Source organism: Oryza brachyantha, chromosome 10 (assembly GCF_000231095.2).
Source record: "Oryza brachyantha chromosome 10, ObraRS2, whole genome shotgun sequence".
NCBI lineage: Eukaryota > Viridiplantae > Streptophyta > Magnoliopsida > Poales > Poaceae > Oryza > Oryza brachyantha.
The window spans coordinates 4,525,772-4,597,860 of record NC_023172.2 but is presented as its reverse complement, the minus strand read 5'-3'; the positions used below and the strand labels follow the sequence as shown (position 1 = coordinate 4,597,860).

The 72,089-nt window shown below is 48.0% G+C and overlaps 1 protein-coding gene, 1 long non-coding RNA gene and 1 pseudogene across 6 annotated transcripts; 2 read left to right on the top strand and 1 right to left on the bottom strand.

Annotated features, from left to right (window-relative positions):
* The first annotated feature begins 27,345 nt into the window (after window positions 1-27,345).
* LOC102712473 (probable LRR receptor-like serine/threonine-protein kinase At3g47570) lies at window positions 27,346-31,070 on the top strand. The gene is made up of 2 exons (XM_006662188.2): window positions 27,346-30,160; window positions 30,249-31,070. The coding sequence occupies exons 1-2, from the start codon at window positions 27,346-27,348 to the stop codon at window positions 30,629-30,631; spliced, it is 3,198 nt and encodes a 1,065-aa protein (XP_006662251.1). The 3' UTR covers window positions 30,632-31,070.
* A 28,759-nt stretch (window positions 31,071-59,829) lies between these two features.
* LOC102711918 lies at window positions 59,830-63,878 on the bottom strand (annotated as a pseudogene).
* A 2,426-nt stretch (window positions 63,879-66,304) lies between these two features.
* On the top strand, window positions 66,305-70,852 carry LOC107305179. 5 transcript variants are annotated; one of them, XR_001551290.2, is made up of 5 exons: window positions 66,309-67,532; window positions 67,619-67,642; window positions 67,724-68,087; window positions 68,155-68,231; window positions 70,493-70,852. It is a non-coding gene; the product is annotated as an uncharacterized LOC107305179 (long non-coding RNA). The 5 variants fall into 5 exon arrangements; XR_001551289.2 differs by having other exon boundaries at window positions 66,307-67,532; window positions 67,619-68,087; XR_005812582.1 differs by having other exon boundaries at window positions 66,307-67,642.
* The last annotated feature ends 1,237 nt before the right edge of the window (window positions 70,853-72,089 follow it).

Below are 72,089 nucleotides of genomic sequence, written 5' to 3'. Positions count from 1 at the left end.
TCGTGTCGCCGCCGCGCTGCCGCCTCTCACCGCTGCCGCGCAATCTTGCCGTCGGACGCCGGTCGTCGCCGTCCAGCCGCGTCATCGCCTCCGCGCCGCCATCGCCCACCGGTTGCCACCCTCGTCGTCGCCGGTGAGCGTCCCCCGCGCCGCGCATTCCTCCGTCGCGCCGTCGCCGTCGCGCCCGGTCGCCTCACCGCCGCCAATCGATCTCCGCCGCCACCGCCGATCTTCCGCTCCCACCCGCGTCGCCACCACCGCCTCGACCTCGCCGACCCGCCCGCACCCTCGCCGCCGCCGGTGAGCACCCGCACCCTCCTCCCCTCTCTCTCCCCCTGTCCGGCCGACCGCCGCCGAGTCGCGCGCCGTCGCCGGACGGGTGCGAAGCTCGTCGCTCCCGCCGGCCGCCGTGGTCGTCGTCGCCTCCGCGTCGCCGACGTTTGGCCACCGTCGCTTGCGTCGCGCGTGTCGCGCCGTCGCCGCTCGCCAGTCGCCGTCGCCGCTGTTCTTCCGTCGTCGCCGTCGCGCCGTCGCTTCGGCCGTCGTCGCCGTCGCGCCGTCGCTTCGGCCGTCGTCGCCGTCGTGCTGTCGCCGTCGCGTCGCCATCGCAGTGCGCCGCCGCCGCCGCGTCGCCCGCCGCTCCCGCCGGTCGCCGCCGTCCGCCCGAGCCCGCGCGCTCCCCTCCTCTCTGTTCCCCTCTCGCTGACGAGTGGGTCCCACCCGTCAGTCGTCCCCGCGCCCGCCTCCTCTCTCTCTCCTCCCCGGGCCCGCGTGTCAGTCTCTCCCTCTTCCCCTCTCTCACCAACAGGTGGTCCCCACCTGTCAGCCGTCAGCTTCCTCTCTCCTCGCTGACGTCAGCAGCCCCATTAATTGCGCAATAATTGATTTAGGACTTTTCTGTTTAGCTAAAAAACCCAGAAAACTTCTTAAATTCATAAGTAATTCGTCTAGTCTCCGTTTAGGTCCATTCAAATTGCATTAAATTCATAAAATTGTCAAGAATCCATTAAAAATAGTTTCTTTTGCTGCTTCAGTAGAGTTTGTGCCTGTTTTATTTACTTTTGTGCTTTGTCGCTTAGATTCGGACCCCGCCGAAGAGCCGGTTTACTTCGAGATCGTCGCCGAAGTTCCCCAAGGGCCAGAGCAAGGCAAGTGACACTCATCCTTGAACATATTGAACCCATTATTGCAAATTCCCCGCTTTATTATTCCAAATATGCATTGTTTTAATCAAAGTACTTACTTTATGTTATTTTTTTGGGTAAACCTTATTATTATGCCGTTGTTTATCCAACTTTATTCATTGCTGGACCAGGGGTAACTTGATTAGAGTTAGGCCTAGGTTAATGCTTAGCCATGCTTAGAACAAATAGCTCATGGGATCACATTTAATCATGCTTAGTTCTGAATAGCTGAGATAATGACTCACTACCCGGTTCGGGTTAATGTCAACTAAAATATTGATAATGGTGGGCTGTGGGTGCATGGTTTTGAGAGTCGCACCCATGGCGATTAAGGACCGGTTCACGGGAAACCCTGGAAGTAAATAAGTGCTAACCACATGCCGAAATGGGTAGGGTGGGATTTGGAGCATGACTTCGAACTATTTGACGTACCCAGGCAAGGGTAGGCGTGATGGAGTATGGACGGGCAATCGTGGCGTAACGAAAGCTTCTCCTGCTTCCGGATCTACCAAGGCACAAGAGGGGACTGCCCGACTTGGTGTAAAGGAGGGGGTGAAACCTGAAGTGTGGTGCGATTAAATAGGGAGGTTGTGTAACGGGTCCTATCACGGTCTCCTTTCCGGTGTACCATGGTGGTATGTCGGCGCACGTTCAAGTGTAGTGGAGTCGTGTCTTGTGGGTACAGTAGTACACCTCTGATCAGAGTATAAACTATTCGAATAGCCGTGCCCACGGTTACGGGCGAACTCCCAGCTTCACTGTGATTAGTGAACCCTTAATAACTTGAGTAATTGGTTATCACTCGGGACTACTGCAACGTGGTGTAACGTTGAGTAGTGGTTGGGCCTGTTGCAACGTGGTGTAACGTTGGACAGTGTTGTGGTACTTTACAACTGCTTATTTATTTATGCTTTACTGTACTTAATTACCTTTATTCTTTAAGCTCTGTTACTTATTTAAACTGCTGCTTTATCGCAACTAAGCCTAGCCTGTCCTTGTTAATCCCATTGCATCATTTATTCTTCCCCTTGTCCGTGTTACTTGTTGAGTACGGTGGTTTGTACTCAGCCTTGCTTAACTTTCCCACCCCAGAGCTAGAAGACGAGTCCGATGGAGGTGCCTCTCAGGAGTGAGCTGTTCCGCCGTCGAAGCGTTGCCTGTGGACTGGAGCCGTACCCGCTGGAGCTAGTCTACCCCTTTGTTTTTCTTTCCGCTGCATTTCCGTTAGAATAAGTGTAATTTTCAGTTGTTTCTAAGAACGATGGTTATGTAATCAACATTGTCTTTTTGTGTACCTTGGCTGGTCCTGGACAGGGATTTAATACACAATTAAGTTCAGAAATTCGTGTGAGGAATTTCTGGGCGTGACAAGTTGGTATCAGAGCCACCTTTGACCGTAGGATCAGCCCAATGGAAGCCCTAAGAGCCCTCTGCTTTTCATGTTTGTGCAGAGTTTGCGAAAGTTAGAGTGTTTTGAAAATGGGTTAGTGTTTTTCAAAAGCGTGAGTGATTTAAAAAGACAAAACCCCCTTTTGTTGAAAAGCGTGAGTAAATCGATTTACGGGTAAAACTTTATTTACTTTGTTTCTTTTATGATTTATTTATCTTGAAATAAAATTTTGCATCTATTGATCCCAAATCCTTGTGTTCTTTAGATGGCCAACCACCCTTTGTACCATCGTGGAAACAGAATGGCTGGATTCGTGGCAGAGTTGGCAAGAGTCTCATTCACGGCAGGATACCCCTATGAGCCGGAGTACACCACGATCCATCCTCTGGAAGGCGAGTTTCCACACCAGGTCAGATTGGAGCTACATGGAATCCCCGGTTTCCTCCCTAACTTGGAAGCAGAAGGAGCTGGAGGTTCGCATGAGCATGCTTGCCAGGAAGCTGCCTACAGTCTGATGACAACGCTCAGGGCCAGGCATGACCTGACGTTTCGGCATTCGGCTTACCGGTATCACCCTGGTCGTGGACCCAATTCCATGGTCAGTAGGTTTCGGTCTGCCCGAAGTGAGCAAGACCCTACCTTTGGTAGGATGTGCACGGTGCTGCAGGGTCTCGATCAGATGCATCACGATCTCCACGAAGCGTCCAAGGCCTTGAACGACGCCAAGCTCACTCAGATCGTTCGTCTGCAAGATGAGGTCGACCGGTTGGAGAGGGAGAACGCCAGGCTTAAAGGACTCCCGGAGCCCGGAGGTGCAAGGTGTCGCACTACGGCAAGGAAGCGAACCCGTAGGCCGCCAAGAGTTCAGTCTTACCCTGGTGCCCCGGATGAACCAAGGCCCTTGATGCAGATGGTGCCAACCTCACCGACCCCAGTGCCCGAGGAAGGTGTCTCCCTGTTCAACGCTGCAAGGAACCGCAACAGGGTCGTCTCAGTCTCGAGCAGCAGTGAGTCCGCTTCTGGTGAAGATGAAGATGGCCTCCCCAGCAACTCAAGAAGCCGCTCTGAAGACGAGGATTTATTTTATTTATCTATTGGGCATTTACCTTTATACCCGTTGATCCACATTTATTATTATTGTCATCCCAGGGTTAATTTGACTAGACTTAGGGTTAGGCAATGCTTAGCCATGCTTAGTTCAACTAGCTCACCAATTATTATTTAATTACTGTTACACTTTGATAGACCTTTAATGGTTGTAATCATCATTAATATCCCGTTGAGGATTAATATAACTAAAATATTGCTTATGGTGGGCTGTGGGTGCATGGTTTTGAGAGGCGTGCCCATGGCAATTAAGGACCGGTTCTCAGAAAACCCTGAAGGTCTTACACGTACTAACCACAAGCCAGAATGGGCAACGGTGAGACTCGTAATCTAGCTTGTCCCTATTCGACATACCGAGGCAAGGGTAGGTGTGATGGAGTATGGACGGGCAATCGTGGTGTAACGAAAGCCTCTGCTGCTTCCGGATCTACCAAGGCACAAGAGAGGACTGCCCGACTTGGTGTAAAGGAGGGGGTGAAACCTGAAGTGTGGTGCGATTGCCTAGGGAGGGTAGGTGAAAGGTCTTATCATGGTTTCCGTACTGAGGTATCGTCGTGATACGTTGGGGCATGGTAACATGCTTGGCAGCCATGTCTTGTGGGTAAAGTTGTACACCTCTGCAGAGTAAAACTATTCGAATAGCCGTGCCCGCGGTTATTGGGCGAACTCACAGACTCACTGGGATTAGTTGAACCTCTTTAATAATTTTATTAATCTTGGAACTGGTTTGACCCTGCGCAATGTGGTGTAACGTTGGCAGTGGTTTGGGTCTGTCGCAACGTGGTTTAACGTTGGACAGAGGGTTGACCCTATCGCTACGTGGTGTAACGTTCGACAGCAGTCTGGGCCTGTTGCAACGTGGTGTAACGTTGGACAGTGGATGATTATTTTAAATGTTTACTTTACTTTTATTTCAGTATATTTTTTATCTACTGTTTTGCTAAATTACTGCAGCTTTGTGCAAATTAACCCTAGCCTATCCTTATTACCCTATTGCATTCATTATTCTTCCTCTCTTGGGTGTTACTTGTTGAGTACGGTGGTTTGTACTCAGCCTTGCTTAATTTTTCCCCCACCAGAGCAAGTGCCAGAGCCTATGTCAGAAGAAGGTTGTTCCGAAGGTTGAAGTGAGGTTCAGTCCGCCGTCAAGAATGCCTGTGGTGTGGAGCCGTCATCGCCAGCTGAAGCTGAAGATTAGATGGTTTAGTTTGTTTTCCTTTTCCGCTGCATTTCGATAGATAATTGTTTTTATTTGTTTTTAAGTCGTGGAACTGTGTATTAATTTGTCATAGTGTGTACTCGGGCTGATGCCTGGACCGAGATTTAATACATGCTATTGTTCAGAAATTTGGTGTAAATTTCTGGGCGTGACAATGTTCTATTCGTGATTTCCCGAGCTGCGGCCCAACCCGCGCTCTAAGTATCCATCGCCTCCTTCGGCCCACATCCCTTCGGCCCAACAAGTCGGCCCACTCCCTCTGCTCGGCCTGTCTCCTCCCGCGCCCTCCTTTCCTTCCTCTCTAGGCCGGCCCAAGTCTTCTCCCGGCCCAACTCACTCCTGCCTTCCCCTCCTTCACTCTCCCCACACCGGGCCGGCCCAAAGGCCACGGCCCAGCCGCCCAGCCACTCCTACCTCCCTCCTCTCTCTTCTTTTCCTCTCTGGGCCGAGCCAGGCTATGGCCCATCGCGCTTGCGCCCAAGTCCTCTTCGCCTCCTCCCCACCCGGGACACCGACAGGTGAGGCCCACCAGTCGGGTCCGTCGTCCACCCCGCGTCCGTGCCCCAGTCGCGCCGTGCCCTCTCACCCGCGTCGCCGTCCCGCTCGGCCGGTGCCTCGGTCTCCCTTCCATTCCTCTCCTCGGCCGCCGCCATTGCTGGCCGTTGTTTGCCGCGTCCGCTCGCACCGCCGCCTCTCTCGCGTCGCCATCGTCGCCCGTGAGCTGCCTCTCCTCCGCCACGCCTCGCTGTCGCAACCGCGCCTTCACATTGTGCCGCTGGTGCGCCCTCGCCGCTGCACTCCCACGCCTACGCCGCGTGCCTTGCCCAGCGTCGCGTTGCCGTCGCATGCATGCCCCGCCGTGTCCGCTCGCTGCCGCTGCCGGCTGTATCTCGCCATCGTCGTCGTGCTGAGCCGCGCAGCTCACCGCCGTGCTGCGCCCTCGCCGCCTCGCCCCACCGGCCCAACGGCCGTGCCATTTTTCTCGGCTGCCGTCCATCGCGCGCCCGCTAAACTGCCGCCCCGCAACCGCCGGCCGTATCCCACCCGCCACGCCAACCACCTCCCCGCCCTTTCTGCGAGCGCCGCCACCTCCCTTCCGTATTTAACCTCCCCGTCGGCCGCGCTGCCGCCCCCTTCGCTCCCTCTCGCGCTCGCCTCCCACCGCCGCACTTCACCGCCGTCGGGACCACGCTGTCGATCGACGTGGCCAAACGCCGCCTTCGCTGCCGCTCCTCCGCTTCGCCGTCGTCGACGCCGGTAAACAGCCATACCCAATTCCCGCCGCCATCAACTGATCTCGCCTTCCGCCGCCGTGCGCGCTCTTCACCGGCCATCACCCCGTGTTTCGTGACCTCACCGAGTCCTCGCCGCCGACGTCGTCGCCGGTGAGCGACCCCTCTTCCCTATCTCCCTCACCCACACCTTCGCCGCCATCACTGGGTTACCCCGCCGTCGCCGGACATCGTTGTCACGCCCAGAAATTTACACCAAATTTCTAAACAATAGCATGCATTAAATCTCGGTCCAGGCATCAGCCCGAGTACACACTATGACAAATCAATAAACAGTTCCACGACTTAAAAACAAATAAAAACAATTATCTATCGAAATGCAGCGGAAAAAGAAAACAAACTAAACCATCTAATCTTCAGCTTCAGCTAGCGAAGACGGCTCCACACCACAGGCATTCTTGACGGCGGACTGAACCTCACTTCAACCTTCGGAACAACCTTCTGACTCAGGCTCTGGCACTTGCTCTGGTGGGGGAAAATTAAGCAAGGCTGAGTACAAACCACCGTACTCAACAAGTAACACCCAAGAGAGGAAGAATAATGAATGCAATAGGGTATCAAAGATAGGCTAAGGTTAAATTGCACAAAGCTGCAGTAATTTAGCAGAGCAATAGATAAAATAGACTGAAATAAAAGTAAAGTAACATTTAAAATAATCATCCACTGTCCAACGTTACACCACATTGCAACAGGCCCAAACCACTGTCCAGCGTTACACCACACTACGACAGGGTCAACCCTCTGTCCAACATTAAACCATGTTGCGACAGACCCAAACCACTGCCAACGTTACACCACATCGCGCAGGATCAAACCAGTTCCAAGATTAATAAAATTATTAAAGGGGTTCAACTAATCCCAGTGAGTCTGTCAGTTCGCCCAATAACCGCGGGCACGGCTATTCGAATAGTTTTACTCTGCAGAGGTGTACAACTTTACCCACAAGACACGGCTCCCAAGCATGTTCCCATGCCCCAACGTATCACCACGATACCTCAGTACGGAAACCATGATAAGACCTTTCACCTAACCCTCCCCAGACAATCGCACCACACTTCAAGTTTCACCCCCTCCTTTACACCAAGTCAGGCAGTCCCCTCTTGTGCCTTGGTAGATCCGGAAGCAGCAGAGGCTTTCGTTACACCACGATTGCCCGTCCATACTCCATCACGCCTACCCTTGCCTCGGTACGTCGAATAGGGACAAGCTAGATTACGAGTCTCACCGTTGCCCATTCTGGCTTGTGGTTAGTACGTGTAAGACCTTCAGGGTTTCCTGAGAACCGGTCCTTAATTGCCATGGGCACGACTCTCAAAACCATGCACCCATAGCCCACCATAAGCAATATTTTAGTTTATTATTAATCCACATCGGGAGATTAACCATGATCAAAACCATTAAAGGTCTATTAAAGTGTACAGTAATTAAATAATAATTGGTGAGCTAGTTGAACTAAGCATGGCTAAGCATTGCCTAACCCTAAGTCTAGTCAAATTAACCCTGGGATGACAATAATAATGAGTGGGAATCAACGGATATAAAGGTAAATGCCCAATAGATAAATACAATAAACACATTTGAATACAATGCATGTTTGAATGTAAAGCGAGGAATTTTATAATCATATGTTCAATATGATCAAAGAAGGGTCCCACTTGCCTTGCTTAGACCCACGAGGAACTTCGGCGACGACTTCGAGAACGAACGGCGCTGCGACGGGGTCAAAACCTACGACAAACAAGGCAAAACAAACAAAACATGCTATAAAATTACTGAAACAGAGAAAGAAACTATTTTTAATGGATTCTTGGCATTTTTCTGGATTTAATGAAACTTGAATGGACCTAAACGGAGACTAGATGAATTACTTATGAATTTTAGAAGTTTTCTGGGTTTTTTAACTAAATGGAAAAGTCCTAAATCAATTATTGCGCAATTAATGGGGCTGCTGACGTCAGCGAAGGAGAGAGGAGGCGCTGACAGGTGGGGTCCGAGGAGGAGAGAGAGGAAGGGGGTTGGCGGACGGCTGACGAGTGGGACCCACTCGTCAGTGGCCCAGAGCAGAGGAGGGGGAGGCGGTCCTAACCGGAAGGGGAAGACGGCGCCGGCGGCGGAGGGTGGCGACGGCGATGACTGGCGGCGCGAGGGCGTCGACGTCGGCGGCATCAACCGGCGACCGGAGGGCGACGACGGCGTCGGCGACCACTGGCGCGAGGCGACGGGCGGCGGCGCACGCTGTCGAGGGCGACGGTGACGGCGCGCGGGAGGGAGAGACGACGACCAAGGTGCGCAGGCGCGCAGCGGCGGCGGCGTCACTGGCGACGGTTCACGGAGAGGAAAAAGAGGGAGAGAGGGATGGGATGCGGCGTTCGGCCGGGGAGGCGGCGATGGCGCATCGCGGCGACGGCGGCGACGGCCGGGCGGCGCGCGCACGGAGGAAGAGGAGGGGGATGCAGCGGGGCAGCAGGATTGGCGGCGACCGGTGCGAGCGATGGCGCGACCGGCGAAAGCGGAGCGGTGGTTGCGCGCGGGAGGAGGTGGCGTGGTGGTGGTGCGGCTAGGCGGCAGGCGGTGGGGCGGCGGCGCGAACGGGTGCGGCCAGAGGAGCTAGACGGGAGCACGAGGGAGGAGTGAGGTGGCGTCGGCCAAGCAGTGACGCAGCTTGGCGGCCGAGCGGCGGACGCGACCGGAGCGGCGGCGCACGACGACGGCACAACCGGGGCAGTGGCGCACGGCGGTGACGGCGAACGGCACGGCAACGATGGCGAAGAGGGAAGAAGGAGGGAGAGAGGAGTGGAGAGCTCACCAGCGGCGATGGAGACGGCGGCGCGTCGGCTAGGGCGAGGCGGAGGTGGGGACGCGGACGAGCGGCGGCTTGCGACGTTCGGTGGCGAGATCGGCCGACGGCGTTGAGATGACGGGGCACGGCGGCGGGAGGGACGAAGGGGGCGGCGACGATGCTCGGGTGCACACCGGCAGCGACGGAGGCCGACGGGAGGTCAGCGAGGTAGAGGCGGCGGTTGTGACGCGGGTAGGCGGCGACGTCCGACGGCCGACGAGGAGATCGGCGGCTGACGGCGACGGAGGGAAGCTTTGGACGGAGAGGGGAAACTAGCGGCGGGGCAGAGGCACGGGGATTTATAGGGTGGCGACGCCGGCTAGGGCGGAGCTGCCGGTGGAGACCGAGTCGACGACGCGGCGAACTCGGTGGCGGCGGTTGCGGTGGCGGCGCGGCAGCGCGGCGTCCGGAGGAGTCGGGGCGGAGGCGGACTCGGCCGGTGCCCAGGTTCGGTCGCTGACAGGCGGGGCCCGCCTGTCAGTGGCGCAAGGAAGCAGGGAGGCGAGGCGGACTTCGCCGCGGCACGGGCGCGGGCGCTGGGCCGAGCAGCCGGTGGCCCAGGCGGAGGAGAGGGCGCGCGGGAGGAGCGGCCAGCCGGCTAGGCTGGCCGAGCGGGGAGTTGGGCCGGCTCGGCTGGGCCGGCCCGGGAAGGAGGAGAGGAAAAAGGAAAAGGAAAAAGAAAGGAAGGGGAGGAAAATTGGACTTCGGCCCAATTTGAGAAGGAAGGGAAAAAAGAAAGTAAAAAGGAGGTAAAAAGGAAAGCCCCACTTTTGCCGAGTTTTAAATTAATTTGTTTGGCCAAATTTTATACTTTTGCAATTTGAGTTTAAATCCAGTTAATCGATTTGCGAGCCTCGATTTAATTGAATTAATTTCTTTTAGAGGGATTTTTCCTGAGTTAATTAAGCTAATTGTTATTTACAAATTTCTTTTACATATTTAGGCTTGGGATAAAACTCCGGGCGTGACAATCGTGGGCCTCCCGGCCGTCGCAGCCGAGTCTCCGCCGGTCTCCGCCATCGTCACGCCGTCGTCGCGCCACCCCCTGCCTTCCTGCGCGACTGCTTCCCATCGTCGGGCGCCATCGTTGCCGTGCTGTTCGCTGTCACTGTCGTGCGCCACGCTCGGTCGCCGCCCATCTCACCGCTGATCACCACTGCCAAGCACCACCCTCATCGCTCCTCCTCGCTGTTCTCCTCTGCCGGTGAGTGCCGTCCTCTCCCCTCCCCTTCTTCCTCCCCTGCCGCCACACCCGTATCGGTTGCTCGTCGTCACGCCGCTCGGCCGATGCCGCCGCCACCCGATTCCGCCGCATGCCGCCGCTCCGAGCCGCGCAACCTCGACGCCACCTCCGCCTCCTCCACGCCGACCCACTGCCACCGTTCTCGTCACCGGTGAGCCTCTCCCTTTCTCTCTTCCTCCCTCTTTTTCACTTCGATCGCCACCGCCGACCAATACGTCGCCGTCGCGCGCGCATGCCATTTGCCACCGCCGACACGCCCTCCCGGTGCCATCTCCATCGCCTCGCCGTCACCGCCGCGGAAGCGCCGTTCACCGCCAGAGCGCGTCCGTCCGCCGCCGCGTCGCCGCACCGTCGCACCCAAGCGCCGTCGTGCCATCGCCGAGCCCTGCCGCCGGCCGTACACCGCCGCCCCTCCCCACCATTCGCACCGCCACCGCCGTGCGCCACCGCCCGGTCGGCCGCCGTCCTCCGCCACTCGCCGGACTGACCGCCGCCACCCTCCTCCATCCGGCCGAAGCCGCCTCCCCCTCTCTGTTTTGGGGCCGCTAACAAGTGGGGCCCACTTGTCAGCCGGCACCACCCCTTCATCCTCTCTCTCCTTGTGGGCCCCTCATGTCATCCCCTCCACTCCTCTCTCTCACCGAACCATGGGGCCCACCTGTCAGCTTTAGCTCTCCCTTTCCCTTTTTGACTCCTTCCCCGTGGGCCCCACTGTCAGTGCCTTCTCCTTGCCTTGTGTCACTGCCTAGTGGGCCCAGCCGTCAGCCTCCTCTCTCTCCTATTGCTGACGTCATTACCTCCAATATTTGCGCAATAAATCAATTAAGGTTTTCTGTTTAGTTTAAAAACACAGTTAATCTTCTAAAATCCATAGCTAATTCATCTAGTCTCCATTTAGGTCCACTCAAATTTCATTAAATCTAGAAAAGTGCCAAGAATCCATTAAAAATAGTTTCTTTCTCTGTTCAGAACTTTTATAGCCTATTTTGCTTGTTTTGCCTTATTTGTCGTAGGTTTTGACCCTGTTGAAGTGTCGTTCGTTCTCGAAGTCGTCGCAGAAGTTCCTCGTGGGTCTAAGCAAGGCAAGTGGCACCCTTCTTTGATCATATTGAACCTACGATTATAAAATCCACCGTTGTTACATTCAAACATGCATTGTATTCAAATGTATTTACTTTATTTATCTATTGGGCATTTACCTTTATATACCCGTTGATTCCCATATATTATTATTGTCATCCCAGGGTTAATTTGACTAGACTTAGGGTTAGGCAATGCTTAGCCATGCTTAGTTCAACTAGCTCACCAATTATCATTTAATTACTGTTACACTTTGATAGACCTTTAATGGTTGTAATCATTATTAATCTCCTGATGTGGATTAATAATAACTAAAATATTGCTTATGGTGGGCTATGAGTGCATGGTTTTGAGAGTCGTGCCCATGGCAGTTAAGGACCGGTTCTCAAGAAACCCTGGAAGTCTTACACGTACTAACCACAAGCCAGAGTGGGCAACGGTGAGACTCGTAATCTAGCTTGTCCCTATTCGACGTACCAAGGCAAGGGTGAGCGTGATGGAGTATGGACGGGCAATGGTGGTGTAACGAAAGCCTCTGCTGCTTCCGGATTCACCAAACAAGAGAGCACTGCCCAACTTGGTGTAAAGGAGGGGGTGAAACCTGAAGTGCGGTGCGATTGTCTAGGGAGGGTTAGGTGAAAGGTCTTATCATCGTTTCCGTACTGAGGTATCGTGGTGATACGTTGGGGCATGGTAACATGCTTGGGAGCCATCTCTTGTGGGTAATTTGTACACCTCTGCAGAGTAAAACTATTCGAATAGCCGTGCCCGTGGTTATTGGGAAAACTGACAGATTCACTAGGATTAGTTGAACCCCTTTAATAATTTTATTAATCTTGGAATTGGTTTGACCCTACGCAACGTGGTGTAATGTCGCAACGTGGTTTAACATTGGACAGAGGGTAGATGTCAAGCCCGGAGTTTCATCCCAAGCCTAAAATCGTAAAAGAAAACCGTAAATAACAATTGGCTTAATTAACTCAGGAAAAATCCCTCTAAAAGAACCTAATTTACTTAAAATCGAGGCTCGCAAATCGACTAACAGGACTTAAATTTTAAATTGCAGAAGTATAAAATTTGGCCAAACAAATTAATTTAAAACTCGGCAAAAGTGGGGTTTTCCTTTTTCCCTCCTTTTTCCTTTCTTTTTCCCTTCCTTCTCAAATTGGGCCGAAGTCCAATTTTCCTCCCTCTTTCTTTTTCCTTTTCTTTTTCTTTTTCTTTTCCTTCCCGGGCCGGCCCGGCCGAGCTGGCCCACCGCTCCCTCCTCGGCCGGCCCAGCCGAGCCGGCCTCCCTCCGCCCGCCAACGCGCGCCCCCGCCTGGGCCGCGGCCTCGGCCCGTCGCCAGCTCGCCCGCTCGCCCGCACCGCGAAGTCCGCGTCGCCTCCTCCTCCCTCTCGCGCCACTGACAGGTGGGGCCCACCTGTCAAAGACCGAGCTCCGCCAGCCCGCGCCGCGCCCGCGCCGGCCAAGTCCGAGTCCGCCGCCGCGCCGCAACCGCCGCCGCCGCAACGGCCGCCGCCGAGACCGCGTCGTCGCCGACTCGGTCTCCAACCTCCGCCCGCCCTAGCCGGTGCCGCCACCCTTTAAATCCCCACCGCCGCCGCGCCGTCGCCCACTTTCCGCCGCCGCTCGTGTCGCCGCCGCGCTGTTGCCTCTCGCCGCCGCCACGCACTTTCGCCGTCGGACGCCTTCGCCGCTGTCCAGCCGCGTCATCGCCTCCGCGCCGCTGTCGCCGACCAGTCACCATCCTCGTTGTCGCCGGTGAGGATCCCCCCGCGCCGCGCATTCCTCCGTCGCGTCGTCGCCGTCGCGCCCGGTCGCCTCACCGCCGCCCGTCGATCTCCGCCGCCACCGCCGATCTCCCGCTCCCGCCCGGTCGTCGTCACCTCTGCGTCGCCGACGTTTGGCCGCCGTCGCTTGCGCCGCACGTGCTGCGTCGTCGGCCGTCGCCGTGCCAGCCGTCACCGCTGTTTTGCCGGTTGCGCCCGCGCTCTCGCCGCCTCTGCCGTCGTCGCCGTCACGTCGTCGCCGCTCGCCGGTCGTCGCCGTCGTCCCGCCGTCGCTGTGCGCCGCCGCCGCCGCGTCGCCCGCCGCTTCCGCCGGTCGCCGCCGTCCGCCCGAGCCTGCGCGCTCTATCACCTCCTCTCTGTTCCCCTCACGCTGACGAGTGGGTCCCACTCGTCAGTCCTTCTCCCGCGCCCGCCTCCTCTCTCTCCTCCCGGGCCCGCGTGTCAGTCTCTCATCCTCCCCTTCTCTCACCGACAGGTGGTCCCCACCTGTCAGCCGTCAGCTTCCTCTCTCCTCGCTGACGTCAGCAGCCCCATTAATTGCGCAATAAATCAATAAGGTTTTTCTGTTTAGTTAAAAAACCCAGAAAATTTCTAAAATTCATAAGTAATTCATCTAGTCTCCGTTTAGGTCCATTCAAATTTCATTAAATCCAGAAAAATACCAAGAATCCATTAAAAATAGTTTCTTTCTCTGTTTCAGTAGTTTTATAGCCTGTTTTGTTTGTTTTGCCTTGTTTGTCGTAGGTTTTGACCCCGTCACAGCGCCGTTCGTTCCCGAAGTCGTCACCGAAGTTCCTCGTGGGTCTAAGCAAGGCAAGTGGCACCCTTCTTTGATCATATTGAACCTATGATTATAAAATCCCCCGCTTTTACATTCAAACATGCATTGTATTCAAATGTATTTACTTTATTTATCTATTGGGCAATTACCAATATATCCGTTGATCCTCATTCATTATTATTGTCATCCCAGGGTTAATTTGACTAGAATTAGGGTTAGTCAATGCTTAGCCATGCTTAGTTCAACTAGCTCACCAATTATTACTTAATTATTCCTACACTTTAATAGACCTTTAATGGTTGTAATCATTATTAATATCCTGTTGAGGATCAATTCAACTAAAATATTGCTTATGGTGGGCTGTGGGTGCATGGTTTTGAGAGTCGTGCCCATGGCAATTAAGGACCGGTTCTCAGGAAACCCTGAAAGTCTTACACGTGCTAACCACAAGCCAGAATGGGCAACGGTGAGACTCGTAATCTAGCTTGTCCCTATTCGACGTACCCAGGCAAGGGTGGGCGTGATGGAGTATGGACGGGCAATCGTGGTGTAACGAAAGCTTCTCCTGCTTCCGGATCTACCAAGGCACAAGAGGGGACTGCCCGACTTGGTGTAAAGGAGGGGGTGAAACCTGAAGTGTGGTACGATTGTCTAGGGAGGGTTAGGTGAAAGGTCTTATCATGGTTTCCGTACTGAGGTATCGTGGTGATACGTTGGGGCATGGTAACATGCTTGGCAGCCATGTCTTGTGGGTAAAGTTGTACACCTCTGCAGAGTAAAACTATTCGAATAGCCGTGCCCGCGGTTATTGGGCGAACTCACAGACTCACTGGGATTAGTTGAACCCCTTTAATAATTTTATTAATCTTGGAACTGGTTTGACCCTGCGCAATGTGGTGTAACGTTGGCAGTGGTTTGGGTCTGTCGCAACGTGGTTTAACGTTGGACAGAGGGTTGACCCAGTCGCTACGTGGTGTAACGTTCGACAGCGGTCTGGGCCTGTTGCAACGTGGTGTAACGTTCGACAGTGGATGCTTATTTTAAATGTTTACTTTGCTTTTATTTCAGTCTATTTTATCTACTGTTTTGCTAAATTACTGCTGCTTTTGTGCAAGTTAACCTTAGCCTATCCTTGATACCCTGTTGCATTCATTATTTTTTCCCTCTCTTGGGTGTTACTTGTTGAGTACGGTGGTTTGTACTCAGCCTTGCTTAATTTTTCCCCCACCAGAGCAAGTGCCAGAGCCTGTGTCAGAAGAAGGTTGTTCCGAAGGTTGAAGTAAGGTTCAGTCCGCCGTCAAGAGTGCCTGTGGTGTGGAGCCGTCTTCGCAAGCTGAAGCTGAAGACTAGATGGTCTAGTCTTGTTTTCCTTTTCCGCTGCATTTCGATAGATAATTGTTTTTATTTGTTTTTAAGTCGTGGAACTGTGTATTAATTTGTCATAGTGTGTACTCGGGTTGATGCCTGGACCGAGATTTAATACATGCTATTGTTCAGAAATTTGGTGTAAATTTCTGGGCGTGACAAGTTGGTATCAGAGCCAATCTTGACCGTAGGATGAGCCAAATGGAAACCCTAGGAGCCTTCTTTCATATGCATTAGGTTTTGCAAAATTTGAGTCGTTTGCAAAGAAAAAGAGTCGAGTCTTTTGGTTTTGAAAATTTAGTGAGCATACTTGCTTCTCAAACCTTGATCTCTCTATATGTGTGTCATCCCATCGACGAGCCCGTGCCTTCGTCGCAGCGGTCGTCAGCAACTTCAGCCGATCAAGTGTCAAGGCCGAAGAGTCAAGTTCTTCCAGAGGTGAAGAGTCGGGTCAACGCTACTGCAAGCGTCGCTCTCAAGTTGAAGATGGAGTCGTTGAAGAGTCAAGCGTTGCTTCTTCAGTCGTCGCAGCCGTTTCGAGCCGTAGACGTTACCCTAGCATCGTCTTTTAGTCGTTGCTTGGTAGTTTTTGTGTGTGTAGGTGTTTTGGGGTTAGCGGTTCACCATAACAAGTGGAGGCGTTATGGTTGTACCACCAGGAGTTGAGTGCTCTTTTTAGTGTTTTAATCAAGATCAGAAAATTACAGTCGAGTAATTCAGAAAAACCCCTTTGATTTTCTCCTCCCCTTTGTTCTCCCCTTCTGCTCAGATGGTGAACACAAGGAACAGTAACCGCAACAACATTGGAGCATCTGGAAGTCAAGAAAACCGTGAAGGTTCGCGCAATGGATCACCACCGCCGCAACAAGAGGACCCGACGATTGCCCAAGTTCTAGCCAATCAGGCTCAGATGATGACCATGATGATGCAACAAATGCAACAACAACACCAACAGATGATGCAGTTTTCGGTGAATCAGCAGCAGAATCAACACCAAGGACCACCGCCAGCACAGTCAAGGTTATCAGAGTTTCTTCGAGTTCGACCGCCGACGTTTGCAAGCACAACCAACCCGATGGAAGCAAATGACTGGCTTCATGCAATTGAAAAGAAGCTGAATCTTTTGGAATGCAGTGATCAAGAGAAGGTCGCTTTCGCGACTCACCAACTGATGGGACCCGCCTCCGTTTGGTGGGATAACCTTTTGGCTACTCGGACTGCCACTACAGATATCACATGGGACGAGTTCTGCAACAGTTTTCGGAAAGCCCATGTGCCGGATGGAATAGTGGCACAGAAGAAGCGTGAGTTTCGTGATCTACAACAAGGGGACATGACAGTTACAGAGTATCTCCATGAGTTCAACCGCCTTGCCCGTTATGCCCCGGAAGATGTGCGCACCGATGCTGAAAGGCAAGAGAAGTTTCTTGAAGGCTTGGATGATGACCTGACCAAACAGCTGATCTCAAGAGATTTTACGGACTTTGAGAAGTTAGTAGACAAAGCAATCTGCCAGGAGGACCAGTGCAACCAGATGGATCGCAAGAGAAAAGCGGAACAAGTCAACACAGGAAAGAACCAGAAGCCACGTTTGCACTTTGGACAACACCAGGGGTCTTCGACACTGATTGTTCGTCAACACCGACCTTTCAACCCAAGCAACTACAACCCCCATGACGACGACAACAATGGAGGACAACTGCAGCCCTTATCAGCACTGCCACTGTCAAACCAGACAACACCAGCTCAGCAGCCAGGGGTTTGTTTCAACTGCAACAGACCGGGTCACTTCGCCAAGGAGTGTCCACAGCCAAGACGCAACAAACCAGGATTCGTGCAAGCCCAAGTCAATCAAGTCTCAGCCAAGGAAGCTCAAGCCGCACCCGAGTTTGTTCCAGGTAAGTTCTGCCAACTCTAGGCTGCTTATCTGCACCTCTTTAACAGCTCCTCCGAATCTCGGGACGAGATTCTGTTAAGGGGGGTGGATTTGTCACGCCCGGAGTTTCATCCCAAGCCTAAAATCGTAAAAGAAAACCGTAAATAACAATTGGCTTAATTAACTCAGGAAAAATCCCTCTAAAAGAACCTAATTTACTTAAAATCGAGGCTCGCAAATCGACTAATAGGACTTAAATTTTAAATTGCAGAAGTATAAAATTTGGCCAAACAAATTAATTTAAAACTCGGCAAAAGTGGGGTTTTCCTTTTTCCCTCCTTTTTCCTTTCTTTTTCCCTTCCTTCTCAAATTGGGCCGAAGTCCAATTTTCCTCCCTCTTTCTTTTTCCTTTTCTTTTTCTTTTTCTTTTCCTTCCCGGGCCGGCCCGGCCGAGCCGGCCCACCGCTCCCTCCTCGGCCAGCCCAGCCGAGCCGGCCTCCCTCCGCCCGCCAGCGCGCGCCCCCGCCTGGGCCGCGGCCTCGGCCCGTCGCCAGCTCGCCCGCTCGCCCGCACCGCGAAGTCCGCGTCGCCTCCTCCTCCCTCTCGCGCCACTGACAGGTGGGGCCCACCTGTCAGAGACCGAGCTCCGCCAGCCCGCGCCGCGCCCGCGCCGGCCTAGTCCGAGTCCGCCGCCGCGCCGCAACCGCCGCCGCCGCAACGGCCACCGCCGAGACCGCGTCGTCGCCGACTCGGTCTCCAACCTCCGCCCGCCCTAGCCGGTGCCGCCACCCTTTAAATCCCCACCGCCGCCGCGCCGTCGCCCACTTTCCGCCGCCGCTCGTGTCGTCACCGCGCTGTTGCCTCTCGCCGCCGCCGCGCACTTTCGCCGTCGGACGCCTTCGCCGCTGTCCAGCCGCGTCATCGCCTCCGCGCCGCTGTCGCCGACCAGTCACCATCCTCGTCGTCGCCGGTGAGCGTCCCCCCGCGCCGCGCATTCCTCCGTCGCGTCGTCGCCGTCGCGCCCGGTCGCCTCACCGCCGCCCGTCGATCTCCGCCGCCACCGCCGATCTCCCGCTCCCGCCCGGTCGTCGTCACCTCTGCGTCGCCGACGTTTGGCCGCCGTCGCTTGCGCCGCACGTGCTGCGTCGTCGGCCGTCGCCGTGCCAGCCGTCACCGCTGTTTTGCCGGTTGCGCCCGCGCTCTCGCCGCCTCTGCCGTCGTCGCCGTCACGTCGTCGCCGCTCGCCGGTCGTCGCCGTCGTCCCGCCGTCGCTGTGCGCCGCCGCCGCCGCGTCGCCCGCCGCTTCCGCCGGTCGCCGCCGTCCGCCCGAGCCTGCGCGCTCTGTCACCTCCTCTCTGTTCCCCTCACGCTGACGAGTGGGTCCCACTCGTCAGTCCTTCTCCCGCGCCCGCCTCCTCTCTCTCCTCCCGGGCCCGCGTGTCAGTCTCTCATCCTCCCCTTCTCTCACCGACAGGTGGTCCCCACCTGTCAGCCGTCAGCTTCCTCTCTCCTCGCTGACGTCAGCAGCCCCATTAATTGCGCAATAAATCAATAAGGTTTTTCTGTTTAGTTAAAAAGCCCAGAAAATTTCTAAAATTCATAAGTAATTCATCTAGTCTCCGTTTAGGTCCATTCAAATTTCATTAAATCCAGAAAAATACCAAGAATCCATTAAAAATAGTTTCTTTCTCTGTTTCAGTAGTTTTATAGCCTGTTTTGTTTGTTTTGCCTTGTTTGTCGTAGGTTTTGACCCCGTCGCAGCGCCGTTCGTTCCCGAAGTCGTCACCGAAGTTCCTCGTGGGTCTAAGCAAGGCAAGTGGCACCCTTCTTTGATCATATTGAACCTATGATTATAAAATCCCCCGCTTTTACATTCAAACATGCATTGTATTCAAATGTATTTACTTTATTTATCTATTGGGCAATTACCAATATATCCGTTGATCCTCATTCATTATTATTGTCATCCCAGGGTTAATTTGACTAGAATTAGGGTTAGTCAATGCTTAGCCATGCTTAGTTCAACTAGCTCACCAATTATTACTTAATTATTCCTACACTTTAATAGACCTTTAATGGTTGTAATCATTATTAATATCCCGTTGAGGATCAATTCAACTAAAATATTGCTTATGGTGGGCTGTGGGTGCATGGTTTTGAGAGTCGTGCCCATGGCAATTAAGGACCGGTTCTCAGGAAACCCTGAAAGTCTTACACGTACTAACTACAAGCCAGAATGGGCAACGGTGAGACTCGTAATCTAGCTTGTCCCTATTCGACGTACCCAGGCAAGGGTGGGCGTGATGGAGTATGGACGGGCAATCGTGGTGTAACGAAAGCTTCCCCTGCTTCCGGATCTACCAAGGCACAAGAGGGGACTGCCCGACTTGGTGTAAAGGAGGGGGTGAAACCTGAAGTGTGGTACGATTGTCTAGGGAGGGTTAGGTGAAAGGTCTTATCATGGTTTCCGTACTGAGGTATCGTGGTGATACGTTGGGGCATGGTAACATGCTTGGCAGCCATGTCTTGTGGGTAAAGTTGTATACCTCTGCAGAGTAAAACTATTCGAATAGCCGTGCCCGCGGTTATTGGGCGAACTGACAGACTCACTGGGATTAGTTGAACCCCTTTAATAATTTTATTAATCTTGGAACTGGTTTGACCCTGCGCAATGTGGTGTAACGTTGGCAGTGGTTTGGGTCTGTCGCAACGTGGTTTAACGTTGGACAGAGGGTTGACCCTGTCACAACTTCACCACCTTCACTAGTTAGGGTGACGCTACGCTTGGCACAATCAATCACTCCTTGATACTTGGTAAGCCAGTCCATTCCCAAAATGACATCTAGGTCTGTGGATTCGAGAAGGATGAGATTGGCTAGAAAGGATGTCCCTCGGATCTCTATGGGCACATTAGAGCTATAAAGGTCCGAAATCATACTATGCCCTGAAGTACTAACCCGCATCGAGTTTCTTAACTCCTCCCTTCTTAACCCAAGCAATTCCACAAACTTTCTTGAAATAAAAGAGTGTGTACCACCAGAATCAAAAAGTACTGTAGCAGGTACTGAGTTGACAGGAAACGTACCCAGTATTACTTCTGGCGCAGCCTGTGCTTCTTCTGCAGTGGCATGGTTGACACGGGCTTGCACGAACCTCTGCCCGCTACGCTTCGGCTTCGAGCACTTGTCGGCAAAGTGATCTGGGTCACCACAGTTGTAGCACACCCCAGGCTTAGAACCTATATCCTTCCTAGCGGGAGGAGGCTGAGCTATTGGTGAAGGTGCATTCTGTTGCCGAGAAGCTGGTGCAAGGAGAGCACGCTGAGGTGGAGCATGATGGGACGAGCCACCACTGTAGAAGTTGTGGGGGTTGTAGGGACGGTGTTGGCAGACAATAAAGGTCGATTGCCCGTGCTGCTGATTCTGAGGATGGGGGCCGGTGTGGAACCGGGGCTTCTGCGGGTGTGGCTGGTTGGACCTGAACTGGGAGGCCTTCCTTTTCCTATCCATCTGGAGGTGCTGGTCCTTCTGACAGATAGCCTTGTCGACCAGCCTCTCAAAGTCAGCATAATCACCCGAAAGCAACTACTTCTTCAACTCATCATCCAAACCTCTGAGGAACTTCTCCTGTCTTTCGGCGTCAGTGCGGACATCCTCGGGGGCATATCGCGCTAGGCGATTGAACTCATGAAGGTACTCTGTCACTGTCTTGGTACCTTGTTGCAAAGCGCAGAACTCACGCTTCTTCTGTGTGACTATCCCGTCAGGGACATGAGCTTTGCGGAAGTTGAGACAGAACTCCGCCCATGTCACTTCTGTGGTAGCGGTGCGGGTAACTAGGAAGTTATCCCACCAAGCAGAGGCGGGACCCATCAATTGATGCCTAGCAAATGAGACTTTTTCCTGGTCAGTGCACTGCAGTAAGTTGAGCTTCTTCTGAATGGCATGAAGCCTATCATTTGCCTCCATGGGGTTGGTGGTGCTTGAGAAGGTTGGGGGACGGACGCGGAGGAACTCTGGTAACTTTGACTGCACAGGGGGTGGTCCAAGCTGCTGTTGGTTGTTCTGGTGCTGGTTCAAGAGCTGTTGTAGCACTTGCTGCTGCTGCTGTTGTTGAATCTGCTGCATCATGAGGGTGAGCATCTGTGTCTGGCTAGCGAGGATCTGAGCGAGTGACGGGTTCTCTGGTGGAGGAGGTGGAGGTGGTGCTTCGGTACTGGACTGGTCGGTATCGCGGTTACCGTTGCGGGTGTTCACCATCCGCAGGGGCGGGAGGGAACAGAAAGAGAAAGAAGAAAAAGAAACGACTAAGCAAACAACGGCTTTATTTAATTAATGAACTGTAATTGTCTTGCTTAAGAAACACGCTTAAAAACCACACAACCATTTGCCGCCACCGACGCCCCCTCTCGGGACCGCCTCCATTGCCTCGCCGTCGCCGCCGCGGAACCGCCGTCCTCCGCCGTCCTCTGCCGCCCTCCGCGCTGGACGCCGCCGCCCTCCTCCGCCCGGCCGAAGCCGTCCTCCCCCTCCTCTCTGTTCTGTGTGGCCGGCTAGTAGGGCCCACATGCCAGCCGGACACCCTGCCCTCTCTCTCTCCCTTCCCAACGGGGTCCACCCGTCAGCCACCCCCTCCCTTCTCTCTCTCCTCTCCTCCCCGGGCCCACGTGTCATCCCCTCAATGTCTCCTCTCTCCCACTGACAAATGGGCCCCAGCCGTAAGCCTCCTCTCACTCCTGCGCTGACGTCATGCCTCCGATTAATTGCGCAATAAATCAATAAGGTTTTTCTGTTTAGTTTAAGAACACATTTAATCTTCTAAAATTCATAACTAATTCATCTAGTCTCCGTTTAGGTCCATTTAAATTTCATTAAATCCAGAAAAATACCAAGAATCCATTAAAAATAGTTTATTTCTCTGTTTCAGTAGTTTTTAGCCTGTTTTTCTTGTTTTGCCTTGTTTGTCACAGGTTTTGACCCCGTTGGGAAGGGAGCAAGGAATATGCCAAGTTCAGAAAAAAAAGGAATTCAAGGATAACACGATGGAGGAAAAAAAGGAATATGTCAACAAGTTGCATAAGAAAAAAAGGATCTAGGTGGCAACTTACTTAGGGCAAGCTATGCTCTTGCACGCGGACAAATGAGTCTTGATGGTCCCATACCACCTAACGTAAGCAACACCCCTTCTTTTTTCATATATTATACCTGCACATTGAGATATCGTAATTCATAGACCATGTTCGCAGCGATCACTATATACTATTCCTGGTATATCTGTCCAACCACATCGTCGTAGTTCTCGATCCGGCCAACTACGACGAGAAGACGTTCATGGAGTTTCTTATCTTGCTTAATTTGTAAGTTGAAACAATCCCCCACGCATACCACACTCATCAGATGTTACTTTCAAGTTAGCTCAATCAAATATGTCAGGTATTGTAAAGGACATGACTATTACAGAAGGCATGGAGGGTTTGTAAAGGACCAAAAGAGGAAAAAACTTCTCGGAAAGGAACGTTTTCCGGTATGTAATCAACTATATGTTTGTTCAGTATGTGATGTGATTGTCAATTCCTAATAAGAACGTGTCTACTAATATTATGCAGTGTCACAAGCAACCTAGTGGCACCAACCTATGCGGATATTATGTCTGCGAGATGCTCAGGGTGTGGGAGATACAGAACCGAGTTTACGGATGTAAGTCATCTAGCTCCTTACATATATCAAATAGTTCATTTAGTGGATTTTAAACATTATTTCTTTTCTAATTTTTATAGCTCCCAAGTATCCCATATACTGCAAACCGGTTCGACCAGAAAACACTTCTAAACTTCTACAGGGACTTATGCCGTTTGATTCGTCGGGGCATCTGCAACCATCTAGGGGAGTTCTATGACCCTAATAGCGAACTTGCTACAGACCCCAAGTTCAAAAACCTAAGAAAGTGGGAGAGAGAACATGAATTGTAATACAAATTGTGTAGTAATGCAGAACTTCTAACATTATGAACACTTATGTACAAAGAAAGTGTAATAATATTTATCGATGTTTCTAATATTCCTCATATAATTTATATGTAACTGTTATAGCACGTAATATTATGCTTATGATGATTCACAAGCACGGGCGCGTATCTTCCCAAACGACTAGCACAAACAACATGCATAATGAGCACATATCATCCCGAACGGCTAGCATGTGCTAGGCCGAACGCATCGGATCTACTATTACGTTAGGTTGGCCTAGCAGGCTTTCCTGTGCGGGCATCTTAATGACACCGCACGGGATATTCGATTATCCCGTGCGGTTCTCTTAACACAACTGCACGGGATAATCGATTATCCCGAACGGTCCACGTAATACGACTGCATTATCTCATGCGATCGGCTGGCCTGCATGAGAAAATCCTTATTTTCCATACCCCTCGGTGCAGACGGGCCAGATCTCCACATGGGAAAATAGATTTTGACCGCACGAAAAAAACGAATATGCAGTAGTGAGAAGATCTAAAGATGAGAAAACTTATCTTTAATTTTCATTAAACCCAACTAGAAATAAAAGTCACCCAGTTTTCTAACAGCTTGAGTTATTGTCATGTTAATATTGTACTTCATCCTTAGCAAATCCTACCAAACACCATCCTTATTAATCAACATAAACAACCATTTAATTAGAAGACACTTGTTTTGAATATCCACATTTTGAATGCAAATAGTCACTTTGCCAAATGATAACCCATCATGTTAGTTTATATTTTATTCTTATATTCATCACTTTGCCAAGAGAATCTAGATATGCAATAAACAAATTTTTCATAATCAATGGACTAACCGTTTAAATTGAGTTTGATTAACAAAACTTAGATTACCAATAACCCCTGAAGTCGATGACGTTCCAGAAAGACTCAAAAAGATTTGAAGCAACCCGGGTATGAAAATGCATTGGTTAAAAGACTGTACTATCAAGAGGGCGGTATGATTTAGTAGCTTGAAGTTTCTCACATACCGTATTGTAGGTTGGTGCATACTGGATCTCTACTCCCTTATGCAAGTACTAAAACCTTCCTCGAAGTTCAACCAAAGCCTTATAAGCCTAAGGTAATACTTTTAACAATCCTATCCTTCTTTGCTCTAAATCTAAGTGAGCCAGACAGTCTGGGTGAAGCCGCGTAGTCGAGCTCAATACTGATCATAACTACATACGACAGTATGGACAGTGTTGGACTACCTGGCCCAACACCCAGCAGTGATCATGTGTTGATCAAATATGGGAGCTGGACAATTCACGCATGGTCGGACTATATATCCATTTAGTTCGATGTACATTGTGATTATGTGTTGCTCAACCAAAAGAAACAAACCTAGCTAGACAGTCCCACCACTATCAGACAGTCCATCTAGGACCTTGGTTGCTTTAGTATATATGACAGTCCGGTCCAAGGCTAGAGTGTCCAACTTAGGCTTTGTCCATGGAGAAAATAGGATATTTGGATCTCCTCTTTCTTACATCGACTTTATTAAAATGAGCCTCAAACATTGGACACTTAACATCCTGCCGCGAAATATATTTTCTCTTTTTTTTAATGTGTATACGGTACCTAAATACACTAATTAATTAAGGAGCTGGGTGCTAGTCATTGCGTGGGTGTCATCGCTGCATGGACAGTTAGGCTGGCATGTTGCCGCCGCCTAGGCATTTTTTGGAAAATAATATGCTACTATGCTAGCCATAAAAATGAGCACAAATTAAAATAATATGAGCACACAATAATATTCTGAGCACAATATCGTGCATGCACGATATATATTCAAGAGTGCATGAGTTTACATGTCATCACGATAAACAAGTTCAATCTCGTATGAAACAAATGTATGGCTTTACATCTCATCACCAATAAAGCCTTCACACATCACACATCACAAACATGAAAAATTACAATGCCTTGCATTATGTTCTTACTAGCTAGTAGCTACGAAGGCAGCTTGAGTTGAACTTGTCATTCCTGAACAACTACCACTGACCTATTTAGTGTACTGTAACAGTGTATTTCCTGTCTAAATTCAAGACATGGACAAACATGCTTGTGCAGTGTGATTGTCTTAACATTCATTCTTTTACGGAACTGGGTGCTCGATGCAATTTCCCGGAAAAATAAAAATCTATGCCTGTTTAATTCGAAAATAGGTACCATGTGATTTATCCTTTCATAAAAAGAAAATAATTGTTTCTAGTGACATGCTTTTGAATATTTTGTAAGCACATTAATAATGTTCTCTTATGAACTTTCTTGGATTAACAGAAACAAGAAAAGAAAAGCAACATTACTGTTTTTCTGCTGGCCCAACCTCCAGTGCAGATAAAACCTGGAATACTTGATATGAACTTCCTGCTTGTGCATACCATGGACCCACATTCATTTTATTCAGTAAAACAGGGCCGGTCAAAGACAACACTTGAAATCAATAGTTGTCAAATTTCATATACGTTTGATGGAGATGTGCATTGACTATTATAACGGTTTGATTGTGGAAAAAATTAAACGTACAAGGAATAGTCATGATTTCATATACATACAACTGTTGTTTCATTTATTACGGAGCTTGGACTGTTATATACCATGACCAATCAAATAGTCATAATTCCCCCACGTCCGATGTATTTTTATTGGCTGTTCGGATCCAGAGACTTTTTTTTTTGTCCCTTGTCACATCGAATGTTTGTACGTTAATTAGGAGTATTAAATATAGATTGATAACAAAACTAATTTCATAAATAAAGGCTATTTCATTAGACAAATTTTTTAAGCCTAATTAATCCATAATTAGCAAATGTTTAATGTAGTATCACATTCGCTAATCAAAGAGTAATTAGGCTCAATAGATTTGTCTCGCGAAATAGTCCATAATATGAGGTGGGTTTTATTAATAGTCTATACTTAATACTTCTAATTAGTGTCCAAACATTCGATGTGACAGGGACTTAAAAAAGTTTGGAGGATCCAAACATGCCCTTAGTGGCATAATCCGAACCAAGAATATGAACTGTACAAATGAAGGTTAGTGACATGCCAAAAGACAGTTGGAGATAACTGTGTCACATATTATATTTATGAAATAAAGAATAAAATAATTTTCTGGTTCTTCAATTAGTTATCATTTGTGTCGGTCATTTAAATTTTTTTTCATCTGCACAAATATTACAAGAGCCTAGAGAACACAGCTTACTTTATGACTGTCAGATAAATTTAGAATCTCGGTGGCTTCAGATTAACCCTCATTGCTGGTCCCTCAAAATAGCTCCATTCGATTAACTGCAAAAGAAGTGCTAATGTCTCAGAACGTATATTGTGCATCTGAGCAATTTTACTATACTTCATAAGAAAGTACCGGGAGATAATGTTTTCTAGTGTAAACTTTGGTATTTCCAAATACTTTCTAACTCAGGTGCCAAAATTTTAAATGTAAACTTTGTACCTAGATGTACTTTCTTAAGTATACGAAAATTGTCCATATGTGATACTGCAAAAGAAGAGCAACTAATAACCCATTATATACAGAAAAAATTTTACATAATTAACTGTACAAGAAACAAGTGGCTGACTCATCTACTAGCACTGACAATTTCTGCGCAACTTCATGATTTTCTTCCCAGGTTCACATAGACTATAGCTACCAGGAACCAAAAAATTTATAGCAATGTACAGGAAGGTCATTAACTTTGCTGAACCATTGGACCAAACAAGATAACGTCATTTCCTTTGCTGAAAGGTAAGGTGTTGAAGTTTGCATTATTGAAACGACTTAGTCAAGCTATTCCACCTGATTCAACATGCTATCTGTAGATGACACAAATTAAGTCAATACACGCATTATAGTGTGTATTATTTTGGGGTTAGGGAAACATCAAAGAGCTTCCCCTAAAACATTAATTAAAAATATAAGCATCGTTGTCATGGTGTGTAGAAACAAGCAATGGTCCAAAATACACCTACACCAGTTTTGCGTCCCTCAGCAAGAACATGCACCATGCCTGAAACCCACGCTCCAACACCGGCAAAATATTCCTAAACGCAAATTTATGTATACCCTCTATAAAAAGCTCATCCTAACACTCTAGCCAGAATCAAAAACTTGTCAAATTTTAACACACATAGTGTCCAGTAAACCAACCTGCACGATGGCATGTGCACCTATGCACAATCTTGCTCCTCTAGTTGCAGTGGCAGCAGTCTTCTTCTCGCTGACAGCATTAGCCGATGAATCCGACACCAGCCGGGAGGCTCTCCTTTGCCTCAAATCTCACCTGTCAAGCCCAAACGGAGCTGCCGCCTTCGCCACATGGAACAGCACCTCGCCGGACTTCTGCTCCTGGAACGGCGTCACCTGCTCCAACCAGTCCCAGTCCCAGCCTCGCGTGGTGGTGGCGCTGGACATCGAGGCGCAGGGCCTCGCCGGAGAGATCCCGGCGTGCATAGCCAACCTCTCCTCCCTTGCGAGAATCCACCTGCCAAGCAATGGCCTTTCCGGCGGCATCACGCCGGAGCTTGGCCGGCTGGCCGAGCTCCGGTACCTCAACCTCAGCTTCAACGGGATCGGCGGCGAGATCCCACCCGGCCTCGGTACGCTTCGCAGACTTCTGTCCCTAGACTTGAGCAGCAACAACCTTCATGGTGAGATTCCATTGCTGCTGGCAAATGCGTCCTCACTTCGCTATCTTTCCCTGAAGAACAATAGCCTCTCTGGGAGCATTCCTGCTGCACTTCTGAACAGCTTCACTGTCAGAGAAATATACCTTCGGAAGAACAATCTTTCTGGTTCAATTCCACCCGTCACACGGTTCAATTCACAGATCACCTATCTTGATCTCACAGGAAATAGCCTGTCAGGAAGCATACCACCATCCTTAGGAAATCTCTCGTCGCTTACAGCACTTTTAGCTGCACAAAACCAGTTGAAGGGTAGCATACCTGATTTCAGTAAACTGTCTGTCCTGCAATTTCTTGACCTCTCCTACAATGGTCTCTCTGGAACTGTGCATCCCTCGGTTTACAACTTGTCGTCGATCAGTTTTCTCGGTTTGGCCAACAACAATCTTAAGGGGTCATTACCTCCTGATCTAGGAAACACACTTCGCAACATCCAAGTGCTCATGATGTCTACCAATCATTTTGTGGGAGAAATCCCTGGATCTCTGGCAAATGCGTCCAGCATGCAATTCCTGTATCTGGCCGACAACTCTTTGACAGGGCTCATACCTTCTTTCAGCTTGATGTCAGATTTGCAGGTTCTCATGTTGTACTCAAACCAGTTGGAAGCTGGAGACTGGACGTTTCTGTCCTCGTTGAAAAATTGTTCCAAACTTCTGAAACTGAACTTTGGTGAAAATAACTTACGTGGGGACTTGCCTAGATCTGTCGCTGACCTGCCGAAAACATTAAATTCACTCGTTCTCCAGTCAAATTACATATCTGGCACCATCCCCTTGGAGATTCGAAACCTATCTAGAATATCCCTACTTTATCTCGATAAAAATCTGCTGACAGGGAGCATACCTCATACTCTTGGCCAACTAAACAATCTTGTTGTCCTTAGCCTTTCACAGAACAAATTTTCTGGAGAAATACCACAATCCATCGGTAACTTGAGTCAGTTGGCTGAACTTTATTTATCAGATAATCAGCTGAGTGGAAGCATACCTACAAGTTTAGCAAGGTGCCAACAATTGTTGGCATTGAACCTTTCATGTAATGCCCTTACTGGAAGCATAAACGGAGACATGTTTCGCAAGCTGAGTCAATTGAGTTGGCTACTTGACTTATCACACAACCAATTCACAAACTCCATACCACTAGAACTTGGTAGCCTGATAAATCTTGCTTCTTTGAACATCTCCCACAACAAACTCACAGGCAAGATCCCATCTTCACTTGGTGCTTGTGTCCGGTTGGAATCACTTCGTGTTGGAGGCAACCTCCTAGAAGGAAGTATTCCTCAATCATTAGCAAACATCAGAGGCACAAAAGTTCTAGATTTCTCCCAGAACAATTTGTCTGGTGCAATACCGGATTTCTTTGGGACTTTCACCTCATTACAGTATCTAAATATGTCATACAACAACTTTGAGGGACCAGTTCCCGTAGGAGGAATTTTTGCTGACAGAGATAAGTTTTTTGTCCAAGGAAATCCACACCTATGCACCAATGTTCCAATGGAAGAGTTGAATATGTGCTATGATTCATCATCTAAAAGAAAGCACAAGATCATTATTCCAATGTTGGCAGTTTTGTCATCTTTTGTCGCACTTTCATCAATCCTTGGATTGTATTTCTTGATCATTAATGTTTTGCGAAGGAGGTGGAAATCCAATAAGTACACAGATCCCTCCTACATGGAGCTGAAAAAGATTACATATAGTGATGTGAGCAGAGCAACAAATAACTTTTCTGCAGCCAACATAGTCGGCTCTGGGCATTTCGGGACAGTCTATAGTGGTAGATTAGATGCAAAAGACACTAGGGTTGCATTTAAGGTGTTCAAGCTTGATCAATGTGGTGCATTGGATAGCTTTATGGCAGAGTGCAAAGCCTTGAAAAATATCCGTCACCGCAATCTTGTCAAGGTGATAACTGCATGCTCAACTTATGATCCTATGGGCAATGAGTTCAAGGCTCTAGTATTTGAATATATGGCCAATGGTAGCCTTCAAAGCCGACTTCATAGAAAGTTTGACCGATGCAGTGACTTGACTTTGGGAGCAAGGATTAACATAGCAGCCGATATTGCTTCTGCTCTAGAGTATCTTCATAACCAATGCATCCCACCAGTTGTTCACTGCGATTTGAAGCCAAGCAATGTACTTTTCAACAGTGATGATGTTGCATGTGTCTGTGACTTTGGGCTAGCAAAGTCACTTCGTGCTTATTCATCTGGAGCTCAAAGTGATTCAAAAAGCATGGTTGGACCAAGGGGGTCAATTGGGTACATAGCTCCTGGTGAGTTGGTCTTCTGAGCACAATACAGAGTATCATTTCATAAAAAAATATTATGATTCAGCTTGATCTATTTATCTTGACATTGCAGAGTATGGCATGGGCAGTAAAATATCAGCTGAGGGTGATGTCTATAGTTATGGCATTATTCTTCTGGAAATGCTAACAGGAAGAAACCCTACCGATGAAATGTTTACTGATGGCTTCACACTCCGCATGTATGTTAATGCATCAGTTTCAAATATTAAAGACGTACTTGACCCCAGACTTACTCCAGAAATCATGGAGCAATCTTCTAATCATACCCTGGGAACGCATGAACACAAGACAAGTATAATGGATGTCTGTGCTCTACAACTCCTTAAACTTGGCCTTCTATGCTCTGAAGAATCCCCAAAAGATCGTCCAGTAATACATGATATATATAGCGAAGTAATGTCAATAAAAGAAGCATTTTTTGCCATGAGTTTTTGACGAACACAAGTGTAACGCTGAAGTATGAAGCATAGTAACGAATTGGTGTCTACAGTATGCCCAATTTGCCTGCAGAAGTTTATTCACTGGAGGAGTAATGTACTCATGTTTTTAGTGCTACAACACAATATATGAACAACATGTTATTTCAACCGTTTCCGGAAATATATATGTCATGTAATAAAATTCCCCGTATAATTCTTTGTACTACAGTTCAATTGTGTGTTGCCGAACTGCTAAGAATTTCTAGTAAAAGGTACACCTGGACTCCACACGAATTAAGAAAATATCACAAATTATTGTGTTATTTTTGTGATTCAGGGGCAAACTTAGGGTTTTAGTAAGGATTCATCCCATTCGGGCAAAATCTGAAGAATGGCTGAAAGACATGTATATGGAAGGAGATAGAGAGGAAATGAAGTTTCAATATACACTGGAATTTGTTTTGCACTACAGTTTTTTGCTCCACTTTCATGCAAATCGGAATGGTCCTCTGCAATAAGACAAATTGTGTCAAAATTAGAAGGATTTGGTAGTGTTCATACTAGGAGTCGCTCCGGCAGAGGAAAAAGCTGTGCGCGGATGGGCGTTCTTGGCAGTGGCGTAGCCAGAAAACTTTCGGTGAGTAGTCCTGTCCAAACTCCAACATGAAAAGTAAACGTGACATAAAAAATTAAACATCACGATAACATATATGAGTACATATTTGGTTAAAATATGTTAAAATATGATATAATATAGAAATAACATCTTACAACAACATCGATAATCGAGTAACTTAACAAGTTCAAAATATATTCAAATATTATAACAAAGATAGTTCAAATATAATAGATGCTATATATAAATAGGATATTACGGTACAACTATTTAGACTTTAGTCTACACTTGCCCTTAGCCATGAAATAATTTATTCTATTTCTCACTAATTCTGGAGAAGATATCCTGCTCAATATATGTAAATGTAATATTTAACTAAGCAATGATTCAACAGGTTATCACAAGCATATTAATTTCAGAAACTAGCAAGTGTGAAAATTTGCAAATATATATAATCTGGTTCTCTATAGGATTTCTTCTAAAAACAAAGAGAGACTAAAATGCTGTTAGACAGTGAAACAAAGAGAGGCTTACTTAGTTACTGAGAGAGAGAGAGACAGTAGAGGCTGGAGAGCAGCTGAGGGGCTGAGCGGCCAGAGCACAGGGGGCGGCGTGGACGGCGGGCGGTTGGTCGTAGCCACGGCTGCCGGGCAGCCGGACGAGGCAGGCTGGTCCAAGGCTGTCACGCCCACAAATTTTTCACACGAATTTTTGAACTTAATTGTGTATTAAATCCCTGTCCACCCAGCCAAGGTACACAAAAAGATAATGTTGATTACATAACCATCGTTCTTAGAAACAACTGAAAATAACACTTATTCTAACGAAAAATGCAGCGGAAAGAAAAGTAGACTAGCTCCAGCGGGTACGGCTCCAGTCCACAGGCAAAGCTTCGACGGCAGACCAGCTCACTCCGGAGAGACACCTCCAACGGACTCAACTTGTAGCTCTGGAGGGGGAAAAAGTTGGGCAAGGCTGAGTACAAACCACCGTACTCAACAAGTAACACGGAAAAGAGGGGAATAAATGATGTATAGGGATCATCAAGGACAGGCTAGGGTTAGTTGCAGTTAAACAAATAACAGAGATTGAAAAGAATAAAGATAATTGAATACATTAAAGGATAAGTAAATAACAGTTGTAAAATACCACAACACTGTACAACGTTACACCACGTTGCAACAGGCCCAACCATTACTCAACATTACACCACGTTGCAGTAGTCCCGAGTGAAAACCAGTTTATTCAAGTTATTAAAGGTTCACTAATCCCAGTGAAGCTGGGAGTTCGCCCGTAACCGTGGGTATGGCTATTCGAATAGATTATACTCTGATCAGAGGTGTACTACTGTACCCACAAGACACGACTCCACTACACTTGAACGTGCGCCGACATACCACCATGGTATACCGGAAAGGAGACCGTGATAGGACCCGTCACATAACCCTCCCTATTTAATCGCACCGCACTTCAGGTTTCACCCCCTCCTTTACACTAAGTCGGGCAGTCCCCTCTTATGCCTTGGTAGATCCGGAAACAGCAGAGCCTTTCGTTAGACCACGATTGCCCGTTCATACTCCATCACGCCTACCCTTGCCTTGGTACGTCAAATAGTTCGAAGCCATGCTTCAAATCCCACCTTACCCATTTCGGCATGTGGTTAGCACTTAATTACTTCCAAGGTTTCCCGTGAATCGGTCCTTAATTGCCATAGATGCGACTCTCAAAACCATGCACCCACAACCCACCGTTATCAATATTTTAGTTGACATTAACCCGAATCGGATGATGAATCATTATTACAGCTATTCAGAACTAAGCATGATTAAATGTGATCCCATGAGCTACTTGTTCTAAGCACGGCTAAGCATTAACCTAGGCCTAACTCTAATCAAGTTACCCCTGGTCTAGCATGGATAAAGTTGGATAATCAACGGCATAATAATAGGGTTTACCCAAAGAAAATAAATACAGTAAATACTTTAATTAAAACAATGCAGGTTTGAACAAACAAAGCAGAGAATTTGCAATAATGGGTTCAATATGATCAAAGATGAGTGCCACTTGCCTTGCTCTGGCCCCTGGGGTACTTCGGCGACGATCTCGAAGTAAACCGGCTCTTCGGCGGGGTCTGAATCTAAGCAACAAAGCACAAAAATAAATAAAACAGGCACAAGCTCTACTGAAATAGCAAAAGAAAGTATTTTTAATGGATTCTCGACAATTTTATGAATTTAATGAAATTTGAATGGACCTAAACGGAGACTAGATGAATTACTTATGAATTTTAGAAGTTTTCTGAGTTTTTTAACTAAACAGAAAAGTCCTAAATCAATTATTGCGCAATTAATGGGGCTGCTGACATTAGCGAGGAGAGAGGAGGCGGCGCTGACGGGTGGGGGCCACCTGTCGGTGGGGGAGAGGGGAGAGGAGAGGCTGACGGCTGGGCCCCACGGGAGGAGAGTGGGAAACAGAGAGGGGAAAGGAGAGCGCGGCCGACGGCGGGAGCTTCGGGCGGCGCGGTGGCGGCCAAGGGACGGTGGCGCGACGACGGCGCTAGCGGACGGCGGCGGTGCCACGACGACGGCGACGCGGCGACGACAGCGCACGAATCGGCGGTGCAAGGGCGCGGCCGAGAGGGGGAGCGGTGACCGGCCAACACGACGGCGACGAGCGCGTGACGTGCGCATGGCGGCGAGAGGTGGCAATGGGTGCCAGCAGCGGCGGCACGGCGACCGCGTGGTGATGGCGGCGACGAGGGAAACGCAGCGACGGCGGGGAGGTGGCGCACGACGCTCGGCGACGGCGTGGGTGGTCCGGCGGTGACGGCGAGGACAAAGGAGAGGAGGAGAGGGAGGTGGGGAGGCTCACCGGCGGAGGCGAACGCGGTAGAGGGTCAGCGAGGAGGCGGGACAGGCGGCGACGTCCGAAGGCGCGGACGGCGACGACCGGGCGATGGGATCGGGGGTGGCGGTGGTGAGGTCAGGCGCGGCGGCGACCAGGTGGCGAGAGGATGCGCGGGCGCTAGAGATGCCTGCCGGCGACGATAGGGGCGGCAGCAAGTCGGTGACGGCAAGGGGGAGGTGGTTACGCGGCTGGACGGCGACGAAGGGCGTCCGGCAGCGAGATCGAACGACGGCGACGACGGGTGGAGGAAAAGGGTGAGCGGCGGCACGAGGCGGCGGGGATTTTATAGGGGAGGATGGCCGGCTAGGGCGGGCGGCGGTAGTTGGAGACCGAGTCGGCGACGCGGCGGACTAGGCAGCGGCCATTGCGACGGCGGCGGTTGCAGGCACGGGGCGGCAACGCGGCGGACTCGGACTCAGCCGGCACGGTTGCAGGCGCAGTCGCTGATAGGTGGGCCCCGCCTATCAGCGGCGCAAAGGCGGAGGGAGGCGGCGACGGACTTTGTGGGCGAAGGGTGCGGCGCGCTGGGCCGAGGCAGCCCGGCCGGGAGGGAGGAGGCGCGTGCGCGCGGGAGAGGAGGCGGCCGGTCGGCTGGGCCGGCCTGGAGGGAGAGGTGGGCCGGTCCGGGAAGGAGGAGAGGAAAAAGAAAAAGGAAAAAGAAAAGGAAGGGGAGGAAAATTGGACTTCGGCCCAATTTGAGAAGGAATGGAAAAAGAAAGGAAAAAGGAGGGAAAAAGGAAAGCTCCACTTTTGCCGAGTTTTAAATTAATTTGCTTGGCCAAATTTTATACTTCTGCAATTTGAGTTTAAATCCAGTTAGTCGATTTGCGAACCTCGATCTAATTAAATTAAGTTCTTTTAGAGGGATTCTTCCTGAGTTAATTAAGCCAATTGTTATTTACGGATTTCTTTTACGAGCTTAGGCTAGGGACAAAACTCCGGGTATGACAAACCTACCTCCTTAAACGGAATCTCGACCCCGAGATTCGGAGGTACTGGCGAAGAGGTGCGGATGGGCGGCCTTGAGCTCATCTTCTCTTCCCCATGTCGCTTCTTCTTCTGAGTGGTGACTCCACTGAACTCTGCAGAATCTGATCACACGGTTCCGGGTCTTCCTTTCACTGGTTTCCAGAACCCGTGTTGGTTTCTCCACATACGTCAGATCTTCCTGTAGATCGATGTGCTCGGAGTTGGTCTGTTCTTCAGGCACACGAAGACACTTTTTGAGCTGCGACACATGGAACACGTCATGGATTCCGGCCGTGTTAGCAGGGAGTTCTAACTGATACGCAACTTCTCCCCTACGTTCCACTATCCGGTATGGTCCCACGAAACGTGGTGCCAACTTTCCTTTGGTTTGAAACCGGTGTACTCCTTGCAAAGGTGTGACGCGGAGGTACACATAGTCTCCTGCTTCGAAGGCTAAGTCCCTTCGACGATTATCTGCATAACTTTTCTGTCTAGTTTGGGCTGTTTTCAACCTTTCACGGATTATTCTGACTTTTTCTTCCGCCTGACTTAAAACTTCGGTCCCAAAAACTTGACGTTCTCCTGTCTGATCCCAGAAGAGGGGTGTACGATACTTCTGACCATACAGAGCTTTAAAAGGTGCCATCTGCAAACTGGCTTGATAACTGTTGTTGTATGAGAACTCTGCATACGGCAAATTCTTATCCCAAGTTCCACCAAAGTCGAGAGCGCAAGCTCTGAGCATGTCTTCAAGGATCTGGTTTACCCTTTCCGTCTGACCATCTGTCTACGGATGATAAGCTGTACTGAAATTCAGTCGGGTTCCCAATTCTTCCTGTAGCTTCTGCCAAAACATTGAAGTAAACTAACTTCCTCGGTCAGAAACGATCTTTTTAGGTACTCCATGTCGACACATGATCCTAGCCAAGTAGATCTCAGCTAGCCTTGTCCCTGAGTAGGTAGTGTGAACTGGTATGAAGTGGGCAACCTTTGTCAATCGATCAACAATTACCCAAATCGAGTCATGACCGGCAGCGGTCCTTGGTAAACCAGTGATGAAATCCATCCCGATTTCTTCCCATTTCCATTCTGGAATCTGAAGAGGCTGCAACAGTCCTGCTGGCCTTTGGTGTTCTGCTTTGACTAGTTGGCAAACCTGCACAAGGCGACATACTCTGCAATTTCTCTCTTCATACTGACCCACCAAAACTTTTCTTTGAGGTTTTGATACATCTTGGTACTCCCGGGGTGAATAGAGTACTGGGTTTGATGAGCTTCTTGAAGTATCAACTCGTTTAACTCCTTGTTATCTGGTACACACAACCTGTTTCCCATCTAGATTGTCCCATGTTCATCTTCTGAAAAATCTCGAGCTTTACCAACTCGCATATTTTTCTTTAGCTCGGCTATCTCCGGATCATTTGCTTGGGATTGGCGAACTTGATCCACCAATGTGGGTTGCGCTTCTAGGGCTGCCACAAAACCTTCTTCGACTAAACCCAAATTTAGTCGTTCAAACTCCTGCCGTAACTGCTCACAAACTTCCGTTGATACAACAGCATGGCAGTAATTCTTTCGGCTTAAAGCATCTGCAACTACATTTGCTTTGCCTGGATGGTAATGGATACTTAAATCATAGTCCTTGATCAATTCCAACCGTCTTCGCTGGCGGAGGTTCAAATCCGATTGTGTAAAGATATACTTTAAACTCTTATGATCCGTATACACTTCACACTTGTTACCAATTAAGTAGTGTCACCAGATTTTTAGGGCATGCACTACAGCTGCTAGTTCCAAATCATGAGTCGGGTAGTTACCCTCATGTGGTCTCAACTGACGAGAGGCATAAGCAACCACCTTTCCTTCTTGCATTAGCACACATCCAAATCCTGATCTGGATGCATCACAGTAAACCTGGAAGTCTTTCGTTTGATCTGGCAAAATCAACACGAGTGCTGACACCAACCTTTGCTTGAGCTCTTCAAAACTCTTATCGCACTCAATTGACCATCTGAACTTCTCTTCCTTTTTCAACAACTGTGTCATTGGCCTGGCTATCTTCGAGAAATTCTTAATGAACCGACGGTAATAGCCCGCAAGTCCTAAGAAACTTCTGACCTGGGAAACCGTCTTAGGTGGGGTCCACTTGATCACTAACTCCACATTACTGGGGTCCACAGCAACTCCTTGAGCATTGATCACATGGCCAAGGAACTTCACTTCACGCAGCTAGAAATCACACTTGCTGAACTTGGCATACAACTGGTGTTCTCTTAGCTTCTCTAGCACGATCCGTAAATGCCGCCCGTGCTCTTGTTCTGACTTGGAATAGATAAGAATGTCATCAATGAAGACAACCACAAACTTATCCAGGTATTCCATGAACACCTTATTCATGAGATTCATGAAGAATGCCGGGGCATTAGTAAGTCCAAACGACATTACTGTACATTCATACAAGCCATAGCGAGTAGTGAATGCCGTCTTGGGAATATCTTCTTCCCGAATCCTCAACTGATGATACCCTGATCTCAAATCGATCTTGGAGAAAACTTTCGCTCCCTTCAACTAATCAAACAGATCATCAATCCTTGGCAGAGGATACTTATTCTTGATGGTGACCTCGTTCAAAGCACGATAGTCTACACACATTCTCTTAGTTTTGTCCTTCTTCTCAACAAAGATAACCGGGGCACCCCAAGGCGAGGTACTCGGTCGGATGTAACCTTTCTGAAGCTGTTCATCCACTTGCTTCTTCACTTCTGCCATCTCATTAGCTGCCATCCTGTAGGGTCTCTTATAGATCGGTGCAGTTCTTGGCACCAAGTCGATACGAAACTCGATCTCTCTTTCTGGCGGCATCGTTGTGAGATCATCTGGAAACACCTCCGAATACTCACAAACCACTGGTATGTCCTCCAACTTCTTCGGATCTTTGACTGTTTCCGAGGGTTGCTCTTCAGCTTCCATCTTATTCAAACAAGTCCTAATTGTTACTGACTCCGGTGACTGATAAGTCACCACTTCACCACCTTCACTGGTCAAAGTGACTGTACGCTTGGCACAATCAATCACTCCTTGATGCTTGGTAAGCCAGTTCATTCCTAAAATGACATCTAGGTCTTTGGATTCGAGCAGGATGAGATTGGCTAGAAAGGATGTCCCTTGGATTTCTATGGGCACATTAGGGCTATAAAGGTCCAAAAACATGCTATGCCCTGGAGTACTAACCCGTATCGGGTTTCTTAACTTTTCCCTTCTTAACCCAAGCATTCCCACAAACTTCCTTGAAATAAAAGGGTGTGTAGCACCAGAATCAAAAAGTACTGTAGCAGGTACGGAGTTGACAGGAAACGTACCCAGTATTACTTCTGGCGTAGCCTGTGCTTCTTCTGGGGTGACATGGTTCACGCGAGCTTGCACGAATCTCTGCCCGCTACGCTTCGGCTTCGGGCACTTGTCGGCAAAGTGACCTGGGTTGCCACAGTTGTAGCACACTCCAGGCTTTGCACCTGCATCCTTCCTGGTTGGAGGAAGTTGAGCTGTTCGTGGAGGAGCGTTCCGTTGTCGGGGAGCTGGTGCTGGAAGAGCGCGCTGAGGTGGGGCACGCTGCGACGAGCCACCACTGTAGAAGTTGTTGGGGTTGTAGGGGCGGTGTTGGCGGACAATAAAGGTCGATTGCCCGTGCTGCTGATTCTGAGGATGGGGGCTGGTGTGGAACCGGAGCTTCTGCGGGTGCGGCTGGTTGGACCTGAACTGTGAGGCCTTCTTTTCTTATCCATCTGAAGGTGCTGGTCCTCCTGACGGATGGCCTTGTCGACCAGCCTTCCAAAATCAGCATAGTCGCCCGAAAGCAACTGCTTCTTCAACTCATCATCCAAACCTCCGAGGAATTTCTCTTGCCTTTCGGCGTCAGTGCGAACATCCTCGGGGGCATATCGCGCTAGGCGATTAAACTCATGGAGGTATTCCGTCACGGTCTTGGTACCTTGCTGCAAGGCACGGAACTCACGCTTCTTCTGTGTGACTATCCCATCAGGGATATGGGCCTTACGGAAGTTAAGGCAGAACTCCGCCCAAGTCACTTCCGTGGTAGCGGTGCGGGTAACCAGGAAGTTATCCCACCAAGCCGAGGCGGGACCCATCAGTTGATGTGCGGCGAAGGAGACTTTCTCCTGGTCAGTGCACTGTAGTAGGCTGAGCTTCTTTTCAATCGCATGGAGCCAATCACTTGCCTCCATGGGGTTAGTGGTGCTTGAGAAGGTCGAGGGACGAACACGGAGAAACTCCGGCAACTTGGACTGCACTGGGGGTGGTCCATGTTGTTGGTTGTTCTGGTTCTAGTTTAAGAGCTGTTGTAGCACTTGCTGGTGTTGCCGCTGCTGTTGTTGCATTTGCTGCATCATCCAAGCGAGTATTTGGGTCTGGCTAGCAAGAATCTGAGCGAGTGACGGGTTCTCTGGTGGAGGCGGTGGGGGCGGTCCTCCGGTGCTGGACTGGTCGGTGTCACGATTGTCGTTGCGAGTGTTCACCATCTGCAGGAGCGGGAGGGAACAGAAAGAGAAAGAAGAAAAAGAAACGGCTAAGCAAACAGGGGCTTTATTTAATTAATGAACTGTAATCGTCTTGCTTAAGAAACACACCTAAAAACCACACAACTCCTGGCGGTACAACCATAACCCCACTACTGCTATGGTTCACCACTAGCCCCAAGCGAAGCAAACCTAACACACCAAAACTAGCACACAACGACTAAGAACGAAGCTAAAGGTGACGTCTAGGGCACGAAAGGAGAGCGACGATCAACGACAGGGGACGGATCTTCTTCCTCGTCTTCGGATCGGCTCCTAGAGTTGTTGGAGAGACCATCTTCATCTTCACCAGAAGCAGACTCGCTGCTGCTGGAGACTGTGACGGTGCCATTGCGGTTTCTCGCAGCGTCGAAAGGGGAGACACCTTCCTCGGGCAGTGCGGTCGGAGAGGTTGGTATCATCTACATCAGTGGTCTTGGTTCATCCGGGGCACCGGTGTAAAACTGAACTCTTGGAGGCCCGTGGGTTCGCTTCCTTGCCGTGGTGCGAAGCCTTGCACCGCCGGGCTCCGGGAGTCCTTTGAGCCTGGCGTTCTCCTTCTTCAAATGGTCGATCTCATCCTGTAGACGGATGATCTGAGTGAGCTTGGCATCGTTCAAGGCCTTGGACGCTTCATGGAGGTCGTGATGCATCTGGTCGAGGCCTTGCAGCACCGTGCACATCCTACCGAAGGTAGGGTCTTGCTCACTCCGGGTAGACCGAAACCTACTGACCAAGGAATCGGGTCCACGACCAGGGTGATACCGGTATGCCGAATACCGAAACGTCAGGTCGTGCCTGGCCCCGAGCGTTGTCATCAGACTGTAAGCGGCCTCCTGGCAGGCATGCTCATGCGAGCCTCCGGCTCCTTCTACTTCCAAGTTAGGGAGGTAACCGGGGATTCCATGTAGCTCCAACCTGACACGGTGGGGAAACTCGCCTCCAAGAGGTTGGATCGTGGTGTACTCTAGCTCATAGGGGTATCCTGCCGTGAATGAGACTCTTGCCAACTCTGCCACGAATCCAGCCATTCCAAGTCCACGATGATACAAGGGGTGGTTGGCCATCTAAAGAACACAAGGATTTGGAATCAATGGATGCAAAATTTTGTTTCAAGATAAATAAATCATAAAAGAAACAAAGTAAATAAAGTTTTAACCATAAATCAATTTACTCACGCTTTTCAACCAAATGGGTTTTGGTCTTTTTAAATGACTCACGCTTTTGAAAACCACTAACCCATTTTTAAAACACTCTAACTTTCACAAACTACACACAAACATGAAAAGCCGAGGGCTCTTAGGGTTTCCATTGGGCTGATCCTACGGTCAAAGGAGGCTCTGATACCAACTTGTCACGCCCAGAAATTCCTCACACGAATTTCTAAACTTAATTGTGTATTAAATTCCTATCCAGGACCAGACAGGGTACACAAAAAGACAATGTTGATTACATAACCATCGTTCTTAGAAACAACTGAAAATAACACTTATTCTAACGAAAAATGCAGCGGAAAGAAAAGTAGACTAGCTCCAGCGGGTACGGCTCCAGTCCACAGGCAAAGCTTCAACGACAGACCAGCTCACTTTTGAAAAGCACTAACCCATTTTTAAAACACTCTAACTTTCACAAACTATGCACAAACATGAAAAGCAAAGGGCTCTTAGGGTTTCCATTGGGCTGATCCTACGGTCAAAGAAGGCTCTGATACCAACTTGTCACGCCCAGAAATTCCTCACACGAATTTCTAAACTTAATTGTGTATTAAATCCCTGTCCAGGACCTGCCAGGGTACACAAAAAGACAATGTTGATTACATAACCATCGTTCTTAGAAACAACTGAAAATAACACTTATACTAACGAAAAATGCAGCGGAAAGAAAAGTAGACTAGCTCTAGCGGGTACGGCTCCCGTCCACAGGCAAAGCTTCGACGGCAGACCAGCTCACTCCGGAGAGACACCTCCAACGGACTCAACTTCTAGCTCTGGAGGGGGAAAAAGTTGGGCAAGGCTGAGTACAAACCACCGTACTCAACAAGTAACACGAAAAAAAGGGAAATAAATGATGCATAGGGATCATCAAGGACAGGCTAGGGTTAGTTGCAGTAAAGCACCAGTTAAACAAATAACAGAGATTGAAAAGAATAAAGATAATTGAATACATTAAAGGATAAGTAAATAACAGTTGTAAAATACCACAACACTGTCCAACGTTACACCACGTTGCAACAGGCCCAACCATTACTCAACGTTACACCACGTTGCAGTAGTCCCGAGTGAAAACCAGTTTACTCAAGTTATTAAAGGTTCACTAATCACAGTGAAGCTGGGAGTTCACCCGTAACCGTGGGCATGGCTATTCGAATAGATTATACTCTGATCAGAGGTGTACTACTGTACCTACAAGACACGACTCCACTAACGTGCCCGACATACCACCATCGTATACCGGAAAGGAGACCGTGATAGGACCCGTCACATAACCCTCCCTATTTAATCGCACCGCACTTCAGGTTTCACCCCCTCCTTTACACCAAGTCGGGCAGTCCCCTCTCGTGCCTGGGTCCCACGGGAGGAGAGAGGGAGGAGGGGCGCGGGGTGACTGACGGGTGGGTCCCGTCGGTCGGCGAGAGGGGAACAGAGAGGGGAACAGCGGCTCGGGCGGACGGCGACAGCCGGCGGCGGCGACAGCGGCGGCGCACGGCGACGGCGACGATGGCGCGACGGCGGCGGCGCGACGGCGACGACCGGCGTGCAGCGACGGCGCGTGGCACGCGACCGAGGCGGCGGCGCACATGGCGCAACCGGACAAAGCAGCGGCGATGGACTGGCGCAGTGGCGACGACCGGGCGACGAGCGCGGACGCGGACGGGCGCGGGTGGTGGCGGCTTGGCGACGGCGTCGCGAAGGCAACGACAACAGCAGCGGGCGGTGGCGATGACGAGCTCCGCACACGTCCGGCGATGGCGTGTGGCTCGGCGGCGGTCGGCTGGGAAGGAAGAGAGAGAGGGGAGAGGAGAAGGAGACTCTCACCGTCGGCGGCGACCGTGCGGACGAGTCGGCGAGATCGAGGCAGAGGTGGCGGCGCGGGCGAGCGGCGGCTGGCGACGCGCGGTGGCGAATTCCACGGACGGCGGCAAGGTGACGTGGGGCGGCGGTGGAGAGGATGAAGGAGCGGCGAAGGGCGCGGGGTGTCCACCGGCGGCGACGGGAGCCGGAGGAGGGTTGGCGACGCCGAGGCGGAAGTGATGGCGCGGCAGGACGGTGACAACGGGCGGCCGGCAGCGAGATCGAACGGCGGCGGCGAGCGGCGACGGCGCGACGGCGACTTGGGCTGAGAGGAAAAGTGGGCGACGGCGCGAGGCGGCTCGGGATTTATAGGGTGGCGGCACCGGCTAGGGCGGGGCGGAGGTTGGAGACCGAGTCGGGTGCGGCGAGGACTCGGCGGCGGCGGTTGCGGCGGCGGTGCGGACTCGGACTCGGCGCAGCCGGCGCGGGCGCAGGCTACGCGCGAGCTGGCGCGGTCGCTGACAGGTGGGCCCCACCTATCAGTGGCGCGAGGGAGGAGGGAGCGGCAACGGACTTCGCGGCGTCGGCGCAGGTGAGCGAGCTGGGCCGAGGCAGCGGCCCAGGCGGAGGTGCGCGCGGGGAGGAGGCCGGAGGCCAGTCGGCTGGGCCGGCCGAGCGGGGAGAGGTGGGCCGGCTCGGCTGGGCGGGCCCGGGAAGGAGGAGAGGAAAAAGAAAAAGAAAAAGAAAAAGAAAAGGAAGGGAGAAAAATTGGAGTTCGGCCCAATTTGAGAAGGAAGGGAAAAAGAAAGGAAAAAGGAGGGAAAAAGGAAAGCCCCACTTTTGCCGAGTTTTAAATTAATTTGTTTGGCCAAATTTTATACTTCTGCAATTTGAATTTACATCCAGTTAATCGATTTGCGAGCTTCGATTTAACTAAATTAGGTTCCTTTAGAGGGATTTTTCCTGAGTTAATTAAGCCGATTGTTATTTACGAATTTCTTTTTACGAATTTAGGCTTAGGACAAAACTCCGGGTGTGACATAATCGCCTCAATCTGAACAGTACTCAACTTCTGAAGGGAAAAACACAAGGCTGAGTACATCCACGTACTCAACAAGTAGCATGGAAAGGGAGTAATGAATGCATATAGATAATTTCAAGGATAGGCTAGGGTTAGTTGCACAAAAGCAGCAGTTTAGGTAAAATAGAGCTTTAAGTAGAATGACAAGATTTAAATAAACAAAACGGTTGAATACAGCAATTGAATAAAGTATCAACACGCTGCTCAACGTTACCCCACGTTGCAACAGGCCCAACCTCTACTCATCGTTACACCACGTTGCAGTAGGCCCAAGTAAAAACATGTTTACCCAAGTTATTAATAGTTCAACTAATCACAGGGAATCTAGGAGTCTGGCCATAACCGTGGGCATGGCTATTTGAATAGATTACACTCCCATCAGAGGTGTACTACTGTATCCAAAAGACACAACTCCACTGCACTTGAACGTGCACCGACATGTCACCATGACACACCAGAAAGGAGACCATGAGAGGACCCGTCACACAACCCTCCCTATTTAACCGTACCGCACTTCAGGTTTCACCGCCTCCTTTACACCAAGTCGAGCTGTCCCTTCTTGTGCCTTGGTGAATCCGTAAGCAGCGTAGGCCATCTTTACACCATGACTCCCATCCATACTCCATTATGCCCACCCTTGCCTTGCTACGTCAAATAGTTCGAAGCCATGCTTCAAATCCCACCTTACCCATTTTGGCAAGTGGTTAGCACTAGGTTACTTCCAGGGTTTCCCATGAACCGGTCCGTAATTGTCCTGGGTACGATTCTCAAAACCAAGCACCCATGACCCACCAATAACAGTGTTTTAATTGGAATTAACCCTAACGGGTAAAGGATCATTATTAGCTAAACTCAGTCTAAAAGGTGATTAAAGTTACCCATGTGCTACTTGTTCTAAGCAGGGCTAAGCATAGCCTAGACCTAAAACTACTTTGGTTACCCCAGGTACAACAAGAGTAATGAAAGAATAAACAACGGCATAATACACAAGGTTGAACCCAGAAAATAAAATAAAGAAAAGTACGGTAAATAATATAAGTAAGTAATGCACGTTTGAATTAAATAAGCGAGTATTTGACAATAATAGGATCAATATGGTCAAAAGGAGTGCCACTTGCCTTCCTCAGCTTCAGGAGGGACTTCCGTGACAATCTCGAAGTAAACGGGAGCTTCGGCGGGGTCCGAATCTAAGCGACAAAGCACCAAAAGTAAATAAACAGACATAAACTCTACTGAAACACTAAAACAAACTATTTTTAATGGATTCCTGGCATTTTTATGGATTTAATGAAATTTGAATGGACTAAAACGGAGACTGGATGCATTAGTTATGAATTTTAGATGTTTTCTAGGTTTTTAACTAAACAGAAAAAGTCCTAAATTGATTTATTGCGCAATTATTGAAGCTTATGACGTTAGCCAGAGAGGGAATCAGCGCCAACAGGTGGACCCCACCTGTCGGTGAGAGGGGGCGGCTGAGGGAGGCTGACGGGTGGGGGCCCGAAGGAAGAGAGAGGAAGGAGGCGGCGTGGCGGCTAACCGGTGGGCCTGGCCGAGAGGGTAAGGGCGAAGGCTGGCGGGCGGGTGGGCCCCGCCGGTCAGTGAGAGCAAACAGGGGAGGGGAGGTAGGACGCAATCGGCGTTCGGCCGGCGACCGGGCGGTGGCGCGGAGGTCGGCCGACCATCGACCGACGGGCGGCGGCGACGCCGTCTTGGCGTCCGGAGGTTGGCGAGGACATTGGCGACATCGACAATGTCACGGGAGGCGGCGGCGTGAGGGCGCGACTGCGGGAAACGGGGGCGGTGGACTGACGCGACGACGATGGCACATGACAAGCGTAGGCGGTGGCGGCTTGACGACGGCGTCGCGAAGGTGACGACGACATCGACGGGCGACGACGACGACGAGTGGTGCACACGTTCGACGACGGCGTGCGGCTCGACGGCGGCCGGCTCGAAGGGAAAATGGAGGAGGGGAGGAGAGGGAGATACTCACTAGCGACGGGAAGACGACGGCGAGGTCGGTGAGTGGGAGGCACGCGAGGTGACGTGTACCAGCGCGGAAGACGGGCGGCGGCGAGGGAGATCGACGCCGAGGGCTCGAGCGGCGGCGTTCGGGTGGCGTGGGAAAAACCGGTGGCGGGGGCGGCGACGGGGGTTTTATAGGTGGAACGGGGTTGCCGGGATTTTGAAAGGGCAGCGGGGAAGGAACATGGCTGATTTTTTGAAAGCGGTGGCACCATTTACGGCGGCGGGTGGAGGAGATGGCGGTGGCGACGGCGGAGGCCGTGTTAGACGCAGGGAGGGGCGGGCTGATGGCTGGGGCCCACCCGTCAATGGGGCGCGGGCGTGCGCGCTCGGGCTGGCGCGGCGCAAGAGGATGACTGGGCTAGCGGCCCAGTGGCGAGGCACGGGCGCGCTCGCGCGGGAAGGATGAGAGGAGCCCGAGCTGGGCCGTGGTGGCTTGGGCCGGCCGGGAAGGAAGGAGGACAAAGAGAGAAAAAGGAGATTTGGGCTCTGAAAAAACGAGAAAAAGGGAATGGGAGCCCCAACTTGCAAATTTTTAATTTGAATCTTTGGGCCAAATTTTATAATTTGAATTTCAACTTTAAATCTAGTTAATGATTTAGCGGGCTTTGATTTATTTAAATTAAATTAATTCTTTAGAGGGATAATTCTCTAGAGCTTTAATTAGACCAATTATTAATTAACAATTTTCTTTATTAAATTATGGCTTGGGATAGAAACTTGGGGCGTGACAAACCTACCCCCTTAAACGGAATCTCGACCTCGAGATTCGGAGGTGCTGGCGAAGAGGTGAGGATGGGTGGCCTTGAGTTCGTCTTCTCTTTCCCAAGTGGCTTCTTCTTCTGAGTGGTTACTCCGCTGAACTCTGCAAAATCTGATCACACGGTTCCGAGTCTTTCTTTCACTAGTTTCCAGAATCCGTGCTGGTCTCTCCACATAGGTCAGATCTTCCTGCAGGTCTATGTACTCAGAGTTGGTTTGTTCTTCAGGCACACGCAGACACATGGAACACGTCATGGATTCCAGACATGTTAGCAGGGAACTCCAGTTGATAAGCGACTTCTCCCCTACGTTCCGCTATCCGATATGGTCCCATGAATCGTGGTGCCAACTTTCCTTTGGTCTGGAATCCGTGGACTCCTCGCAAGGGCGTGATCTGGAGGTACACATGGTCTCCAAACTCTTATGATCCGTATACACTTCGCATCGGTTTCCGATGAGGTAGTGTCACCAAATTTTCAGAGCGTGCACTACTGCTGCCAGCTCCAAGTCATGAGTTAGGTAGTTATTCTCATGCGGCCTCAACTGCCGGGATGCGTAAGCCACCACTTTACCTTCTTGCATCAGCACACAACCTAACCTAGATCGGGATGCGTAACAGTAAACCTAGACATCTTTCACCTAGTCTGGCAAGATCAACACTGGTGCTGACACCAATTTCTGCTTCAGCTCTTCAAAACTTTTGCCGCACTCGGCTAACCATCTGAACTTTTCTTCTTTCTTGAGTAATTGTGTCATCGGCTTAGCGATCTTCGAGAAGTTCTCAATAAACCGACGATAATAACCTGCAAGTCCGAGGAAGCTTCGGATTTGACTAACAGTTTTCGGCGGGCTCCACTTTGTAATAGACTCCACATTGCTTGGGTCAACTGTGACACCTTGGGCATTAATCACATGTCCCAGAAACTTCACTTCCTGTAGCCAGAAACTGCATTTGCTGAACTTAGCATAAAGTTGGTGTTCCTTCAGGGTTTCCAATACTATCCGCAGATGTTGCTTGTGTTCTTCTTCGAATTTGGAGTAGATGAGGATATCATCAATGAAGACCACCACAAACTTATCCAGATACTTCATGAACACCTTATTCATCAGATTCATAAAGAATGCTGGGGCATTGGTAAGCCCAAAAAACATTACCATACATTCATACAAGCCGTAGTGGGTAGTGAATGCGGTCTTGGCAATATCTTCTTCCCGTTTTCTCAACTGGTGATAACCCAATCTTAGATCAATCTTGGAGAAAACCTTGGCACCCTTCAATTGATCAAACATATCATCTATTCTCGGTAGAGCATATTTGTTCTTGATGGTCACATCATTTAGGGCACGGTAATCCATACACATCCTCTTGGTCTTGTCCTTCTTCCCAACAAAGATCACCGGAGCACCCCAAGGTGAGGTACTCGGTCGGATGTAACCCTTCTGTAACTGCTCATCAACTTGCTTCTTCACTTCTGTCATCTCATTGGCTGCCATCCGATAGGGTCTTGTATATCGATGCCGTTCCGGGTATCAGATCGATACAGAACTCGATTTCTCTTTCAGGTGGCATGGTGGTGAGATCATCTGGAGAAACTTCTGGATACTCACAAACCACGGGTATGTCTTCCAACTTTGGGACATCTTCATCTGCCCTTGGCGGTGGTTCATCTGCTTCTGCCTGATTCAAACTGATCCCCAGTCTCGCAGGTTCCGGGGATTGATATGTTACGTGCTCACCACCCTCACTAGTCAAGGTGATGGTGCAGTTAGCACAATCTATTACTCCGTGGATCTTGGTAAGCCAGTCCATACCCAAGATAACATCTAGGTCTTTCGATTCGAGAAGGATGAGATTGGCTAGAAATTGTGCTCCTTGAATTTCTACGGGTACTTCTAGGCTATAGCTGACTGAAGTTACATATGCCCCGGGGTGCTAACCCGCATTGGGTTCCTTAGTTTCTCTTTCCTTAACCCATGCATTCCCACAAACTTACTTGAAATAAACGAATGCGTAGCACCAGAATCAAAAAGTACTGTAGCAGGTACTGAGTAGACAGAAAACGTACCTAGTATTACTTCTGGTGCGGTCTGGGCTTCTTCGGTGGAGGCGTGGTTGACTCGTGCCTGAATGAACTTCTGCCCGCTGTGCTTCGGCTTTGGGCACTTGTCAGCAAAGTGACCTGGGTCGCCACAGTTGTAGCACACCCCACGCTTGGCGCAAGCTCTTTCCTTGCTGGCGGAGGCTAAGTCAACGGAGGAGGAGCATTTTGCTGATGTGGGGGTGGTGCCGGGAGGAGACGTTGGGTTGAGGCACGCTGGGACTGGCCACTGTTGTTGTTGTAGTTGTTCGGGTTGTAAGGACGATGCTGGCGAACAATGAAAGTTGACTGTCCGTGTTGCTGGCTTGGAGGGTGCGGGCCGGTGTGAAACCGGGGCTTCTATGGGTGTGGCTGGTTGTGGCGGAACAGGGAGGCCTTTCTTTTCTTATCCATCTGGAGGTGCTAGTCCTCCTGACGGATGGCCTTGCCTACCAGCTTTCGAAGTCAGCGTAGTCGCCGGAAAGCAACTGCTTTTCTAGTTCGTCATCCAAACTTCCGAGGAACTTCTCTTGCCTTTCGGCATCAGTACGGACGTCCTCGGAAGTATATCGCGCGAGGCGATTGAACTCATGCAGGTACTCGGTCACCGACTTTGTACCTTGCTGTAGAGCATGGAATTCCCTCTTCTTCTGAGTCACAATCCCATCCGAGATGTGGGCCTTGCGGAATTTGCGGCAGAACTCCGCCCAGGTAACTTCCGTGGTAGCGGTGCGGGATACCAAGAAGTTGTCCCACCAATCATAGGCGGGACCCATCAGTTGGTGGGCGGCGAAAGCGACCTTTTCCTGATTCATGCACTGGAGCAGGTTGAGGTTCTTCTCGATCACATGGAGCCAGTCGTTTGCCTCCATGGGGTTGGTGGTGGTTGAAAAGGTTGGCGGTCAGATGCGGAGAAACTCGGGTAGCTTGGACTACACTAGGGGTGGCCCATGTTGCTAGTTGTTGTGATTCTGGTTCTGGTTTAGCAGCTGCTGGATCATCTGGTCGTGTTGTTGCTGCTATTGTTGCATCTGTTGAATCATCAGTGTGAACATCTGTGTCTGACTCGTAATGACTTGAGCCAGGACGGGTTCTCTAGTGGAGGAGGTGGGGGAGGCCCATTGTTGTCGGTGTTGTCGTTGTCGCGGTGACCGTTGCGAGTGTTCACCATCTACACGAGCAGGGACACAGAAAGAGAAAGGAGAAAAAGCAACAACTAAGCGAAAAGGGGCTTTAATTAATTCTTGAATGAGTTGTAATTGTCTTACTTGAAACACATTTAAAAATCACCAAACTCCCGGCGGTACAACAATAACCCCACTACTGCTATGGTGCACCACTAGCCCACAAGCGAAGCAACCTAACACACCAAAGAAACTAACACGCAATGACTCAGGAAAGCGTAAGCTAAAGGTAGCATTTAGTCTTCATCCTCGGAGCGGCTCCTGGAGTTGTTGGGGAGGTCGGGTTCATTCTCACCAACGGCAGATCCGTTGCGGCTCACGTCGGTCCACGTCTTGCTTGGGTCTCCAGCTGCGCCACTATGAGAGACGCTGTACTCCGGGACTGGGGTCGGTGAAGTTGGCACCAGCTACAGCAGAGGTCGTGGCTGGGACGGGCCACCGAGAGCTGCTTGAACACGTGCAGTGCGCGGGTCCGCTTCCTTGCGGTGGTGCGGATCTTTGCGCCACCAGGCTCCGGGCGTCCTTGAAGCCTGGCGTTCTCCTTCTTCAGGCAATCCACCTCGTTATGCAAGCGGATGATCTGCATCAGCTTGCGGTTGTTCATGGCCTTGGTCGCCTCGTGGAGATCGTGGTGCATCTGATCGAGTCCCTCCAGCACCACACACATCCTACCGAAGATAGGGTCTTGCTTGCTCCTGGCGGATCGAAACATACTGACCATGGAATTGGGTCCACGACCAGGATGGTACTGGTACGTAGAGTGACGAAACATCAGGTCATGCCTAGCCCTGAGCGTCGCCAACATGCTGTAGATTGCCTCTTGACAAGCGTGCTCGTGCGATCCTCTAGCTCCTTCCACCTCCAGGTTGGGGAGGTAGCCCTGGATCCCATGCAGCTCCAGTCAAACTCTGGTCAGCTGAGTGGGTGGATGGTGGTGTATTTGGATTCGTATGGGTAGCCCGTGATGAAGGAGACCCTGGTCAGCTCCGTCACGAATCCGTCGATTCCGTGACCACGGTGAGTTGCGGCGGGGAAGTTGGCCATCTAACAAATATCAAAGAACTAAGAATCAATAGATGCAAACTTGACTTTAAATAGAATAAACAGTAAAAGAAACAAGTAAACAAGGTTTTACCCATAAATACTTTTACTCACGCTTTCTTAGCCAAAACTTACTTTTAAATCACTCACACCTTTGTAGTTCACCCACACACTTTCAAACCTTTTAGAAACAAATGCATAGATATGAAAAGCAGAAGGCTCTTAGGGTTTTCCATTTGGCTTATCCTACGGTCAAGGGTGGCTTTGATACCAACTTGTCACGCCCAGAAATTCCTTAGACGAATTTCCAAACATTATTGTGTATTAAAATCTCCGTCCAAGACCAGCCGGGGTACACCAATAGACAATGTTGAATACATCACCAATCGTTCTTAAAAACAACGATAAAAGGTAATTAAAGTCTATCGACATGCAGCGGAAAGAAAAGTAAAGGGCTTCTGGCTCCAACGTAGCGAGGCTCCATCCACAGGCAGCACCTCGACGGCGGATAAGCCTTAAACCTCAGAATCGCCTCCATCTGAACAGTACTCAACTTCTGAAGGGAAAAACGCAAGGCTGAGTACATCCATGTACTCAACAAGTAGCACGGAAAGGGAGTAATGAATGCATACAGATAATTTCAAGGATAGGCTAGGGTTAGTTGCACAAAAGCAGCACTTTAGGTAAAATAGAGCTTTAAGTAGAATGACAGGATTTAAATAAACAAAACAGTTGAATAGAGCAATTGAATAAAGTATCAACACGCTGTTCAATGTTACCCCACATTGCAACAGGCCCAACCCCTACTCAACGTTACACCACGTTGCAGTAGGCCCAAATGAAAATCAGTTTACCCAAGGTATTAATGGTTTAACTAATCACAATGAATCTGGGAGTCTGCCCATAACCATGGGCACGGCTATTCGAATAGATTATACTATGATCAGAGGTGTACTGCTGTACCCACAAGACACGACTCCACTGCACTTGAACATGTGCTGACATGCCACCATGACACTCCGGAAAGGAGACAGTGATAAGACCCGTCACACAACCCTCCCTATTTAACCGTATCGCACTTCAAGTTTCATCCCCTCCTTTACACCAAGTCGGGTAGTCCCCTCTTGTGCCTAGGTGAATCCGAAAGCAGCATAGGCCATCGTTACACCACGACTCCTATCCATACTCCATCACGCCCACCCTTGCCTTGGTACGTCAAATAGTTCGAAGCCATGCTTCAAATCCCACCTTACCCATTTCGTCAAGTGGTTAGCACTAGGTTACTTCCAGGGTTTCCCTTGAACCGGTCCTTAATTGTCCTGGGTGCGACTCTCAAAACAAAGCACCCACGACCCACCAATAAAAGTGTTTTAATTGGAATTAACCCTGATGGGTAAAGGATCATTATTAGCTAAACTCAGTCTAAAAGGTGATTAAGGTTACCCATGTGCTACTTGTTCTAAGCAGGGCTAAGCATAGCCTAGACCTAAAACTACTTTAGATACCCCAGGTACAACAAGAGTAATGAAAGAATAAACAACGGCATAATACAAAAGGTTGAACCCAGAAAATAACATAAAGAAAAGTATGGTAAATAATATAAGTAAGTAATGCACGTTTGAATTAAATAAGCGAGTATTTGACAATAATAGGATCAATATGGTCAAAAGGTGTGCCACTTGCCTCGCTCAGCTTCAGTAGGGATTTCCGCGATGATCTCGAACTAAACGGGAGCTTCGGCGGGGTCAGAATCTAAGCAACAAAGCACCAAAAATATACATAAACTCTACTGAAATAGTAAAAGAAACTATTTTTAATGAATTCTAGGCATTTTTCTGGATTTAATGAAGTTTGAATGGACTAAAACAGAGACTAGATGAATTAGTTATGAATTTTAGAAGTTTTCTGGGTTTTTTAACTAAACATAAAAGTCTTAAATTGATTTATTGCGCAATTATTGAGGCTTATGACGTCAGTCAGAGAGGGAATCGGCGCCGACAGGTGGACCCCACTTGTCGGTGAGAGGGGGCGGCCGAGGGAGGCTGACGGGTGGGGGCCCGTGGGAAGAGAGAGGAAGGAGGCGGCGTGGCAGCTGACCGTTGGGCTCGACCGAGAGGGTGAGGGGGAAGGCTGGCTGGCGGGTGGGCCCCGCCGGTCAGTTAGAGCAAACAGGGGAGCGGAGGTAGGAGGCGGTCGGTGTTCGGCCGGCGGCCGGGCAGTGGCGCGGAGGTCGGCCGACCATCGACTGAGGGGCGGCGGCGACGGCGACGGCGTCATGGCGTTCGGTGGGTGGCGAGGACGTTGGTGACGTCGACGATGTCACGGGAGGCGGCTGCGTGAGAGCGCGGCCGGGGGAAACGGCAGCGGCGGACTGACGCGACGGCGATGGCACTCGATGATCACGAGCCCATACGGGCGCAGGCGGCAGCGGCTTGACGACGGCGTCGCCAAGGCGGCGATGACGGCAATGGGCGACGATGACGACGAGCGACGCACACGTTCGGCGACAGCGTGCAGCTCGACGGCGGCCGGCTCGGAGGGAAAAAGGAGGAGGGGAGGAGAGGGAGATACTCACTGTTGACGGGAAGACAACGGCTAGCTCGGCGAGTGGGAGGCACGCGAGGTGATGGCGGCCGGTGTGGAAGACGGGCGGTGGCGAGGGAGATCGACGGTGAGGGCTCGAGCGGCGGCGTTCGGGTGCCGTGGGAAAAACCTGTGGCAGGGGTGGCGACGGGGGTTTTATTGGGGGAGCGGGGTTGCCGGGATTTGGAAAGGGGGGCGGGGAAGGAAGGTGGCCAATTTTTGGAAAGCGGCGGCACCATTTACGGCGGTGGGCGGAGGAGGTGGCGGCGGCGACAGCGGAGGCCGTGTCGGACGCGGAGAGGGGCGGGCTGACGGCTGGGGCCCACCCGTCATTGGGGCGCAGGCGTTCACGCGTGGGCTGGCGTGGCACGGGAGGATGACTGGGCCGCCAGCCCAGTGGCGAGGCGCGGGCGCGCTTGCACGAGAAGGAGGAGAGGAGCCCGAGCTAGGCCGCGGCAGCTTGGGCCGGCCTGGAAGGAAGGAGGAGGAAGAGAGAAAAAGAAGGGAGGAGATTTGGGCTGCGACCCAAATCTGAAAAAAAAAGGAGAAAAGGGGGATGGGAGCCCCAACTTGCAAATTTTTAATTTGAATCTTTGGGTCAAATTTTATAATTTGAATTTCAACTTTAAATCTAGTTAATGATTTAACGGGCTTTGATTTATTTAAATTAAATTAATTCTTTAGAGGCGTAATTCTCCAGAGCTTTAATTAGACCAATTATTAATTAACAATTTTTTATTGAATTATGGCTTGGGATAGAAACTTGGGGCATGACACTCCTTGTCACGTCCTGAGTTTTACACTAGCTAAAACTCAATAAAATAATGTATTAAAAATAATTTGTTTAATTAAAGTTTAAGAGAAAACCCCGTGTAATTTAATTTAATTTAATCGGAAGCTTTTCGAAATATTCTAAGATGTCCCGAAAGCATTTTAAATTATTAACAGGATTTATATTTAAATTTTAAAGAATAAAATTTGCTCTAATAAACTTAATAAAAATCGGTAAAATTGGAGGCAATTTCTTTTTTTTCCTCCTTCCTTTTTCTTTTCTTTTTCCCTTCTTTCTTTCTCATTTTTCCCTTTTCTTTTCTCTTTTCCTTTTTTCCTCCCTGGCTGAACACCTCCCTGCCCTCTCTTCCTTGTGCGATCTCCACCTCTCCCCTGTACGTGCGCCACCTCCACCCCCTGCCGCACGTCCTCTTCCTCCTCCCTCCCAGCCATGAGCCCCACCTCCACTCTTACGGTAAAACTAACTCCAATTAATTACCACTCTATCTTTTATCCCTTTGAAACCTTATCTATTCCTTCCTTTTTAGGGATTGATAACTAGATTTATCTCTAGTTTTCTTCTCTAAATAGACCCCCAAGCCCCCACCTTTCCCCGTCTTTTTTTCAGTCGCTCTGCTTCACCGGCGCCGTCACCTGCCCAGCAGCGAACAGCAGCAGCCCCAACCTGTTTTCCTTCCCCCGAATCTCAGGTTCACATATATTTTATTCTTGCAAATCAATCTAAATTTATCTACCGTTTAATTGTTTAGGTTTCCTAGCCGAACAGCGAGGAACAGCTACAATCCGTCGCTGCTCTCTCCACCAAACCTCAGGCTCGCATACGTTTTACTCATGCGAATCGATCTATTTTTGATCTACCGTGTAATTGCTTAGGTTTTCTAATCTATTAGCTAGCGTGAGATTGATCTACAGTGCGGAGTTTAATTTCGTACGTAGATTGGATTTACGTTAAATTCGTTTAGTTTTCAGTTTAGCGAATCGTTAGATCTCAATTTAACGGGTCGTTAAATCCCATCGTCTTTCCGCTAATAGTGCACAGGTTCGCGTTTCAGATCAGATTCGTCGTGCGAATGCATGTTATGTTCGCAAATTCCTTGAGCCGCGACCACCAATGCGCTCAAATTCCACATCACCTCCCTCGGCCCACTCCTTTCCCCTCTCCTCCTGGCCAGCAGGCCGCGGGCCCAGCCCGTCGGCCCATCTCCCCTTCTTCTCCCTCCTTCCCTCTCCCCCCGCACCGGGCCGGCCCAAAGGCCACGGCCCAGCCACCCAGCCGCTCCGGCCTTCCTCCTCTCTCTTCTTTTCCTCTCCGGGCCAAGCCAGGCTATGGCCCATCGCACTTGCGCCCAAGTCCTCTTCGCCTCACCTATCGGGCCCGTCGTCCACCCCTCCGCCCACGTCCACGCCCTCGTGCTCGCGCCGCCGCGCTGCGTCGTCACCTCGCCTAGGCTGCCCGCGCCACCATCCACCCACGCATGCTGCACTCTGCCTCACCATCGCGCCGCGTCACCGGCCACCTTTTGCCTCTGCCGCCGCGACGCGTTCCCCGTCGAGCCGACGCCGCGCCGTGTCCTTGCTGCACCGCCGTGCTCGCCCCGTGCCGCTGGCTGTGCCATGCACCGCTGCTACTCGCCTCCTTTGCGTCACCGCACGCCGTCGCCGCGCTGCCCGGGGCCGTCGCTCGCCGACCCCCCTTAACGGCCGTCACCGTCGTCTTCTTCCCAGGCGCCGTCACCGCCGTCCCATTCTCTTCCCCGTCCTCTCCTCTCCCTCGCGTCGCCAACGCCGCTCCACGTCACCGCTGCTCTACCCCGTGGTCGCCCCGCCATCGACCGTCGCCTCCCTCCTCGCTTGCCCTCTCTTCTCCCCGGCTCGCTCCCCGCGCTCCACCTCACCCTGGCCGCTGCTCTTGCGCCGTCGCCGCCGCTCCCTCTTTGGTCGTCGCCGCGTCGCCGCATGGCCACCAGCGCCATCGCCGCGTCGAGCCACGTCGTCGCCATCGCCAGTTGGGCTGCGCCGCCGCCGCCACCCCACTCTCGGGCCGTCGTCACGCTGTTGCGCCGGCGCGCTCGCATGTGCGCTTGGCCTCGATCTCCGATGCCGCCGCTCATCGTCGGCCATCGCCGGGCGTTCGCCGTCGCCGTCCGCCACCACCCGTCGCTCCGCCACCCCCTGTTTGGCCGGAACGGAGCTCCCCCTTCCCCCCTCTGTTTTCCCCTCACCGCCAAGTGGGCCCCTGTCAGCCCCTCTCACTCCTATCCATTGTGTCACTGACAGCCGGGGCCCACGGTGTCAGGGGTTGTCCCCTCTCTCCCCTCTCCTTTGGTCACTGCCAAGTGGGGCCCAGCTGTCGGCACCAGCTTCTCCTCCGCTGACGTCGCCTCCAATTAATGCGCAATAATTCAACTAAGGTTTTTGTTTAGTTTAAAAACACAGTTAACCTTCTAAAATTGATAACTAATTCATCTAGTCTCCTTTTAGGTCCATTCAAATTTTAGTAGATTCAGAAAAATGCCAAGAATCCATTAAAAATGGTTTCTTTCTCTATTTCGGTAGTTTTATAGTTTTTTTTGCGTGTTTTGCCTTGTTTGTCGTAAGTTTTGACCCTGTCGAAGCGTCGTTCGTTCTCGAAGTCGTCGCCGAAGTTCCTCGTGGGTTTCAGCAAGGCAAGTGGCACCCTTCTTTGATCATATTGATCCCATGATTATAAAATTCCCCGCTTTACATTCAAACATGCATTGTTTTATGTAAATCTATTTATTGTATTTATCTATTGGGCAATTACCAATATATCCGTTGATTCTCACTCATTATTATTGTCATCCCAGGGTTAATTTGACTAGATATAGGCTTAGGCAATGCTTAGCCATGCTTACTCCAACTAGCTCACATGTTTTTATTTAATTATTGATTAGAATTTGATAGACCTTTAATGGTTGTGAACATGATTAATTTTCCGATGTGGATTAATACAGCTAAAATATTACTTATGGTGGGTTGTGGGTGCATGGTTTTGAGAGTCGTGCCCATGGCAATTAAGGACTAGTTCTCGGGAAACCCTGGAAGTCTTACATGTACTAACCACAAGCCAGAATGGGCAACGGTGAGACTCATAATCTAGCTTGTCCCTATTCGACGTACCAAGGCAAAGGTGAGCGTGATGGAGTATAGACGGGCAATCGTGGTGTAACGAAAGCCTCTGCTGCTTCCGAATTCACCAAGGCACAAAAGGGGACTGCCCGACTTGGTGTAATGGAGGGGTGAAACTTGAAGTGCGGTACGATTGTCTAGGGAGGGTTAGGTGAAAGGTCTTATCATGGTTTCTGTACTGAGGTATCGTGGTGATACGTTGGGGCATGGTAACATGCTTGGAACCCATGTCTTGTGGGTAATGTTGTACACCTCCGAGAATAAAACTATTCGAATAGTCGTGCCCACGGTTATTGGGCGAACTGACAGGTTCACTGGGATTAGTTCACTACGCTAGGACAGGCTTTTAGTAACACGATTTTGTGTTACTATATCCCTAAAAAGGTGTTACAATGGTCTATTGGAACACATCGGCAAACTGTTACTATAGACTATGTTACTATAGATTACTCTGTTGTAACACATTGAACCGTTCTTGTAGGAAATAAAAGGTGTTACATCAGTGCTATAGCAACACGTATTTACTTGTTACCATACATCATAGTAACACCATTTCTCTAGTTGTACCAACACTGTTTGTAATTTATTTTTTCACTTGTAGCAACATATTGAGTGACACCATTTTTACATATGGCAACATGATTACATAAGAACCATAGTTTACTTTGTAATATTAATACATTTGGTAAGAAAATGGTGTAAAAAAGTAAATGCTCATGCACACATAGGACAAATAATTATAAATGAAGTGGTATAACCATAATATATTACTTTGCAATAAGAAAGTTTTGATGAGTACTCAAATTACATCATCTCAATTGAAAACAAATAAATTCAGAGTCATGTTCGTTGAAAAGGTAATACATATTTCGAGCAACAACTACTAGCCAAAAAATATAGAATATATCTAATCTTATGTAATCTTCATCAGCTCCGTATCTTGTTGATTCCATCTTGATGTGATCCTAAAACATGAGAATTTTAACTATTGATCTTTTGAACCTACATAACAAATTTATATATTAGCACTTATATTGCAATTATATAGTATTCATCATATATATTACATGAAGGTATTATGAGCATACACAAAATGAAGGCCAAGCAATCGACATTCCTTCATAATGGGCATCACCAATTGTCTTACAATGCTTCACAGGTCTTACGAGCTCCTCATCTTTCTTAAGTGGATGATTGACAACCACTTTAGTGAACTCATTACCAATCTCAACACCATCCACTTTGTCTCTTGGGTTACTTCTCAAATAAGTAGCATATGCCACAGTTTCTTTGTTAGGATATTTTGCAGTAATCAAGATTATTGTGGTGCCAACCTACAATAGAAATAATGTATTCATTAAGAAATATACAATAATTAGTTGTTAAGCAATAATTTAGTAGTACCATCTTTGTAAGTTTTTACTACCTTTATTGAAGAAGAATGCACCCTATTTTGGACCATGTGATGTGCAATCTTCTTCTGAGTGTCTTGTTTTTCTGTAGTCTTCGCAATTTTCTCTAAATTTCGATGCTTCTTTTTATTCATCTATGTTGAGACATAATAAATTTTGTTATAGTACAAAGAGATCAGAACATATTATATTATAACATAACTTTTGTACTTTGAAACCAACTATATCCATGCACATTAATCTTATAATTAGAAAAAATGAATGGACATGACATATAACAGTATTTAGAGCATGTAAATGGATATATATAAACCAATAGAGCAAATGAACAAGACCAACTTTATAAATATGTGACAAATTGCTTTTCATATCCTTTCACGGATATCATTCAGTTGCCAACACTAAATGGCATAGATGAAGGATCCAAAGCAAAACTTGAGCACTAGAAGCTACTACTTAATTTTCAGTTGATTAATGTCTATTACATGATAGCAGTACTCCTCGAAAAGATGATGTGAAATTTTTGTGCCATCTTTAATTATGTTTATGTTTCACACAGATGATGCATTCACAGATGTAGCATTGCCTAACTAGGAGTTCTCCCAACAGCGTATTTATATTTCACTCTAATATCATAGTGAGATGGATAAAACACATTGAGAAATAAGTACAATTAATTTTAATAGGCATTCAAGAACTACCTCCCGCCGAAGATCATGAGCAAGGTGTGGTTGTGATGATGAATCATCTTGATATGGTGATCCTTTGGTGTTATCAGCCTCCTGATGCTAGTTCCATGACATATAATTCATGTAAAACCATATATAAATTGAATTGCACCATATGAATGAAAACAACAAATCCTAACCTTTTTGCCATAAAGATCTAGAATATTGTCATGTTGCATATTTCGCTTTTCCTCACATCTTCTTTTGTTCTGTAGTTGAATGGACAATAAAAATTAACTATACATGTCAGTATGTGAATTAAGTGTTCAAATAAAACTTATCAATTGAAACGACAAAATACCATTGATATAATTCTTTGATTACTCATTGAGTCGTCTTGATCAGGTGTACTGCATTGAACCCTCTACATGTGCACATGTTTAAATATTGTTGCATAGAATATGGTGAGAAACATGGATTGCATTACTTTGATATTACCTTTCTATTAGTCCGTACTACTCCCTCTTCAATACCATCATCAAAAGTTCTTTGAGATGTTACCTATTACATATTTATGGAAGGATCATGTGCATATGGCATACCACATGTTGATTTTTAGCTTTATCCTTTTGTTTGTGAGTTGCTAAGTAAACCTTTGCTCTATGTGGCTGCTTCTTATTTGGATCATCTTGTCTCTGAAAATGAAAGGTAATGTAAGAAAGTAAAGCAAACACGCATAGATTAATTTTCAGTAAAACAAATTGGCTCACCATGTCCTCGGACCAACGAGCATAACTCTTTGTCCCTGCTGAGTGAGGGTTCTGTAACATTGAACGACTTCTTTTGTTCTTTTCACTGAGGGCCTATTACAGAAACAATGTAGTCTCATTGAGTTCACACTTGCAATGTTGTTTATGAGAGGAACAACAATACAATATTTGTCAAAGAAACAATAGTACAGATTGTAGAGCATATTTGTTACCTTTCCTTTTTTTGACTTCCAATATTTGATTAGTGGAATCCATTGGTCTTTTTCTACATCGTCTAGACACAGCTTATATAGAGCAGAACGCTTCTTCTTTGGGTTAAAATATTTATTTTTTAGTGCAGCCTTGTATCGCCTCCAACCTCTTCCAATTGATTTCAGTATCCATTGAACGCATGATAGAGGGTACAGGAACTTTGTCTGAAATACATAGGAATAATGAGAGTAGAAGAATTTTAGTTTGCCATGATTGCATCAATTGTTAGGTAAGGGATAACAGCAAGTAAGAAAACTCAGCATTGAATATGTGTAAAATACATATAAACATTGAATCGAAAACTTTCAGTTGCCTTGGATATTAATAGATGCATCAATGTGAGAGTAGGCAAAAAGTAATAACTAGTAACAAAAACAGAGCATTATACTTATACTATATTTTGCGTTCAGGTACCTGGACAAACTGTAGTATTGTTAAATCTCCTTCATTTGCTTTGATATTTCTCCATGTCATCTTATCTAATGGACAGTAAGCTCCATTTCTTGCTAATGTGCCCAAAAATTGTCCTAGCAATCCACCTTCTTCCCCGATAGGTTGCCCTAATCTGTTGCATTTTACAACTACGCTTTTTCCAGGTGGAAGATCCTAAACATATCGCAAGGTAGTCCCCTTGCGCTTCTTCACCTCTTCAGCTGTTAACCATATACTCTATGTAATGCAATCACAAACTACGTGGGATTTAGATAGTTAAAGTTTTACCAGGCATGTTGAGGGGCTCATCATCTTGCTGCTCAACATGAATCACCTCATCTTCATATGGTTGAGGAGGCTCGACTTGTGGCAATGATTGTCCGTTGCTACTTCCCTCTCCATTTCCATGGTGACAGCTGCTATGTACTATGTTCAACTGTTTCTTTCTAGCCATTTTGCCTACAAAATTGGCTTACAGTCTTTCAAGAGCACGAATTAATCTATGTGTAAGTATGTTTGAATTGTTCAAAGAGAAAAATATAAATTATAAATGGTTAATATTACCTAACTGGATGCATATAATTGAGCTTAAATGTGGTCAGTCTTATTAAACTTTCGGTTAAGTGAGGGGAACTATATTCATCATAGACAATGACACACATATGACCTGCTTATTTGGGTTTGGAAGTACAGCCAGAGATACGAACATAACAAATTTTCAATTCCACGTGGTAGAGGTGGAGATAAAAGTGAGAATGAATGTAGTAACCTAAAATTGACTATTTCACACAAGAATCTTCCCCTCCTTTTGTACTTTGCATAAACTTTGATTATCAGTCTGAGCATACTCTTTGATCCAGTACTTAGCATTATCAAGATATCTAAACAGAAATATTTTGCACACAACTAATTACACAGATCTGGCAACATAAATCTAATTAATTCATTTCACAATAATGTAGGCAATGCACTGAACATATGCCATTAACCTGTACAGATTGTCTAGCAGATGTTAGCACAGTTTATCAAAAAACTACATGTTTGACCAGAACTTTAATAATCAACAGTGAGAACTAATTTTGTCTCTGGTACAGAAATAAACATGGAATCTAGATGGTGGTACCGGTGCTTTTGATCCAACACATGGTGTATATAGCTCTAACAGAGAGCAAGCCATCCAGTTTTATTTAACACCAGTTGATCTAACTCCCATAAATAAGCATCAGGAATTTGAGAGAGAAGGTACACAAACCGTAGATAGGAATCCTTTGGTTGAAATGTCGATTCCTGTGACCTACCCTAACCAAGCGCAGGCGGAAAGGATGCAAAAAAAAAAGAGAGAGAGAAGGATATCTGTCATCAGTGATGGGCGTATGTCCGACTGAGATATCTTCAGACATCTCTGACCTTTTCGCACTGACGGTTGTCGTGCCCATTTAAGATGGTCGAACCCGTGCTAGTGTGGGTCGGCATCACTGCTCCACCTCCTCAGTTTCCATCCACCACAACTCTAGAAATTGCCTCACCGAGGTTGAAGCAGCGCTGAGCCACAACCTTAGTGAAAGGACATCTCCAAGGCTTCCGTCTTGGTAAATCAGTAGGATAAAAATGTAATTAAATCACTACCTTTTTTTACCTTCAAGACAAAAAAAAAGAAGCAAACTAATATTTAACTCTGCTAGGAATTTGACCAAATCGAAGGCATAACGGTGACACAGATTTAATATGGAAACACTTGCAAGAAAAAATCACAGGCACCAACCAATAATAATTTGGATGACATAATGACTATCCTTCCCATACAACTTATAAGAGATATACAGTGTGGGAAATATAAGAGACCTAATGGGAAAGACTATGAGTCTTTTTACGAGACTCGACAAGTCCTAATAGAAAAAGACTAGAGTCTTATTAGGAAACTAATGATATTATCTAAATATATTGTAGATCATAATTCGAATGATTTATTGCATGCTTCATTTGGGGGTAAAATAATCTTTTGTAGGCCAGAGTTCAGTAGCAATCAACTGATAGCAATGCAAAACAAGAAGAAAAATGTTTGTAGTATGTTATGTTACAGAAGTCGTATTGGTGAAGGTCAATTTATAGAGTTGAGCACTTATCAATAACAAATCTTATAATTTCCCTTTGAAATAAATCATGCCTTTGCATGGTAATACAAATAGTACATTGTAACATGCCTTTATAGCAAGTGATCGAAATGAAGCATGAAATCAGTTGAATGTGGTCTGCTTCGCCACGAGTGGTGGTCATGTTAATTGAATGAAACGTCCAGTCAGAATCCACAGCCGCATGGGCAGCATACACATGGTGAGCATGTTGGACTGGAACCTCCTGCAACAATTATTTTCACCTTCGTGAAGTCCGATGTCAAACATATTACACTACATTATTAAAACAGAAAGATATGAAATTTCATATTCACTCTAAATATCTAACTATAAGGTTACCACCCGTCTAATATCAGAAAGAAGTATTTAAAATGTTAATTCAATGCTAGATACAAAAATAATTGACTGTTACAGCTTGTGTTTTCATTGAATTTCTTAACCAAGTTTTGAGTATAAAAAGGCCGAGATACGCACTTGCTATGATACGCATGGTTCTCAACTTCTCACCCCCTTTCTCAAGGATGACAAGAGTTAAGCCACGGAACAAGAGTCAAGACAGGGAACAACGTTTTTTTAAAAAACAAAAAAGAAAAGAAGAAAAAGGAACAACCCACTGGTGAAGTGGTGGATGTGTTCCTATGTGAGCAAAAACCTTTTTCTGTTGCTAAATACGAAACTCTGTATGCAAGCAAGAAACAAGCAAACCTCCTTTCCCACTTGACAATTCTCCTGCCGTGCTGTGGACAATGAGCTGAATAATCTCCAGCACAAGGAGTAGCAGAAACAGATAGTATCTTAAAGCCATGACGAGCTTTTTTCATTGTTCATCGACACACCGTCTGCACGCTTTATATAACGGATGTGCACCAAGTCTCAACCACGTAAAATTGTGAACAGTTGTACGCGCCCTGCCTACCCTTATGATGCGACTTCGACTAATTTTGTCAAACTTGTGACGTACGTCCCAACACAAGAAGGAAACGATTTTTCAACACAGAGGAGTGACTTTGGTACGTGAAAATGACTGTTGATAACAGTTAGGGATGTTTAGGTTGCAATTTTTTTTTCAACAACATCACATGAAATCTTTGGATAAATTTGAAGTATTAAACTTAGTTTAATTACAAAACAAATTTCAGACTCCGTCTGAAAACCGTGAGACGAATCTTCTAATTAATTCTTTATTGGCACATGTTGGTTACTGTAGCACTTATGGCTAATCACGTTCTAATTAGGCTCAAAAGATTCGTCTCCCGATTTTCTTCATAACTGTGTAATTAGTTTTAATATTCATATATATATTTAATGCTTCATTTAAATGTCCGAAGATTCGATGTGATGTTTTGGTACTAAACAGCCCCTTACTTTGGTCGAACAGAAAATGGCAAAGAGGCTGCGTTCACTTCCCAAATTTTGTGGAGAGATGTCACATCGACGGATACAGTTTAAAGTATTAGACGTTGTATAATTATAAAATAAATTTTAAATTCTGTCTAGAAACCACGAAACGAATCTTTTGAGTCTAATTAATCCATCATTACACATGTTTGTTACTTAGCGCTTATGGCTCATATATTAATTAGGCTCAAAAGATCTATCTCACGATTTTCCCATAACTATGTAATTAGTTTTAATATTTATATATATTTAATATTTTATTTAGATATCCAAGATATGATGTTTGTAGAAAATATTTTTGAAAACTAAGGGCATAGAGACGGAAGTCAGATAGAGATGGATTTGATGTTTTGTCCATGGCCTAAATTATTTTCTTCGACACGCTGTTTGACCAGTTGGTCTATTGAATCACGGTATGATTCTTGGTAAAAGAAAAGGATTGCAGCCGTCCGCAATAGAAAATACATACTGATTGCTGAAGAAGTGGTTAGTAATTACAAGGGGTTGAAAACGATCTCTCTTTATCTTTTTCCCTTCTTCGTATGCTTATAGACATAAATTTAAATTTTTAATCTTAAATTTAAAGTTAATTTTGGATTTTTTTACTCGTAGTTTATTTTACAGCATTTACTTTTTAGATCGCTAAGAACATATATATATAAGAGTTATATTCATAAATTATTTTTCGTTTCTAAATATGTTATACGGCTTTCCCCCTGAAAAAAAAGCCCACAAAAAAATGACCCCAGATAAGAAATGTTCCAAATCCCTAGCATGTGTATAGAAATTGTTCTGGGTTAGTTTAGAATCATTCATATTTATCAATTGAAATATTTAGTGTTGACAAAAAATGTGATTTAGATAGATTTGTAAAAACTATCCAATTCTATATCTAAATCTAAAGTCTAAAGTCTTCAAACCCGCCCGGAAATTGTCGCACCAGGAAATTTTAGGCTGGCGTGGCCGCTGCGGCCGCGCGACACGTTGCTACTGGTGTTTTCGGTGTCTGTCTGGACTGGGTGCATGGTGAGCCGTTTGACTGCGTGGTGGGTCCACTCTCCCTCGGCTGTGCTGCCTGTGAGGACCGTGTTTCCTCGGCTCTGCTTCTGTGCACGTGGGCCCATGTCATTGGTGCCAGGCTAGGGCGAGGGAGGCGTCATCCATGTCAGATTTCACTCTTTGGTTTTCCTGTACCTATGCTTGCATTTACTGCCACCGACGCATGTAGAGGGATGAATAGACCTAAGGGCGTTGGGTATCATTGTTACAAAATGTTAAATACCCCAATGCATCGGCACAGTGCAGACCTCCTCAACCAGCCCATGCGGCTCGATGTGCTTTTGTGCTATTTTGGCCTAGTTTAGTTTCCAAATTCTTTTTCTAAAAACATTATATCAAATTTTTGGAAACCTAAATAAAACATTAAACATAGATAAACCAAAAACTTAATTCCACGGTTAGTTACAGAAAAAATCTTAAGACGAATCTTTTGAGCTTAATTAGTCCATGATTAGCCATAAGTGCTACAGTAACCAATATGTGCTAATAACGAATTAATTAGGCTTAAAAGATTCGTCTCGTGGTTTTCAGGCTAGCCGTGAAATTCGTTTTTTCATTCGTGTCCGAAAATCCCTTTCTATATCTAATTAAATATTTAACGTGACACTTCTCCCAAAAATATTCTCAATGTAAACACGCACCTTTTTGCCTGTGTGTCTTTTTACTTTGTCTGTTGGTAGGGCCCTAGGTCGCCTGGGGCCAGCAGGCCCACACAACAGTGAACGTGGTTTGTAATGGCCATATGTACTTGTTCGATGCACGCACCGACTGCCACTGTAGGCCTCTCACAGTGCAAGACATACACGTATGAAAAAAAAAAAGCAAAGCCTCACTCCTTCAACGCAAGTGGCAAACACCTACAGTATTTTTCTCAGTTTGCTTTTCCTCTCTCTAGGCGATAGCGCCAGCGACGCCCTCTCTCCCCGTCAACCAGAGCGGCGGCGGAGCGAGGCTGGATGACGCCGGCTCGTGCGGGCGGCGGGCGGAGCTCGACGCACGCTGACGACGGATCGACTCGCGGCGGTGGCGGATCGAGGCGCTGGGGCGGCGGACGGAGCTCGAGGCACGGCGACGACTGATCGACGTGTGGCGGTGGCGAGTCGAGGCGCTGCGGCGACGGCCGGAGCTCGGAGCGGGCGGGTGGCGGGTCAAGGCGCAGCGGCGGATCTAGGTGGCTCGGGTCCCGACGGCGGGGGGTAGTGGCTCTGGCCGGCTGGTGCCCGGCGGCGGCGACGGCCATCGGCCAAGGTTCTATTCATGTTGTAAAAATGGTGTCTGCATGTATGGTCCAAGGTCTATTCATGTTTATTTCGGTCGGATGATGTCAATTTTGGTGCTCCTGCTTTCAGCCACGTTTGCCGATGGTGTTTGCTGATGGTATAGGAATGCCCACTTGGTGTTCGACCTGCTTTTTTGTGAGTTTTTTCTTTGCCATGCGTTTTTCTCGCATGGTAAGTTATATGTTGTTGTATGTCGTGCTACCTCTAAAACTGGTCCGAAAATACTAATTGAGAATGAAGAAGGGAGGTGTACTGCTTGCACCTGGAATATAGTTTATCGCGAAGGAATTTCTACTCTTGCATGACATGTATTGCATTTATGGTATTGAGCTAGCTAGATTCCAGCACTGAGTTTAAGGAGGTGTTTCGGTTTCTCACTTCATCTACCTAGCTAGCTGCAGGACCGCGTGCAGCTGCATCTATTGCTTCTGTGGTCAGCGTCTCAGCGATTGCTTTCAAGGCAATTCACAATACAATTGTTGTTTCCAGGTCTTCCATGCGTTGGATAGTACCTGCCTTGTCTGGTTATGGGTTAAGGCAATTTAAAGACAAATTAAGGTAACATCCGTTTTCCTTTATTTCTTGTGCACCTTGCATGCACAACTACGATTGGAACTATTGATATCATTTGCTGTTTCTCGCTACGTTTTGGTGTGGTCTGATATGGAAGGTGACCGTGTGGTTGGCCGAGTTGTCGGCGGGACTGTCATTAGCTCGAAAGAAGTGTTCATTCTTTCACATGTATGTGGAATTTTATTTGCCTTGGTTGCTCCCTGTTTAGATGCTTTTTATAAAGATGTTTATTTTAATGGCTTATTTCTGCTCAGGCTGTGATACGTCGTTAGATAAAGGTGAGTATGTACTGTCTTCTGTAAACGTAGAATGCATTGATGGTCGGTATTTTTATGTCTTAACAAATCTCACCATACCAGACACCTAATCTGGCCCCTTCCTGTAAACGCCTCTTCATATGCAAACATTGTACGACCATCGTCTTTGGTATGAAGGCAAAATAAACCTCCTTTATCATCTGTTCTTTTCTTCTGCATCTTACATTTCATTCAAGGTTTTAATACTACATACAAGATCCGGTGGAGGGGAGACTGTGCTGCCCAGATCTGTTGGCCACCACCTCCCTGCTGGCAGATTTGGTTGCCTGGAGCCGAGGGCGACAACTAACACATGACGCTCATGGGCGGTGTTCGTGGCAGGAGGCACTTTCATGGTGGCTGCCTCGACCCGCCGAGAAGGACGTCGGCATGGATGACAATAGCTTCTGCTTGCCTCCCTCGATAGGTTTGTGCCAATCCTTTCTCTGCGGTCAAATTTGATTTGGCTCTATGGTAAATATTCTGTGATTTAGGGCCTGCTTGATTTGAGTTTACCAAGGAAAATGTGCATCACTGAAGATCAATTTCAATGATACAGCCATGTTTTCAGGTTAGTACCCCTTTCCTTAGGCAGGTTATCAGCTATTAGTCATTTTCCCTCATTTGCGCTGGTTCATAACAATGAGTTGTAGGTTGTAACTTGCACGTAGCTGACATGTTTGATATGCTGCTTGTAATGGATGGTCCAATGTGCAAACTAGCTGTGTACTGCAGTTAATAATAATGCATCTATTTGTCACCTTTTTCTCAAATGTGTCATGTGTGAATCTATAGTTTATATATTGCTATTTGGGATTGATTTACACTGTCCCTTATGTTAGATATATGTTGTTGTCAGAATTGTATGTAAATGCTTATAATTATTCCGATCCTCTAGATTCAGAGAAATGAGTTCATTTTTCACTAGGGACCTTCAGTATTTTTAGTAGGGTAGGTTTATGCTAGCTGTCCCTCCTTTTTTTAACATATCAAAAACACTTGAACTCAGTAGATAGTTAGCAACTGGAGATCATATCATGCTTTTCTTTTCCCAAATGAGAGACACATGGACCTTCAGACGACGAACATAACCAATTTGTAGGATCGCAACAGAGTAAAACACCCACCAGAGGGGGGTGAATGGTAGGTAGATCAAAAACCTAAATCTTTTCGTGGAAAAAAAAAAGATTACCTTCACAAAGGCCTTACTGAAGCCTATCCGAAGCCTATGGTCGCACTGTGTTTATGCCACCGGTCAGATCGACGCTATATGGCCGGTCAGACCGCTCGCATACCCTCGGTCAGACCGCCAGCCTACCTGCGGTTAGATCGTCGGGATCCTGGAAAAACACCGATCGACAAAGCTTCAAGATGTAGATTGAATATCTTGACTTTTATTGATCAACCAGTGCTTACAAAGTGCATAGAAAGTACTCCTAACAAAAACTTTCGATCTAATATCGAAATAGAGTGGAAACTCTAATTTTCTCTCTCAAACGGCACCAAAAAACTCACTGGGGGTATACCCCTCGGTACCTGTTTATAACCTTGATGTGGCTACGCAAAGCCCACGTATCTAGCATGAATTAGAACTCCCAATCTCATGGGAAACCTATCTTTATTTGTAACTAACCATATCTCTATCTCTAATGCAACAAATCTTATCAAATCTGTACTCTATCCGAATTCAACTCCATATCTCATACGCACACAATATCTCCATCGTATGTCATATGGAATCTTCACCAACCACGTGCATTGAACTCTAGCCTAAGTATCTTACATGATATCTTGACCGCCGAACGTCACCTTATCTGACTCCCGATCCATCACCGGTATACTCTCCCGAGGCATCGAGTCACCTACATATGAATCAAACAAAGAAACCATATTTCGAGACCAAGCTATCTCCAACTTGACTCATTATTAGCAAAACAACAGTATCCATACGTATAGAAACCAACTAGAAGTTGAATTCACGAAGAACAAATCCGAAACCGAAAAGATAACCGAAATCTGAAACTGTCGGGGCTGACCTACCGGTCTGACCGCCCACATACCTGCGGTCTAACCGCAGGTGTCTGAAAGGTCTGACCACCCATATACTTGCGGTCTGACCGTCCGGTCAATTATCACAAAAACATTTAACTCGCAAACCACCAATTTGTTCATCACAAAAACTTGTAGATCACTCCTTGATCTTACACAATTATGATAACACAAATTCTCAAGTAAACGTCATATTTGAAAAGAAGAAAGTGTTCTTGACAAAAAAACAAACACAGTTCAAAGGAGCCAGAAAAATAATCTGCAACATTGACACAGTGGTGGTTCAGATTCTTTTCTTTTTGGTTTCATGTGTGGATGTAGCTTTTCAGGTGCATATATAAATGGTTATATCGATTGCTTTCTTGATATTCAGATTGCAGTCGATACTCTTTTTATCATCAGGAAAGCAACAAACATCTACATAGGATCAAACTTGCAAAAAACGCTGCTGCTGTTCAGCAGTTCTCACAAATATGGATGGTAGAGCTTGTGGATTTATATTGGTTTATCATACGGGCACAATAGTTATGTCTTTTTGTTGATTTTCCTGTTGTTTTAATACTACATACAAGATCTTAGCTTGCTTTTGTTAACCTTTTGCATCATTTGGTATATTTTTTACATCAGCTTTAGAGTGTTTGGTCAATGTATTGTTGGAGACGTCGTGTCTCCTCTTTAGATTCAACCATACTCTTCTTACTCACGAAATGTGGTTTACTACAGCTTTGCTTGTCCATCTCAACTAATACAAGTAAAGTTTTTGTCACACTTTCACTTTAAAAGGTTTCTCATGAGACTGCACTAATTAAGTGGCAAAGGTGAACACATCAGCAAGCAAAGAACCCCAAATTCCTCGAAAAAAGGCAGTCACAGTCCATTGCAAGGCCAATTTGATCGTGCTGAAGAACCGTACGAAGATTGGCTCAATTTATACGTTCTAGAGGAGTTGATGCAAGCACATCCAAAAATGAACTCTTTTTATCCAACATGTACTAAAATAAAGCCATGATGTATTGCTACAAATATTATATTTTGATATCTAGGGACTGTTCACAAACTAAATATATTTATAAAGGTGAATTAATACATAAAATCTTCTTAACTTAAAAAAGTGTTATTTTGTTTGCCTAATTGCAGATAGGTTAGTAGGACGCGCAACGCGCGCCGTCCACTCTAGTAGGATTAAAACGTAAACGATCCGAAACTATAGATGTTTTACGGAAGGGCTGTTTTAAGGTGCTCCTTACCTACGGGGTGCTAAGAGCAAATAACAAATCCTAGTCATTGAATTTTTATTTGTTTTCTCATTAAAAATTTTTTTATTTCAAATCAATAAATTACTGCATAAAAGGAAATTACCAATTATCATAATTCTGCTTTCTAAATTTAAGCATGCATGCATGCAAGAAGTTAAAACTAGGAAAAAGTACGAATTACCCCCATGAACTACCGTGGTCGGCCGAATTACCCCCTAAACCCGAAAACCAGACATCCTTTACCCTGAACTTTCAATACCGGACAAATTACCCCCCTCGACCGAATTCAAAGCGGTTTTGTCATACGTGGCGTACACGTGGCAACCCAGTCAGTATTTTTTATTTTTAATGGTGGGGCCCACATGTCATAGCCCCCTCTCTCTCCCTCTCCCTCTCTCTCGGGCAAAGAGGGCAAGGCTGCAAGGGGTAGCAGGTGCTAGGCACCACGCGAGGATGGCCAGACGGCAGGCAAGCGCTCGGCGCCGCGTGGGGATGGCCGGATAACAGGCCGACACCCACGCCGTGACAAGCAGCAGGATGGCGAAGGCGGTCATGGCAGGCGGGGACGGTCGGACAGGTGAAGGATGCTGGTGGGCGGGCGCGGGTGTGCGGATGGCGGGCAGAGGATGCCGGCGGCGGCGAAGCGGAGGACTCGCCGGTGGCGGCGGCGAAGCGGAGGACGATAGTGGCGGGTGGCGGCATCGATCTTGGCGCGCGGGGATGAGGGCGAGGGCGGGCGGGGACGAGAACGGCGGACGGCGGCGCGCGGGAGAGAGGACGACGGACGGCGGCACCTCCGCTTCGCCACCTCGTCGTCGCGGCGCGGTCGTCCAGATTGGCGTAAGGAGCTGGATAATTTGCTTATTAAACAAGAGAATGAATGGACAACGGTCTTCCGAAAGAAAAAAAATGATGCTGGCTTCTACTAGGAAAGTGATTCAACCTCGTAAGCCTAGTGCTAACAAATCTTTGGTGCCATTAAAATTGGTTTTTCTTCGATTGCCCTCCTCTATTCCGGTGATCACCGGAGGAGAGACAAAGGTTGATGCTAAGAGTGTTACTGCTGCCGCGATTAAAGGGAATTAAAATTCAAAGCCCATGGTTAAACCCACGGCTAAATCTCC

Bases quoted from the DNA above. Each gene is read 5' to 3' on its own strand.
- LOC102712473 (XM_006662188.2), top strand. From the start codon at position 27,346: ATGGCATGTGCACCTATGCACAATCTTGCTCCTCTAGTTGCAGTGGCA. The intron at 30,161-30,248 runs GTGAGTTGGTCT...TTGACATTGCAG, and splicing joins AATTGGGTACATAGCTCCTG to AGTATGGCATGGGCAGTAAA.